The sequence below is a fragment of the Callospermophilus lateralis genome, unplaced genomic scaffold (genome assembly GCF_048772815.1).
Source record: "Callospermophilus lateralis isolate mCalLat2 unplaced genomic scaffold, mCalLat2.hap1 Scaffold_82, whole genome shotgun sequence".
Lineage (NCBI taxonomy): Eukaryota > Metazoa > Chordata > Mammalia > Rodentia > Sciuridae > Callospermophilus > Callospermophilus lateralis.
Window position 1 is genome coordinate 811,401 of NW_027516260.1, and position 72,089 is coordinate 883,489.

The 72,089-nt window shown below is 40.7% G+C and overlaps 1 pseudogene; it reads right to left on the reverse strand.

The window, feature by feature from the left end:
- Nucleotides 1-15,593: 15,593 nt before the first annotated feature.
- LOC143640986 (inactive serine protease PAMR1-like) lies at nucleotides 15,594-52,041 on the reverse strand (annotated as a pseudogene).
- Between the last annotated feature and the right edge of the window lie 20,048 nt (nucleotides 52,042-72,089).

The window sequence follows — 72,089 nt, forward strand, 5'->3', positions numbered from 1 at the left end:
TGTGCCGGTGTGTGCGTGCAGGGGGAGGTGGTGGAGGCCTCTGCGCCCTGGCTCGGTGCCTGCTGGGGAGGGATTGCAAGGTTTAGCCCCGCCAGAGCTGAGGATTTACAGGCGATCCCTCTCTATTTTCATCTAGAGCTGACATCAGGGCGCCGCAGCCTCAAGCGACTCCTTTAACCGCCACCCCCAGCCCCCATCTCGATACGCGGTCCCCTCCTCTGCCATTCCGCCCCTTAGCCTCTGGTCATAAATTAGCCAAATAAGAAAAGAAGCCCGCAGGTCATCCAGAAGGCTTGGGCAGCCCATGGCAGGAGCCCAGAATCTAAGGAGTAGCTATTGTTTCCCCTCAAGTCCTCGTGGCCCCAAGTCACCCCAAGCTGGGCGAAGCGCAGGTGGCAGCACAGAGACCCGCGATGCCCCTCCGTCCCCAATCCCTGGAGCAGCCTCGATGCTCACCCTCACTCCCTGATACATCTCTGTTCCAGCTCATGCTCAACCCCAAATCACCCGCCACCGGTGAGCACACCCACCCTCATGCTCCCACGTCTGCGGTATGGAGCCTCACAGAACTCCAACTGCCCAAACTCGCATGCTGCACGACCGAAACACTGCCCCGCTTCGCGCCCTCCTGGGCTGGGGCCCGCATAAATCTCTGGGCTTTAATTATTCATCAAGATTAATATTAATGCAGCTCCCTGGGGGCGAAGGGCGGGGTGAAGGGAAAGCTGTAGGGTTTCTGTTGTTGTTTGTTTGTTTTAACCGAAAGAGGTCGGCCTCGGGGGCGCAGGCTAGAAAGGCGCGGAGAGATTGTCATGGCTAGCTGCTGGGGACGTGCCTCCACCCCCTGAACTCTGCACTCAGTAGGCTTCTGAGCCCAGGGGAGGCGCGCAGAGACAGATGGGCTCGCTCAAGGGAGGGTCCAAGACTCCTGGCCAGCTTTGCATAATAATGAGGAGACCAGTGCAGCTTTTATTATCTCTGGGACAGGGACACAGCACATGTCTACAACTCTGCCAAACCTGCGACCCCGTGACCTGCGGGAAGGCAAAGGCTCAATTTCCTCAGCTGGACAATGGGACTCAAAATAACCCCTTTTGCAGGGCCACGATGAGAATTAAACAGACTGTGAAAAAAGAGATTTGCAACGTGTAAACGCGTTTGGAAGATGTGAGCGGAGTAAGCCTGTCGCTTGGGACCTGCCAGGCTCCTCCAGAAGAGACCTCAAAACTCTACCGCCCTGGTGGCGGTCCTCTGCACCCGTCGCTTTTAATCTTCTTGCCGGTAGGAGGCACTCCTTGGTGCCCCATTGTTCTGAACCCATTATAAAATGGACTGCCGAGGACCACGTGGAAACTTGCAGAGCGGGCCCTGGAGATGGTGTTTGGGAAGACAGGGTCCCTGCACTACCGTTTGGTGGTTAACTGTCAGGCGCTGGTATCTGAGAGCTTGAGTTCTTCACCATCTCCCAGTAATCTTCATCTTCCCCGAGTAATCTGGGAAAAAATTCCTGATCTCACTTCTGCCTTTCTGCAAAATAGGGAGATCATCCCCAGCCTAGCAGTGAGCAGGAGAACTAACCAAATGAAATGTAGGCGACACGAAAATCTCTTTAAACTAGAACCTGGCGCCCAGTAAACGTCAAAAAAAAAATGTTCAGTGAATTCTAAGGGTCCTTGGAGAATCATTTTCTTGGGCAAAACATCCAAGGATGAATAGACAAGTGAGGGAAATAACAAGAAAAGGAGGGGGAGAAGCTTTACAGATGTTAAAAATAAATCTCTCTCTCCATGTACCTCTTTTCTTCACCTCCCTTCCCATAATCTGGGTCCAAAAATCTTCCTCCATCTTTCCTCCCCTCTTCTCTTTTATTTCTGCATCACATTCACTCTCAGACTTTTCAGAATTCTTCAAACTCTGCATTGTCTTTCAAGGGGGAAAAGAGTGCTTTAACCACGTCTTTATCCTTTATCCTGGAGCATTTAATTTTGGGTACTTTCCTCTCCCAAAGAATTTAGGTATTGTTTAGTCAATGTGTTTCTTAAAAATAATTTGTAAATGAAAAGGGCTTATTGCACCTTGGTTATTATGCTTGACAGTTGCCTTCCCATAAATCCTATAGATGTGTGACTTTGTATCTGAAGTTGTCACGTGTGCATTCTGTCATTCTCCCTTCACCAATTAGGGATTTTCCTTCCCTTTCTGCTGAGGTGGCAGCTGGAGAACAAAGCCCTGAGGATCTCTCCCAGGAGGCCTAGATATTAATGACCCCAGCAGCACTACTCTGTGGCCAGCACCCCTTTAAATTGAGCCTGAGTGAGCCACTCCGTGTAATCCTTCAGTATCTGCATCAGCAAAGGGCAGAGCGGTGCCATTCATTAGTACTCCCTGCCCACAGCAAGGCTCCTAAGGCCACGTAAACCCCGGGTAAGGAAAAGGACAGAAAAGGAAGAAGTTGAAGCTGTTTTCAATTTTTAAAACATCTGGTTGAAACCCACTCAATTACATTTTCCATGTTTGAGGAAATTCAGATATAGATGGGAGTAGAAATTTCAGCTTGCAACCTTCTCTATAGATGACAGTGTTTGGGAACCCTGACATCACCTCCTACATGGAAGAGACATTTGCATTCAGCTGCCCTGGGGGACCTGGTTTATTAAATCATATGGACTACACCACAAACAACTCTGGCTAAGAAGAAATTCTTTCTTGGTCCCAGAGGGCTCCTGCCATCGTTCACACCAGCTCATTTTTAACACAGACTGGAGCAGTGATTTCCAAAACTAGCTGCCCATTAAAATATTCTTAGAGAGTTTTTAGATATGTAACAATGCTAAGGCCTCCTGTTAGAGATTTCTACACCATCAGAGGGATTCTGGCTTGGTTGTTTTTCAAAATATCCCCAGGTGATCAATTCTATGATGCAGTTAAAGTCAGGAATGGTTAGACTAGAAGCCTTCAGTATATTAGAGAAGAGTCCAAAAATAGGACTCCAAAAAAATAGTTGGAGCAAGTTGGTATTTAGCCTTTGAAAAGAGAAAACTTAGAAAGATATGCTACCAAGCTGAACTTCTTGTCTTCATATACAAGCTGTTAAAATCTTTTCAGTCCAACACTTGTGTGTTATTCTAGACAACTAATATGCAACGCTATAAAAACAACACAGACCTTTCTTCTTACGTGCCCACGGAACATGAAGGGTAAGCCATGAAGGGTAAGCCGCTGGGTAAGACTCAGCTCTGGGTTAGACAGACCTGCCTTAAATCACCCCCTGCCATGGATTAGACTCTGTGTCACATTAGTCTGGGCATTTCAGATTCTCAGCTTCCTCATTCTGAAACTGGAGAAGATAACAATTGTTGTCATGAGGATTTAACAGAATAACATGGGAAATGTTTAGCTAATATGTTGCCTGGCATGACAAGAGTGCTCAATGAAGGCCACCCTGGACACATGGGCACTGCAGCATGCACCCAACTTATCTACCACTTATCTAGCCACTAGCCTTCCTACCTGAAGTATGACCCTGCTGTCTCCTTCCAATCCCCACAATAAACTTTGAGTCTCCCAGCCAGCAGTAAGTGGATGTGACAACAGTAAGAGGCCACCTTTGCGCTTTTGAGCTTTCTAGCCTCTCTTAGTCTCCTCTAGGAACACTTATGGCAAAAGCGGAAGAGGTAAGGTGTTCTGACATTTGCACACAGATTTACCTAAATCTAGCTCACTGGTTCTCAAACATCAGCTTGAATAAGAACTACTCCACAGGACTGAATACCAAAAAGTCAATATACTCTAATCTGATAGGATTTTAAAAATGAATTTTGACCTTAGGGAACTTTTTCTTTTTTGTCTTATTGATTGTTGACTTAACACCCAACCCAAGTTAAAAGTTCTAAGGGATGGTGCATGCCTATAATCCCAGCATCTTGGGAGGCTGAGGCAGGAGGATCATAAGATCAAAGCCACCCTCAGCAAGTTAGTGAAGCCCTAAGCAACTTAGTGATGAGACCCTGTCTCAAAATAAATCATAAAAAGGGCTGAGGATGTGGCCCAGTGGTTAAGCAACTTTGAATTCAATTTCTGAGGAAGGAGAGGAGAAGAAGAAAGGGGTGGGGGTGGGGGGTAGGAAGAGAGGAGGAGGAGGAAGTTCTATAGAGCTAAAGTAGTGTGTAAGCCACTTTGTGGATTTGTAGTATTACTATAACATTCACTGAATGCTCCCTATGTGTACAATGAACCTTATATACTTCACCCTGTTTGACTCTTAGAGTGACCTACAGAGAACAAACTTATTATCCCAGTTTACAGAGGAGAAAACTGAGGCCAAGGGAGATTAAGAAATTTGATCAAAGCCACACAAATAGTGGTTTATCAATCAGGATCCCAGATAAGAAAAGATAATCTATTCAATTGTGGTAAATGTAATAAAATGACCATTTAGAAGAGTATGAAAAAGATGTGGGGAAACCCTACGGGATAGGGCAGACTTCCTGATTTGTTAACAGTGAGCCCCAGTACCCAGCCTGGACCTGAAGGGAAGTTATAGGAACTCAGAGGGGTCCTGCATGCAGAAATCTTATAACATGAGCTGAGACTTTTATGGCCAAAGCAACCCAGTGGAAGGGAACCTGCAAGTACCATAATCCCAGTTACCTCCTGTTCTTTGCCCTCCGGGGTTCCCTACTGGTCAAACCCAGCTGGAGGCTGAAGGACAGAAAACCCATTGAAACAATCCACAGGCAGCCCTTGCAAACTCCCCTTGCTGGAAATACACCAGGATGGGAAACAGTGGGAAGGGGACTCCAGGGCCAATAGCAGAGACCAGGGTTCAAGTGCAGGCCACCTTCCTTCAGGACCTTGCTTTTAACCTCTCCACTGTGTAACCTACAATGATAATAATGTTGGAAGAGGTTGGCCCCATAACATGCAGGAACCTCTCCACCATGGGGTTCTCTGGCAGAGAAACAGACTTGGTCAGAACACCTACCAGAGATCAGAAAAGGGTTTATTTAGACCACGGAAGAAGTGACTAGGTGGTGTCTAAAGTTGCAGTTCTAAATTCTGTAATTCTCAGTATTCTTCTCCAATTATTATGGGAACCTAGTTAAACCAAAAAGGAGACAAAATCTTTCTCTTCTTCCATTGTTTCAAATCCATGCCCTGCCTTGGTTCTCCCTCAGATGGCTTGAGATTGGTTATTGAAACTCTAAAGGGGAAGGATTTGGGGGACTCCTAATATAGCAAGGGGGAAAAGCCCTACACTGCTTTCCCATAAAAGGCTGATAAATAAGACCGTTTCCCCCCTTGTGATGACAACAGAGGAGAAATGTTTCAATGTTCAAAATTTATCAGAAGAAAATGACCTAGAGAGAGAAGTTAACGGCCAAGTGACCCCAGGGTTACCCGCTCAGAAGGGATTGTCATTTGTAATGTCTGAGAAATACAAATTTGACTTTTCCCTCTAGCTGCAATTACTGTTTCATCTGCCTTGCTCTTCAAGATGACAGTCATTCTCCAGAACTCAGTAATGAGAAAATCACCCACCATCAGCTCATTAGTTAAGACATCCATGTTTGTGGTTCTTTGCAAAGTCAGAACCACCCAGGGAGCAAATTAAGTCTTTTCCCAGTTTCCATCCCAGCAGGTGTCCTGGTAAAGCAAGCCTGGGCTTTGGAGTCTAAGCAGTTCAATATTGAATCCCAACTCCTGCACAAGTGACATTGAATGGATCACCAAATCCCATTGATCCTAAACTCCCTCCTCTGTAAAATGGAAATAATTCTTATAGCTTTGAAACTTACATCTGTAAAACAGACATCATGGGACCTAACATATAGTTTGGGCATACTAAAGATCTGTGCTCTGGCCTTCCCAAATAATTGAGAATCTATAAGTCACCTGGTCACCTGGACTACAAGACTAGACACATTTCCCCACCCCACCCCTAACAGAGGGAACTGTAGGAGCCCTTTCATCTAAGACAATTGATGCAAGTATGTTAATTTTAAAATATCTGAAACCATTTTGGGATGCATGAAATACATGAATGAAAATTATAGTACAGTGTTGCTGTTTTAGAGGAAAGATACTGAACTATTCTCAGATAGCATTAGCTCTGAAGCCAAGAGCATGCAAGAGAGAATCTGGATATGTCTGAAATTAAGCTGAAAGTGAAAAGGATTTAGAAAGAGAAAAGAGTTCAGAATGATAATGAGTAGGAGAATTTTAAGTGGTGACACCATCATCATCATATTCAGGATGCTCAGGTGGACACAGAAGTTATAATATGATTTTCAGAATTAGACCACCCTGAGAACAACCAGCATAACCATGTGTGGAACAATGAGATTCAAGCTGACTTCATCATTCTCTCTTTCCATTTTGAAGTACCTTGAATACGTCATTTGATCCTCTGGGCATCCGTGAGTACAGTAATGACCCTATCCACTGCGATCCTAAAAGAACTAAATAAGGCAATGTCACCCAAGGCATTTAGTACAGTTCCTGGTACATGTGATACTCACCACCACCTTCACTATGTCAGCTTTCTGGCTACCACCACCTTCTCTCAGATGACTGGTGGCGCTGCTTTGCTCACAATCACATAGTACAGCTAGGCATTAGCCAGCCTGTACCCATTTGTCTGCTTGTGGTCACTGAATAGGAATAAAGGAAATCATCCATGTCATGTGTGTTTGGAGCTTTAAGATATAAGGTGAGTTCATTCACTCTTTTCTTGTTAAGATGCATTAGCAAAAGAAAAGTAAGGATGTTCTATTTTTACCCCACTTTCTAAGTGATGAAAAAAAAGAGAGATGTTACTTCATAGAAATCTCAATTCAGACTGAGAACTTGGTCTAAATATAATCTCTTCAGGCAGAAACCATTTCATTAAGCAGAGAGCTCCAGAACGTTAAAACATTCGATTGTTACGCTTAGTGGCTGATTAATTCTAATAGAGTGTGGATTTGTTTCATTTACTCGGTTTAGATGAGGGAGGAGAGGAGACAATGGGAAAAGATGAATTGTGAGTTCTCAGCCGATCATTCCATACGTCAACATTTCTAGTACAAGATGGCTTGAGGTTTGATGTCAGGGTTAACGCAAATTCTTTAAGCCCGCCATAAAAAAACCACAACATTTTGAATTAGAGTGTCTTTTTTACAGTAGCTTAATTCTTATATAATGTGGGATGAGTGTTGTTGCTGGCATTTTAATAAGTACCACTATTTCCTCCTCATCATAGCAACCATTATTGGTTTAGCATCCTTCCTTCCTCTTCCCTTTGTCCCATCGGAACATCACAGTATTAGTTAGTGACATCCTCATGATGAACAAAAGGGTGGATGGTTTATCTTGGGGGGGGGATTCCTTTGCTTGACAATAGCTCACTGTTAAATGCTAGGATATTTGGATAGAAGACTGAATCAAGGACCCAAACCAGGCTCTGTTGACCTCAGAAAAACCAATGACATGATTCTTGTTCTTTCTCTGTTCACTTCTTTATAAGATGACTTGGTGATATCCAGAGAGATTATGTATCCAATCCCCAAAGGATCATCCTTATAAAGTTATTTTCTTTAATAAAAAACAGAGGGAGAAGCCAGTCAATTTAGTTCTAAATTGAGATTATAGAATCAGAGATTCTTTTTAAATCAAAGGCTGAAGAATTGAAGCTTGTATTTACATAACTACAGTAAAGAGTTATGTAAATAGGAATTTATCCCAGTAAGTAGGAACTTATCCCAATTCACTTCAAAGTATCATTTATTAGCACCTGAACAGTATTTTATTTGTAATGCTCTGACTCCCTTTCCACTGAAATTAAACACCTTTTCCTGAACTGGGCATATTTAAAGATCAATAGCATTCTTTCTCTTTTGTGTGAAATCACCTGGTTCTAGAAGCCCTAAGTGCAGGAATATAACAGCAGTTTTTGTGTCCCCCAATAATTCAGTCTTTTATTTTATTCTTCACCTGAGAAGCTGTTCCCTAATTTTATCTACTGATTCCTTTTTTTTTTTTTATTGACAAAGGTCTCCATCAAACCTAGCCCAAGCCACTGGATAAACACTGAGTGAATTGGGATACAAACGTGAAGTGAGCCCTAAAAACTTAGCCATTGAGACAGTCTTCTTAAAATGCTGGGCCTCCGCTGCACATCCAGGCAGAGCTCTGCCAGGGAAAGCAAGCCCTTCTGCCAAGAAAAGCAAAGAGAGACCACAAATTGCTACCAAACCACTCCAAAATGTTCTCATCTTTCCAACAGCCCTGAAAAGATAAACTTCCCCAAGCCCTAGGGATTCAAAGTATTTCACTCAAAATTTTCACAGGATCCTAAAGAATGAGAAAAAAATGCAGGCAGGAGTGAAGATAAGTGTCTTACTTTGCATCTGACATTGACCCTTGGCTTTCTTCCTGTCTCTCCTCTCTGCTTCATTTAAGATAATTCCCTGTTAGAACAACATGCATTTGGGTCGATGCAAGGAGTCTTGGTGGTCTTCATTCATGTTCCAGTTTAGAAAATAGCAAAACCCAAGGTCAAAGCCAAGGGCTATCCTTGATGACTTGATGGCCTCACTAATAATTCCTAGTGACATTCTAGGAATTCACAGGGTTTGATATGCACAGTATGGTCCTAGCAGTGCCTTCTCATCTGGTTTTCCCAGCTTCAAACCTGGCTCTTCACCAGTGGCTCCATCTCCAACCTCAGTCCACTGAGGAGGTCACATTTTACCCCACAGCCTTATTAGTTTTCTTTCTTTCTTTTTTTGAATATTTAGTTTTTAGTTGTAGTTGGACACAATACCTTTGTTTTATTTATTTATTTATTTATTTATTTATTTATTTATTTATTTATTTTTATGTGGTGCTGAGGATTGAACCCAGGGCTTCACACACACTAGGCAAGTGCTCTACTGCTGAGCCACAACCCCAGCCCCTGCCATACTGGTTTTCTAGATAATCCTCAGACATGCAAGGAGCCCTCCTTCTCAAGATCTTTGCACATGCTTTTCCCTCTGTCTGGAATGTTCTTCCTCACTTCACATCCTTGCTAGTAGTTAACTCCCCAACCCAGCCATCACCTCTTCAGGGAACAAACCATGTGCATTCCCTTCAGATTAAGTCAGTTCCCCTGGGATACATTCTTTAGGCATACTCTACTTTTCTCCCCAGTACTTACCATGCTTTCTAACTCAGCACTAAATCTGGAATTATGTGACTGATTGCAAGCACCTGCTTATGTTGTTGGCCACCTTCAATGTCCCCAGTCCTTGGTGCACAGAAGCACTCAATTTTTTTGATGAGTGAATGACAAACAGGTGGAATGTCAATGAAATCACAATTCTTGGTTAAATTCAGGATGGGAGAAGTTTTTATCAACTAACATTCTGATACATAAAGTCAATGTTGAAGGTCATTAAGTTTTGAGCAGATGATGAATTTGACAACATGAAAATCCTTAAATCCCAAAGGACTGGGAAGATTCATATTCAAACCCTAAACTCACAACTCCATGGTATAATGGATACTGTACTATGAGGGAGGATTAAAGGCTGCAAATATCCTACTTGTTCAGCTGAGCCTGGTCCTTTTTGATAAGTTCAACCTGTACCACCTTTGCCCAATCCCACTCAAGTGCAGATAGGAAAATGTATTTTAAAAGTCACATAGGCCCTTTCTCTTTGTCTCAGAAGTGTATCCAGAGGACTCTCACACAATCCACCCTTGCTCTTAATGTTCTTGGTTCTTTTATCCCTTGGTCCCCATTTTTCTGTGCCCATCCTTTCCTATGGCTAACTGCACTCCAAGCTTATTTCTACAGGCTTAGACCTGAACAACATTCTAGAACTCTCTTTTCTCTCTCTACTCCTCATAATATTTCTTATAGCTGGCTCTTGAACTCTTGTCTTCCCCTCCTGAAGAGTACCACACACAGCAGCCAGCAGAGTATGTGGGCCAGGTACTGCTCACAGGCTTGGCTACCAGGTGCATGGTCCTGCTGGAGCATCACATCATTGCACTCCATTTGCAGATGAGGACCAACTGGGGGATTGACACTGTGGGGTAGTGACAGAGCTTAGACTTGAGCTCAGGCTGGGTTTTCTGATTGCTGCCATATGTCCAATACAGTCCTCCTGAACTCCTTTTAGAATTCCATTTCCATTTTTTCATTGTCCTGACAACATCAGCTGAATGTTCACAAATGAACAATAAGAAGCCACATTATTAATCTTAGCATGTGAAATCCACCACCAATGGCCTCCCACTTTGATGGGCCTTGCCTTGACTGACAGGCCTGACCTGTCACTGTAATGAAGGTTTCATGGTGAAGAATGATTAGTCCCTATCCAACACAGTCCCCTTTATGCTTAATTTCCCGAGTTTTATCCTTACTTACACTACCTTTCTGTCTGCCACTTGTCTGGAAATTTGAAGTTTTAACTGTACTGTGACAGGTTGAGTCTTTGGGAGACACTGCAAATAAAAAGTGGACTAAAGATTCTGTCTTTTTAGTCCCTTCCTCTTGATTCTGTTGTCATTTATGAATACAATGCGAGTTGGTTCCTCTACTACCCATTAAAGATAAAGACTACCTCAGGTATAAAACCTATCCATTCCCAAGGAAGGTGAAGGTCTTGCTTAAATTGTAGTGTATCTAAATTTTAGGTGTCATTTAAATTGTATCATATGGGACACAAAATATAAGTAAAATCTACATGATTTAGGGAGGACATTTATGCACATATATATATACACAGCCTCCATCCAAAGACCACTAGAAACTCCTGAGGTTGAATGAGCTTCTCAGTCCGTACAGTGAGGGACAGTGTGTGTCACAGAGAACTGAGAGGGATATCATCAAAAGTGTCTTGGAAACAACTTACAGGATTTTGACTTCTAAATGATTTGGGGGAGGTTTGAAGGAGGAGCGGGGCTCAGTTCTGGATTGGAAGCTGTCAGAAAGTAGGGGTACTTCTAGAATTGGCCATCTTAATAGAAGACTGAGACCAAAGCTGTAATTGACAGAGAAGGAGCAGTGACTCATGTTAAATCCCTGGAAAGGGAGAGAACTGGTATTCGTAAAGTTTGCATCGTGGTTACACAATATATGAAAGTGGTATTCTTTATGTCTTGATCAATCCCGGTCACAGAATGACCCAGAGGGATATTGGCATGAATGAAGGTTTGCAAATGGATACTAATATGTGCTAAAGTATTTACCTTCAAGAGGAGAACACCACAGCCTAACGAGGCCTGCCATGGACACCTAAACACCAGAGCCTAGCTGATAGAATGTCACTGGTCAGGGGCCACAAGTGTACATATGCAAACAAAACAGCCACAAGAGGAATTATAAACAAACTCTTCTACATGAAGCACAAGCAGCTAGTCCCTGGTATTTTCCTGTTGTGTCTCCTGATGGCACCTATTCAGATTCTCTGAATCTCCCCAAAGGCCTCCTCAGTGGACAAGCACTTCCCCAGCACTTGCAAGATTTCTTCCATGTCAACTTAGGGACACTGGACCTATGCTGAAAAATTTCCTCCCCAATATGGTTCTGGATTAGGGGTGGGGAGAAAACAAGAAAAACTCTCATGAGATTTGGAATGGAAAGTGAAATAACCGCTGTTTTCACACCCTGGAAGTTGGTAGAGCTCATCCAACACCAAGGCAGTTCATACACATTGTCACTCCATGTCACTCCCTCTGCTGGGATGGGACAGCAACAAAACCCACAGCTTTTCCAGCATCCTGTTCTGGCTTTTAGGAATTTGAATCAGGTGAGCATTCGGCCACATGCTAAGGATACCAACTTCTCCTGCAAGTCACTCACACCAATGAGGTTGGGGGCAGCAAGAGACACACATGGGTTTCTGTTTGTCCTCACAGGTTCTAGTTTGTCCTTGCTGTGTCAAGTTCACATCCAGTTTTCATTCCCAACTGCTGGCCTGGTGGATTCAGGACCAACCTGGAGCAAAGTCTTCTCCACAAGTGCCTGGTGTTATGTGGTGAGTATAATCCCTTACTCTCTGTGACTCTTAAGAGTTCTGGTTGACTGACAAACCTCTGGCTGATGTCCACACCAGATTTCCAGGTGTGAGTCCTATCCTAGAATGCAAGGTGGGTGTTATAAAGAGAGATGGAGAACATTCCAACAGCATTCAGACACAGCCAAGGGACTGGCCCATTATCTGATTGTTTTGTTCTGACTTGAGTCTTATGAGATACAATACTCATGGCTGGGGTAGGAAGATCTAGGGGTCATTGCAAATGGCTATGGGGCTATTAATCACATTCCCAGGATTTGGGGCCAGAAGAAGCATCTAAGAACATCCAAGTCATGGCAGAGATGACAGTTCTGTGAACCAGAACTGAGTGGTAAGGCAAGAATGGAAAAATGATGCTATGCAAGTGAAGGAGGTGTCAAAAAAAGTGGGGAGCATGATGGTTAGGTGGGGAGTCAGAACAGTCAGGCAGGAGAATGTGAGAATGGACCCCCATGTGTGCAGTGTCCATGGAGGCAGATGTGGAGGCTTTGGGGTGCTGTGCTCAGCTGGATAACTCAGGCCCTGCCAGTGTTGTGGGAACCCAACCACATGCCATGTGTGTTAGTCAGTTTTCCATCATTCTGACAAAATACCTGAGACAGATGGCCCCTAAGGAGGAAAGATTTATTTTGGCTCCCGTATCAGAGGTTTTAGTCACGATCAGTTTGCCCTGTTGCTTTGGTCATGACAGTATGGCACATCACGGCATGAACACATGGCAGAGAAAGCTGCTCACTTCACAGTGGTATGAAAGCTGGGAAACAGAGAGAGGAGAGGAGGGGCCAGGATTCCAATATTGCCTTCAATGACCTGAGGTCCTCCCACACCACCTCCCAACAGTGCTGTAGGCTGGTGGCCAAGCATTTAACATGTGGGCCTTTGGGAGATATTTAGGATCCCAACCACAACTCCATGTATGAGTCCATTGGTTTCTACAGTATCTCCCTATCATGCAGCTACCAAGATAAAATACCAGGACCTTATCATGCCGATTTAACACCTGCTGAAGGGCAGGGAGGGAGGCTTAAGCAATTTGCCCAAGATCACTGAGGAAAAAAAATGTTAAAAGACAGGAATTTGAATTCAGATCTCTTTAATTCAACTTCCATTACACCTTTCAAGGCCCATGTCTTCTGGGCTTAGAACAAAGTCTTTGGGTGACCTGATAAATATCCGTAGAATCAAATCTTCCTGCCTCAATCAAAGATTCACTTGACTGCAACCTCAGATCAAGCCTCTGTCTAATTCCACAAAAACTGTGAGAAGATAAATATTTTTTGTTTTAAGCCATTAAGTATTGGATAATTTGTACTCAACAATGGATAATGTATTGCTCTTGTATGAAGCCGTCAAGATGGAGGTGGGGGTGGTGAAAGGAAGAGAGTGTGATTCAGAGAAAGCCCTAGGAACACCAACCAAAAGACAAAGTAGAAGTAATTCCCTTCTGACTGAGGGGTTATGTATAAACAAAGAAAGGGAGGCAGTTTGGGAGGCAAATATGTTCGCTATTCCAACCTTGGGGCCAAAGTCCTTGAGGCTGAAGTTCTCTGAGACAAGTAAAAAGAACAGTAAAATTCCTGTTTGGATCTACAGGCAGAGAACATCTCCTCAGATGCCGTGTAACAAGTCTGGGTTCCCCATTCTCATGTGGTACAGAAAAGACTGAAAAGTTCCCACAAACCCCCAAGGGAGGAAGAAAGGGTCACTAAGAGTCTAGCTGCGCAATCACCATAGAAATCATCTCTGTGGCCATGAGGCCAAGTAATCCAAGCCAGGATCAAATAGGAATCACCACCAGATCTCAGGAGTGCCAGTCCCTACAGAGCTAAGGAGATGCCAATCAGCACCTCCTCTGAGCCCCCATGGAAGTCAATCAGCACCTCCTCTGAGCTCCCATGGAAGCAGGAGAACACAGTACAAGTTAAGCTAGTTATAGATCCTAGCACTAAATATCAACAAAATGCCCAGGATGGGAAAGATATGCCACATGCACCCAGGAACCATCATGAAGTCAGGAGTCCCCTCAATGGTCCCAATGTTCAAAGGCACTTGAGCTTCCAAGTCACCATCTTGTAGAAGAGAAAAATGGAAAGGAGGAGTGTGCTACTTAGCTTTCTGTTACTGTGACAAAAAGCCTGAGGAAATTAGCTTAAAGAGGAAAAATTTATTTTGGTTCAGGTTTTCAGTCCATAGTCAACTGATCCAATGGCTATGGGCCTGTGGTGAAGCAGAATATCATGGCGGAATGACATTGTGGAGTAAAATTTTGTACTTTATGGTAGCCAGGAGGAGAGAAGGGAAGGAAAGGGCCAGAGACAAAATACATTCTTCAAAGTCATGACCCTGGTGACCTGTTTTCTCTAATTAGACCCCAAATCCAAATGTTCCTGCCTCTTCCCAATACACCAGATGTAGGGGACCAAGCCTCTAACACATGAGCCTTTGAGGGGACATTTAAGATCCAAATCATAACAAGGAGAAAAGATAAAAGAGTAAGTCACACCCCAAAGAAGGTGTTAATGGGAGGATCACATAAAGAATTTACAGGATTGAATTCAACTTTTTCCTCCCTTATCCAGTGGGAAGCAGGTCTGGGGCTGAGGAGGAAACACCCATGTATTATGGAAAACAGGGAGGCTACAGGTCCTTGGCAAACCTAAATCTGATGTAAGCGAACATGTGGCTTCAATCCAACTACTCTAAAACAAAAAACAAAGATTTATTTTATTTACAAAGAAGGGTTTTAGACTGGATCTAGAACATGAGAACCAAGGGCACATGGAAGTCAGCTAGTCCCTGGTGTTTTCCTGTTTGTGTCACCCGATGGCACCTCTGTCTTTTTTCTCCTAATCTATGACTCACCAAGCTCCAAGAGTTGGTCTTGAAAAGACAGCGTGGTCTTTGGCACACACACTATTTGGTACCCTTAGTTCTAAATTAAAGGACTACAGGGAGACATGGCTCTGACACACGTAGCCCAGAGACACAGTACGCAGGAATGAGAGCACAGCACACCTGTTTTGTAGGTCAGAAGCCAACCCTTGTTTTATTGAAATGTGTACAGGAGATTGGAAAAGAAAAGGACCAGACTGCACTGTGGCAAGGGACAAAGCATGTGCCACATCCTAACTCAGCCGTGCCAGACGTCCTGTAGGCAGCTCTTTGGAAATTGGTTTGGCTGCAGCCTTCACAGAGGCTTTGTGAAGCCCAGAACTCCTCAGGTCAACCCTCAACCAGAGGTGACCATGACATTCACCTCACTGAAAGGTGGGGAAGGCCAGTCAAACCAGAAGGTGTTCTTTGAAGAAACTCAGGTCTTGAAAGCTCTAGGATCTTCCCAGTGGTTTCCAAGCAGGCAGGAAGAAGGCAGTGGCTACCAGAAACTGAGCTCTACTCACCCCCCACTGAGTTATGTCCATGAAATCAGAAGCCCTGGCAGAGCCAAGTTCATGGGCAAAATCCACACTTCAGATCCACACTGAGTCCTGTAGCCCAGGTACAGACAGGTGCGTGGAAAAGCTCCCCAACAGGCCTGCAGCTGGCTCACTTCATGTTCCTCTCAATCCAGTCTTTGAAAGGCAGCACCTTGGTAAACGCTGTGGAGAGGCTCTGACTACAAGATTTATCATAGCTCCAGCTGACCAGCCCCACCAGATGCCAGCGTGGCTCAGGTGATGCCCGGCCGGGGAAGGACATAGCTGCAATGCCCCCGGTCTCCGCCGTGCAGATGTCCGAAGGGGCACTGGAGTCCTGGCTGGCACAGAACATGTTGTGGGTGACACTCATGGGGATGCCGTGGTCTTCATGCTGCTCCTCACACAGCAGTGAGTCCACCACCCTGACCACCCCAGAGCGCAGCGTGTCGTTCTTGAAACCAGGGCTCCTCACATCTGCCAAGATGTTCCAGCCAGCCACAGTGAGGTGGGACTCCTGGAAGGAGATGCTGAGGTCCCTAGTGGCAGTGATGCAGATGGGCTGGACATGGGTGCTGATGCGGGCCTTGTCCAGGAGCTTCAAGATGGCGATGTCAGCATCCAGCAGTATGGGGTCGTAGTTGGGATGCAGTCTCTGGCTGGGCACAAATCACGAGTCTCCACACAGCTTGTAGATTCAAACAGCAATTCTTTATTCCCGAACTCACACCGGCCGTCTACAAACACATTCTGGGGGAATCCACGTTCTCTGCCCAAATCCACTCTCTCCCAAATCCACTCCGCATGGGCTTCTGTCTCCCAAAATATACTGTCTGACCCTAAGCACTCAAGAGGAACTCAGCAGCAGGATACGCCCTATTCCAAAAGAGGAACACCCTAATCTCCTATTATTAAACCGCCCTATTCTAAAGGGGAAACACCCTACTCTCCTATTATGCTAAACTGCCCTATTCTAAAGGGGGAACACCCTAAACATGGATCCTGCCCTGGTCCTTGAGCAAGGTCACCTTTCAGAAGTCCTTCCACTAGACAGCATGGGAGTAAGCTGGCAAGGAATTTGTCATACCTACTTGGCTGATGGCTCCCAGCATCTCCCCCCTTCTGATTAATTAAACAACAAGTAATGTGGCTTAAGGACCGTGCCTGGTAGGTTGTCCAGTTCAACATATGGCTCTTACCCGTCATTGGAAAACTGACCTTTAGGCGTCAGCCTCCTGTCTTAGGTTGATACCACTGCAACTGGATCATACCCGTCACTGACTACCGGTCCAGCATACAGCCATACTTGTGGATAGGTCTATGCACCAGTGGGGGGGTGAGGTTCTTTGCCTCACCTCTGTTGGCCCCCAAATTTGGCCTTGGTGCCAGTGGGGGAGTGAGGTTAATGTGGCTTAAGGACCGCGCCTGGTAGGTTGTCCAATTCAACATATGGTTCTTACCCGTCATCGGAAAACTGACCTTTAGGTAACTGACCTTTAGGCGTCAGCCTCCTGTCTTAGGTTGATACCATTGCAATTGGATCATACCCGTCACTGACTGCCGGTCCAGCATATAGCCATTGGCCCCCAAATTTAGACCATCACTAGCAGAAGGGAGGAGGATACAGAAATGCCACGACACCAAGCCAATTGACAGTTCCTTTGGAAAAATTGCATCATTGGTGACACCATCAGCAAAGATCACTGGTGACACCATCAGCAAATATATGCCAGCATTACCACAATAGCTGCACTAAATGTAGTTACATAGTCCAGGCAAGTTCTGCAAGCGGTTCAAAGTGGAGGAATCTATCAATCTGTCCGTCTCCTCCCAAAGTCCGTTGCCTCCCAAAGTAAGTTGGCTCCTTGATTGAGCATACTTGTTGAGTTATATTCATTGGGATGAAGACAGGAATTCTGGCAATGATGCTAAAAAGACATTATCCTGAAAAGAATTATTAAATATAATGAAAAGGAAAGGTGAAAGTAAACAAACAGATCTGTTAACCTACTTAAAAAACAATCCTTAACAGCTGTTTACCTGATTTAAATTAGTAAACAAGCAGATCTGTTAACCACCTTTAAAAAGAATCCTTAACAGCTGTTTACTTAATTTAAATTAAGCCATTTAAATCACGTGAATAAAAAATAAATAATTCGGATCCATTTTCTCATGAGCGCTCCTCATATATGAAATACGCACACACAGACATACAACACAAAACACAAATATGCAAACAAACGTACAACACATAAGATAATAATAAAGGCCTTGTAGCTTTACCTAGGTGAAATCTCCATTGCAATGTTTAAAAACTCTATAGTCAAAAAATAAAACTGATCAGAAAAACATTAACCTAGGTTTGTATGAGCTCAAAAAATAAAAATAGAACCTTATGATGTGGAAAAATGCAATAATAAAATAGATATTGAAAAAAGCATCCTGGTTAATCACAGTCGCAGATGTAAGAATGGCCAAGCTGGAGTTCTGGATATCAGCTGCTATGGATTTGAGTCAAATCATCTTCTTTATATCTGTAGAAATCGTTTTAGTTAGTCTTTCTGGAATCCAAATCGGCTGCTGTTCTCCTGTGGAAAAACAAACAGAACCCCGACTCCAGAAAATCACTGGGTCAGGATCTTTCCATTGTCCTGTTAGAATATCTTTCCAAAGAACTTTAGGCTTATGCACATTTTTTGGATACATATGCCTTTCCGCAGCACTAAGTCCTGATGAATCCAAATTTAAAAAGTTTAGAGTAAAAAGGGTTATTTTAAGTTTATCTTTGGGGGATATATACCCCTTTTCAATTCCCTCTTTTTGCTTTAATAAGCACGTTTTAATTCTATCTTGAATTTCTGTATCTAATAGTTGTCTTAGCTTTTTGTATTTTTAATTTGAAATACCTTTACTTGACATTTTTAACCATTTTCTAATTCTTGTCTTCCTACATCTTTTCTAACTTTTTTCTTTTTAACTTTCTATACTTCTGTCTTAAAGTTTTCCACTTAAAATTTTTAATCTTCTTTATCTAAATATCTTTTATCCTATTATCTTCCCATTATCCTGGGTTTTTTTTTTTCTCTGTCATGAAGGCATCTTAACCACCTTCAATTTAACCTTTTAAAGCCTTTTAATTATCATCTATACTGTACTTTTAAATGTACTTTTTCACCACCTATAGCTTCACTCTTTTAAACAAGGCTTAGATTCTGTTTAAATCGCTTTCATGTTAGTTTACATGGCTGCCCTTCAACCAAAGGCCTTTTTTACTCCATTAAGAAGCTTTGTCTCAATCTGCCATGTACAAATATCTTTTTCTTCTTTCTTCCTTTCTCAAGCTTTTAAAGTAAGTCTAGTTTCCTCAAAATTTTTTTAAATGGCATTTTACAACTTTTTACTTTACCACACAGAGATTATCTCATCTAGAAACATTTCTTTTTCTTTTAACCTTCCATATTAAAATATATTTTCACATCTTGAATCTTTTTATATCTCTTTTTAAGCCGTTAACCCTTTTTATAAATTTACATTCTGAAATAACCCTTATAAAATTTCTGATCTAGACAAATTACTCCACTTAAATAAGATGAAATACTTTCATGTTTTTTTTATGGTACTATAATACTGTAATTGAAACCCAACTGAAACTTCTTATACTCTTTGTATGTAAATTACACCTGATAGAATCTTAACACTTAGTAACCTTGTTTCAGCAAAGACATAGACCAAAGCAATATTAAACATTTTTCCATTCACCAATTTATGAAAACACACATAATGATTAAATATATTACCTTATGGACTTAATAAGTAAAGAGTACTTGATTTTATATTTAGTGGTTGATATTTTAACACTTTAGCTTTGTAAATTAATTAGATGTCTGTAAAAACCAAGATCTTAGACAAGCGTAGTAAACAGAATTAGCCATCTCTTTCTTATTGAAGAAAAATCCTTCTACAGGATACCATGATGGTCCCATTGATATATTTAACAACTTCTCGTTTAAAAGCCATGGGCTGCATTTTTGTATTGTATCAACATATGCCCTAGCTGTTCTTGGTCTTACTGGGGTGCCTCCTTTCTCTAACAATTTCTCTTCCTCGGAGGCGAATAACTTAAAACCTTGAGTCAACCATTTTCCCCAGTTTGCCTGAGAAAGTTCTAGGAACAGGCAACTTGAAATAAAAACAAAATAAATCAAAACAAGAACACATTGTTTTTTGAAATGCTCACCCATTCTTTCGCTCTCCTTCAGGGGCGAGTAATTTCACTTACTTCCAATTTTTAGACGTTCCGCGTACGAGCCACCAGATGCCGCAGTCTCTCGGCTGGGCACAAATCACGAGTCTCCACACAGCTTGTAGATTCAAACAGCAATTCTTTATTCCCGAACTCACACCGGCCGTCTACAAACACGTTCTGGGGGAATCCACGTTCTCTTCCCAAATCTCCACTCTGCCCTGATCCACTCCCTCCCAAATCCACTCCACATGGGCTTCTGTCTCCCAAAATATACTGTCTGACCCTAAGCACTCAAGAGGAACTCAGCAGCAGGATACGCCCTATTCCAAAAGAGGAACACCCTAATCTCCTATTACTAAACCGCCCTATTCTAAAGGGGAAACACCCTACTCTCCTATTATGCTAAACTGCCCTATTCTAAAGGGGGAACACCCTAAACACGGATCCTGCCCTGGTCCTTGAGCAAGGTCACCTTTCAGAAGTCCTTCCACTAGACAGCATGGGAGTAAGCTGGCAAGGAATTTGTCATACCTACTTGGCTGATGGCTCCCAGCACAGAATGATGGCAGAAATCTATCAATACAAGGAATGGATAGCAATGGTGAGCATCCAGCTCCATGGTGAACAAGGACAGTCAAGTTTGGGGGCTAAATTATTGGGAGAATTGTTCAAAAACCAGGTACCATTATTTGACATACTTTGCTCAAGAAATCTTAAAAAGTAATTGCTCTGTTTCCAGGACTGCAAACTGAAATGACTACTGGAGTCTGTTAGATGACATTAAATAAGTGGAGTATTCAGGTGAAGCTACAGAGAACAGGAGCACACACACACCCTATCTAAAGTGGACAGAAAGCTGGGTGCAGCGACCTGTGATCCCAGTGACTCAGGAGGCTGAGTCAGGAGGATTGCAAATTCAAGGTCAGCCTCAGCCATTTAGCAAGACCTGTCCCAAAATAAAAAATGAAAAGGACTGAGAATGTATTTTTGTGGTAAAATATCACTGGATTCAATCTCCAGTATGTATAAATGAATAATAAATTAAAAATAAATAAAATAAATGGGCAGAGGCCACTTCATTCCAGCTGATCGCTGCCGTACAGAAATGGGCCAGCATTCTACATTTGCCAGAGCATGGACTTCAGATCTTTAATTGAAACATCTTAATTTTTTAATGGTGGTAAGTAACTAATGAAGAAAATATACATCAGCATCATCATGTTCTGTTACTGGAACTGTGTTTGAGCACATTTCCGTGAGAAACTCATGTCACACTCATCATGATATATGGGTCTCTCTCCCACTAGTTTCAGTAAAGGGCAAACTGTTGTATCCCCCAAATAGATGGATAGATAGATAGAAGGATAGGACGAGAGATGGATGGATGGTTGGACAGATGGGTAGGTGGATAGATAGATGGATGAATGGACAGATAGATGGGTGAATAGAAGGCAGGGAGGGACGCAGGAAAGAGAAAAGCATTCTGTAAATTGATGAGAAATGTCTTGGATAGGATTTGTCTATGTCCTCAAAGCCTACCAGGTAGTGCCCAAATGCATTGGGTGATTAACTCTCTTTTATCCTCGAACTATTTGTTAATCTACTTTGAACTTGACTCTGTGCTAGTCTGTGAGGGTCTCGTGACATAGAATGTTTATGGAAAAGATGGTTTTAGGGCAAGCAGGTATTAAACAAATAATTTCACTAACTTTTAATTTATTATGAGCTACTAGACAAATTATATGTGTATTTTACTTGGAAGTAATTGAATTCTTTTTTTAAATATTTATTTTCTAGTTGTAATTGGACACAATACCTTTATTTTATTTATTTATTTTTATGTGGCGCTGAGGATTGAACTCAGAGCCTCACACGTGGTAGGTGAGCCCTCTACTGCTGAGCCGCATCCCCAGCCCAGTAATTGACTTTTGATAACCATGATGATATATGGAGGTTGTCTTTTACTTTTAAAAGAAGCAAAGTGGGGAAGGACAGGATGGCCTTTCTAAATGCCCCTGGTATGTGCCAGGCCCGGGACTGGTACTGACATGCTAAGTTGACAGGGCTGACATGGTCCTGCTCTCCTGTGCTTAGAACTGGTTGAGCCAAAGCCCTAGTTTCCAAGTTGAGCCCTCCTCTCTCACCTGTAAGCTTTGGATGGTCTTCTCATCCCAGTCATCATCCCGGTAAAACTTCCCCAAGACGCATTTGAGATCTGCTGTCTTGATGACGGTGACCTTCCCCGGGTCAGTAACACAGTGGACGGCCACCACCACGGTGCGCTCGTTCACCAGGGCGCTGCTGCAGACCAGAAACCATGCGCCCTTGTGCAGGCCCCCATCGTGCACCCCACTGGTCCTCCTGTAGATGGCTGCTTGCCATGGCCAGCGTGTCCCTTGGGTCTTCAGAGAAGTGACGTTCTCGATTTTCCCACAGACTATGGAGAAAGCACCAGTTCAGTAATACCAACTTAGATATTTCCATCCAAAGGGGAATGCATCTCTCTGCCAGGAGAGCACCAACTGGAAAGGTGGTCCCATGGGTCCAATGACCACTAAGCCATCTCACCTGGATTTCTTCTCCCTTTAAATATTGATCTAAACACAGTTGGTTATAAAGTCGAAGGTTAAAATTGGAGGTTTTATAGTAAAATGAAACCAAGATTATGATCCCAGGCACTTACTATCAATAGGACTTGGGTCAAGTGACTTAATCTTTTAGAGTCTCAGTTTCCTCACCTGTAAAATGAATAGAGCAATATTAATGGTCTCATAGGGTTCCAGAAGACTGAATGAGATGATGTATACAGACCCTCAAAAATATCATGACTGTCATGATACACGTGACCGCCATGATCTAAACTACGCTGTTCTCCTTTCACAAAGAGAGAATGGAGAAAGGAGCCGGGTCCTGTTCTAGACACTTCCATTTATTATCTCAGTAATCACCATCTTAACAGAGGAGGTAATTGATATTTTATTAATTAATAACAATTACCTAATTAAAATCACCGCAGGGTGGCTGTGAAATGGAGCTTAGGGTAGCCAAGATGACGTAACTAGAGGCTGCCTAGCACCTCTAACCCCCTCTCCACTTGCTGTTTAGATCCTGCTCTCTTCCTCTTCTCCCAGTAAACATGATAGAGTTATCCACAGAAAGTATGCCCCTAGAAGTTCATGAATCCGCTTCTCCTGGGAAGTAAGTTCAAGCCAAATGAAGACACTTCTAACAAAGGGGTTCCAGGTATCAACAAACTAGGGAAAACCATGCAAGTCCACTCCTTTGGACAATGGGACTCTCTGCAGACAACAACGTGAATGGCTTTACACAGGCCGCTTTGGAAACTGAAAGATACGGTCACTCAAAGATGAGCCTTGATACACTAGGGATGCAAGATGGGGCCCGCCCACTCCACTTCCCGGTCCTCAGACACGTCCTCCGGCTGCTGCCCAGGCGGCGGTAGAAGGGTGAGAGGCACTCATACTGGAGCTGGGTGTGCAGGTGCTGGTACCCAGCGGGCAGGTCTCCAAAGGGAAGGGCTGGCTTCTTGGTAGGGGCACCCTGCAGCTTCTCCTTGCTGAAGGCTGATGAATAGAGCTGGTGTAATGGCGTCTCCCTTGGTCAGAGCACATGGGGCCAGAGAAAGAGACTGTCACCCTGGTCCCTTTAGCACCCATGCCAGGTCCCATGTAGATATGTGTTTACAGAAGAAGAGGAAAATATCCTGTCTCTGTCTCTATATCTCTGTTCTTTTGCTTCCTTCCTCTTCTCTCTCTCTCTCTCATACACACACACACACACACACACACACACACACACACAGAGTACCCTTCACCTCTACCACTGAGCAAATTCTCTCGTACGTATGCCGCAATCTTTTGATTCCTCCATTTCCATTTCTGGCATGCTTCCAACTGCCTCGGATTTTAACCAAAGAGAACTACATCTGACATAATAGCTGCTATGCAAAGACACTACACAGGCACACAAACAAATTTAATTGTGAAACTAAATAGAAAAGGGAGTTAATTTGAATGAGAGAATGCAGGCGTACTTTTTTTTTTCCCTGCAAACATTATCATAATGGGGCAATATTAGGAATTGACTTGAACTAAACTGTGTTGATACAGTAGCTTGCTTTAGCAATTAGCAGATGTAATTAGTTCACCTCACAGAATAGAAATTTCTCTCAGGGTACATTGATTGGGAGAAATATTAAGTGTTGTGTGTAAATGTGGAAAGGGATATTAAATGATCCCTGAAGGTGAAGGCCCCAGAGACCACTCTGGGGTTCTTGGGGGAGATATACACACATTGTTCTGCTTTGTGTTCATTTTATATTGGTGCCCACTGAGTGACAAACTGAAATTCCTTTAGGAATCAATGTCTTCATTCCCATTTGATGAATGGAGAAGGGAAGCCCAGATAGGTAAGTGAGAGTGCTCACAGGCACACAGGAAAGGAAGATGGTTCCTGAGACCACCGTGCTTAGCTGTCATGACTTCCATGTGGTGTCGCAACCACATCAATTTGATATCACTGTAAGAAATTATTTCATGCATCTCTATAGAACTTGGATCTGAGCAAATATTCCACCTATATTGATTTCACTCAACAAATATTCCTATCATGGTTCTAACCAGGTCTGCAATTCTGGGAGCTTCTGCGCTTGCAAACAAGTTTATGTCTAGGCCACTGAAGGTTCACACTGCCTTTGGGGGCTCCCCAGGTGAGCCTGGCTGTTGGAGATAAGTAGAACCCCCACCCCCCACTTCAGCAGGCTGCCTTCCAGAAAGGTACTGAAAAACCGAATTTCAGGTTTGCTTCTCATTTACATGAGACAGCAGGCACGTTGCCACCTAACCTCCCATTAAAATTGTCTTAAAAACTGCGTTTTTTTTGAGAGGGGTTCCTCCTCGAGATGTCTCTTTGGAAAGAACAGGGGGATTCCACTTATTGGAGAGTCCAGCCCAGGGAATCACAGAGACCTGAAGACAGGGCTGAGTTTGAATTCCATTTGCCACCATTCCAAAGGAAATGTCTTGCCTAAAAGGAAAAGACTTGAGAGAGAAAGAGGAAGGGTCAGATGCTGACGGGCATCCTCACCAAGGAACACTCCAGGGCGAGCCTGGTCACTCGAACTCATTATTACTAACCCTGACAATAGCTGCCTTTAACAGGTGCTTGTATGTGCAAGGTGCTTTGCTAAGGGTTAGTCTAGTGCATAAGGGAGCAGACCCTGGAGCCAGATGCTGAGTTAATGTCCTGGTTTTGCCACTTCTAGCAGTGTGACCTGGGGCAAGTTACTTTACTTCTCTGAGCCTTAGTTTACCCATCTATAATAAAAATGGTAATAAAAATCTGTAATAAAAAGAATAATGCCTTCCTCAGAGGCTATAGTGAGAATTAAATGAGCCTAGACATGTGAAGTACTCAGAAGAGCAGCTGTACACAGAAAACATGCAATAAGTGTTAGCTATTCATGTTGGATTTAATCCTTACAACAATTCCCAGAGACTGCTATGATTATTCCTGCATTTCAAGAGAAGGAAAAAAAATAAAAGGCTCAGCAAGCTTAGGAACTTTCCTAGGCATACGTAGAACTAAAGAGGGGCAGAACCAGCTCAGGAACCCTTGACTGTCAGTCACTCCAATGTTTTCATTCAGTAAATATTTATTGAGTGTCTTCTACATGGCAGGCACTGTCTCAGGCACTAGAACAAAGCAGACAATGCTCCTGTACTTGTAACTTCTGTATTTGGAATGGGGAAACAGAAATTGAACACGTAAACCAAGACAACCGGTAGAGTGGGAGCTAAGATGAAAATGGCCAGAGAACACCAGGTAAAGGAGTCGGAGGGCAGCCTGGGGTGGTAAACTTGATAGTTTTAAAAGGGCAGCCAAGGGAGGTCTCTCTGTGAGGTAAAAACTGAGCAGAGAACTGAAAGAAGGGAGGCAGCGAGCCTCGATGGGATCCTGTGGAAGAAGTTTCCAGACCAAAGGAGGCACAAGAATAAAGTTGTACAGCAGAACTGTGCTTGGAGAGAGAGAGAGGAAGCCTTCCTTATTGGAGCAGACACAGTGAAAAAGAGGTGAATAGAACTGGGCCTACTGCCCCTGCACCCCAAGGTGGTCTTCAGAGCTCACATTCCTGATGGCGACTGGCCATGCATCTCTAGTTTCTGGACTCCACCATCTCCTCTCTCCATTACAAGAACCTCTGACTGCCAGCTGGGGTGTAGGAAGGTGTTCTTCCTGATGCCAGCGCCTAGAAGCTGCCACAATTCATACATAGTAATTTAGGGAAGACTCAAGTATGACAACCCAGTTCCTCAAAGACCATCTGAGTGTCTTGCTTCTCACCAATCATCTACTTTCCCATGATCCAATAAAATTTGTCCATCTTCCAACCTTTGCTACCTCTTGGCCAAAGGCAGCTGGCTAATGAGCTTCCATGGAACAAGCCCTATTCTTTCATAACCATTTAGCACTAAATGTCCCTAAGAAACCCCAACACAAAGTAGAGAAAGGGAATAGGAGAGGAAATCTCCATTACCCTTCCTGACAGAGTCTCACCTTGACTGGACCTGCATTGGAAGAACTCTCCTTCTCACCAGGTCTGAGACCTTTGGCTCTCGGCAGGCTGGAAAAAAAAAAAAAAAAAAAAAAAAAAAACAGACAGGGTCGCATCATCTGTTTTCAGACTCACTGTTCACATGGCTCAGTTCAGATTCATCCCTAACCCCCTTTCTGGATACCACGTGCTCATTCCCCAGACTCAGAAGCAAGACATGTCAGCAAAGCTCGAACAGTTCGTTTAGCAAAAAAAGCATGCTGCCTCTCTCCTAAATGGACAGCTTTCTCTGAAGAACTCTGATGCCTCTGAAAAACTCCTCCACCTAGGTGATTTGGGGCCTTGACGATTAAAAGATAGGACTATCTGCTTATGCATCTAGCATTAGCACACTTGATCAGAATGGAATAAAATTCAAATGGAGTCCTAATATATTGCCCATACTGGGAATGAGAAGGTTCTCATTTAAAACCAGGCAGCAATGTCAATCATAGATAAGTCTTGTGTAATTGATTTTTTCCAAGTCCTTTCTCTGCTATTAAGGACCCCAAAAAATCTCTAGAAGACAACTCAAAGCTCAGTTTAATTTTTCTGAAGTCTCCTTTTTTTTATTTTTCCACAAGTGAAAAGGAGTCCTTCCCGTCTCACTTTCCCAATCAAGAGCAGCCAACATTTGTCTAATTAGTGACTTAGAGTACTTTAGTTGTATTAATTTGTAAGAGTTGACAAAAATCTCCAAGGACATATGTAACACCGTTCCCATACTTAATGAAATAAAACATCAGAAATCTATGCTGGTGGGGATGAAAGTCATTTCTGGCTAAAGTCTAAAGTGATTTATTCCTTTCACAAATCATTCCCTTTCATTCCTTTTCCCATGATTCAGGTTGTTGACAAACACCCAGAAGGGAAAGTAGAGGACAGAGGCAATTATCTGGATAATCTAGGACAAGAACCCGCTTTTCTTCCCAGTAAACAGCCAGATCATTGTGACTGTCCCCCAAAACAGAGGTGCCGCTAACCAGAAGCAGCTAGAAACTATGCACCCCCACTGCAATAGAAATGGTTGCAACCGCTCTCTATAACATTTCATTTCTCTGCCTCCAACTTACATTTTGCAGTTTACTGCCTGGGTTGCCTTCCTTTGCATTTACCAATGCCTGGTAAGTTACACCTCTGTAATTTCCTTCTGTCTTCCATCTGAAATGTCATCCCGACTCCCATTTACATCCTCAAATCCTCCCCAGCCTTCCAGACAGGCCCCGATTCTACCTGCTTCATGCAATTATCTCTCTTTCAAGAAACTCCCTCTCTCCTTTCCTGAACTATCCATTTAGTTCCTACAGCTGTCTGTTGAGTGTTCAAAGATCTACTATGTTAGTCTTGAAACATCTTAACGGGTCTCACTTCTCCCAACATAGGCAGCCAGGGAAGATGAGTCCATTCAGTTTTCACCTTGGATCTGCATATATAAACCTCAGCCCTATTGCTTTTCCTGAACTGTTCTGTTAACTATATCACTCTCCTCCATCACCTCAAGATGCTGTGATTACAGTAAGCATGTCCTCCCTAAGTCCAGAAAAAAAGAAGCAAATATTTTTAGGGATGGTTTCCAATCTAAGAGATAATGTAGTTCAGGAGAAAACTTAAGAGAGGAAGGGACCCCCCACCCTCCAACACACACATAGGGGCTTAAAAGAATGTATTAAAGCTATCAAAAAGCACAGTAGCTCCATCTACCCCTATAGAATCGTGACATACCCATAAGTTACCTTTTATGCAGATGAGCTGTTTCCCTGACCACTCTCCATTCTGTTGGCAAGTTCTCTTCTCATTGCCACTAAGAACATAGGAGTTATTACAAAAGAATGACACCACAGTGCCGATTTTTACAGATCGCCCATTGAGCAGTCCAGGACCTCCTGTTATTTTCTTCTACCCATTGACTGGTCCCCCAAGATCTGAGCAGTTTCTTTCTTCAAGGACTAAAAGTGAAAAACAAGAGAAAAGAAGAACTGTTAAAAGTCTGAGTCATTTAAATTTAGAATAGAATCTTTTCATTATTTCATTGAATTAAAAATACAGTGATATCAAGCCTGCTAACAGTGTGCGCAAAAGAATTACCAAGAGAAATCTCATAATAGCAAATGCATGTATTAGACACGTCTTTCCTTGTTTTAATGATTTATTCTCAGATGGAGAAATATTTCATTCTAAATGTAAACAACTTTGACACAAATCTGACTCTTACATGATATCGTTCTTTTTTTTTTTTTCAAATTATAGGAGCTGGGCAAGACAGGACAAGAAAAATATTTCACCTAGATTTTATGATCAGGATACAGGCATTATTAGTTTTCAGTGTTGTATTATCTCCCTCATTTCCTATTGCTTGAGCAATTAAATTAGACTGTTCAGTTTCCTATTTATGTTGTATACAAAAAGTAGAACTGCTTAACAAGAATACATATATGAAATAAATTTAAATCTTATATTTCATATCAAGAAAAAAAGTGTTTCAAGTTTTAGTTAAAACTACTAGAGGACAATATCATTGCAAAAAATATTAAAAATTCCCCCTGATGCCCAAATGTAACTTTTTATCTGTATACTTAATATTCTTAATGACTTAAAGTAAAAATGGCATCCCCAGCCATTCTGAGCACTGAACAGGATTTTAGATTTAATCTGGAAAAATTCTGTTAAATAGGTAACATATTTTTCTCATACAGATTATGGCACAATACTGAATATGACCTGTCTAAGGAAAGAGAATGAGTCCTCCAAAGAATTCAACTGAATTTGGGCACTAATCTATCAGTTTCCCTGGTTTCTTTTTAATCATTTCTTCTAAGACACAGGCTCATTCCTATAAAACAGTTCTTGGGTAATGCAGTTATGCATTTGACGTACTTTCCTTCCCATAACTGTCCCAATTATCTTCCAAGCAACTTAACTTGCTTGCCTCCAGGCAAGAAAAGAATCTTCTTTCAAATAGCGCTTTTAAAACATTCAAGAATTAAAAATAAACAACTTTACCGGGTGCAACTTGGCAAGATTGCTGCAATTAGCCAACTGACTGGTTTGTCTCCTCTAGGATTATCCATAGCCCATGTGGCAGATGATCAATAACACTCTGTGTGCTTTGGGGGATTATGTAATATGAGTGATTTCCCTGGTGGGTGAATCCAAAACTCCTATTTTTAAGTGTTAAAAAAGGGACCTCACTGAGCAAGACTGTTTAAAATACTAAAATGGTATAAAGAGGGCAATGTGGCTTTTTTATGCTTCAAGTGGTCTCAGAAAACCCTAGTACTTATATTTTCAGGAATCCCTCTCTGATGGGAGGGAGAGGGAGAGGAAGCAGTACATGTCACCTCCGTGATGGTGCCAGCTTCTTTTAGGAGATGCGTTCAGTCTGAACATATATCCCAGAGGGTGACCACTGGAGCTCAGAGACCACAATAAAAAATGTAGTGTATCCTGCCTGTACATTTAAAATAATGGAACTTGTTGCCAACATAAAACTTGGGAGAATTCATACAAAAATAGGTCTCACTGGGTTCTCACACAATTCAGATCTTCAGTCTCCCAGCCTGCCTCCCCCAGAGTGACAATCACCTGGAGCTGAGAAATGGCTCTCTGCTCACCTGGGAGCTGCATTCTTCACCAGGCTACCTGGCTCTGGCAAGTGTTTGAATCTATGGCTAGTTGCCTATTGAGTGGCTATGATTTATGCAGTTCAAGCATAGGTCCTCGTTTGTTTTGAGCTTTACTACAGCTCGTGGTCAAAAAAGATTGGGTGATATTTAAGGCCATTCCTGGAATACTGGGAGAAAATGAACGAGACTAAAGCTACATCAGCCTCAGCAAAAGATAAATCTTTTCTACTGATGGTTTTGATAGGTGAGCCTGATAGTGGGGTTGTCTTCCCCTTGAAAGAAAGCTCTTTCATGGTTTGCTAGTCTCTCATGCCCTGGGCTGCCACAGCAGGGTTCTCATGAAACACACACACACACACACACACACACACACACACACACACACAGTATTTAATGTGGGCTTAAATACTAGGAATTTGGGAAAGTTCTTGAGCCCTTGGAGATAAAGATTTAGGACAATCCAGGTCCTTTGTTTCTCTTACTCAGGAGGCTATAAAAGAAGACTTAAAGAGAAATTAACTTGGAATACACAAATACCTCTGTTCAAGGGAAAAGGATGCCACTAAACATCTGCAATTCTTAAATGCAAACAATTTTATAACTTGACATTTTTGAAATCAGATCATAAGTGTAGTTTTCACATGGAAATTTCTGTACAACTTAAATTCAATATCATAGAATGGAGAACTATGACAACTATTATTTGGTTTTAAGTTATTGCTTGTGGAATGTCATCATTAGGATAGAGCAAGTAATGCTTCTATGTTAGGATCCAATGGAGTGTTCAGGGGACTGAATACTTGTTTCCCCCTCAAATTCATATGTCGAAATCCTAAGCCCTGATATCATGGTATTAGGGAGAGGGAGTCTTTGGGAAGTGATCAGGTCGTGAGGATTGAGCCCTGGTGTGTGAGATTTTTGCCCTTATTGAAGGCAAGTCAGAGAGTTCTCTCTCCCTCCTCCTCCATGTGAGGATACAGCAAGAAGACAGCCCTCTATGAACCAGAAAGCAGCCCTCACCAGACAGTGAATCTTCCAGCGCCTTGATCTTGGACTACCCAGCCTCCAGAACTGTGAGAAATAAATGTTTGTTGTTTAAATCACTCAGTCTATAGTATTGTCTTGTAGCAGCCCCAACTGACAAAGACAGAAGGCAAGACTACGGCTGAAATCAAGGGAAATATAGACAACAGAATCAGATTTATAAAGGGTCCAGCAAAGTGATCATCTGACACTACTTAAGAATATACTTTGTATACAACCAGGGATATGAAAAATGGTGCTCTATATGTGTAATAAGAATGGTAATGCATTCCGCTGTCATATATAAATTAAAAAATGAATTAAAAATGTAAAAAATAAATAACTCCGCTGATACATTCCAGAAATAAAAGACAAGATTGAGAACTTCAGCAGAAAACCAGGAATGCTGAAAAAAAATAACCTAAGAAAAAAATAAAAAACTGAAAAATTTAGTAACAGAACTCAGTGGATGGATTTAATAGCAAACTAAATAGAACTGAAAGATAGCTTATAAGAAAACTTTCAGAATGAAGTTGAAAGAGACAGGAAGGTGAAAATGTACTCGAAAATCTAAGAGGTTCATAGGACACAGTGAGAAGGTAAAGAAATACATAATTAACATTCCAGGAAAGGAGTCAGATAGGAGAGGGAGGTGGGGGGAGAGGGAGGTGGGGGGGAGAAGGAGGTGGGGGGAGAGGGAGGGAGGGAGAGCAGGAGGGAGGAAGAAGAAAAAGAAAAAGAGAAGGAGGAAGAGAAGGAGAAGAAGGGGAAGAGGAAGAAGATGATGGAGGAGGAGGAAGAGAGATGACAATGGTCAGAAACAATGTGCTAGGAGATAATAGATGAAAACTTTCCTGTACTCATGGAAGAATTTGTCCTACAGATTCATAAAGCCCCAAAACAGACAAAAGTGAAAAAATAGATATATGGGAATGTTTTAAAGCAACCAAAGTGGAGACAGACCAAGGGATTTGAAAACCATACTTTCCGATATTTGAAGTCATTGCTGGGCATGATGGCACACACGTGTAATCCCAGAGACTCAGAAGGCTGAGGCAGGAGGATCATTGGCTCAGCAACTTAGTGAGGCCCAAACTAACTTAGCAAGACCCTGTCTCAAAATTTTTAAAAAGGGAAGAGGAGTGGTGGCTAGCAATGTAGCTCAGTGGTAAAGCACCTCTAGGTTAAATCTCTAGTCCCCCCAAAAGTGAAAATTAAAATAAAATAACAATTGTAGTAATTATCTTTACTGATTTTGCTTCTTTATACTTTTATCAAGTTTTACAATCATAAAGTAAAATCATAAAAGTTTGTTTTTTTATTATTTTTGTTGTTGTTTCTGTTTTTATTATTTTTTAAATATTTTATTTTTTAGTTACAGTTGGACAAAATACCTTTATTTTATTTATTTATTTATTTATTTATTTTTAGGTGATGTGGAGGATTGAACCCAGGGCCTCACACATACTAGGCAAGCACTCTACCGCTGAGCCACAATCCAAGCCCCGGTTATTATTGTTTTAAAAAATCAAACAAAATATTTTTGAGTGCTGTCCATTAAACATCTAAATCTAGCATAAGTGTTTTGTGCCTTGTTTTTTGGTCCAACTGTCTCTCAGTCCATGCAAATCTCTTTAATATTTTGTATAATCACATTATACAATTTCGCATGAAATCTCTTAAATAAGTCTTGTAACTAGATTCTGGTAGAAAAAATACTGGCCTCTAGGATCAGATAGATATGAGTTCAAATATTCATCTGGTTCCCCAGAGTCTACAACAGCAGGCACTTAATAAATATTTGTTAGGGGTAGAAGGAACAAACAGTGAAAGTTTTTCAATCTTGTACTTAAGAAACTAAGAGCTGGGAACCATTTAACCTCCCCAACCATTGCTTTTCTTAACTATAAAATAAAATAATAACACTTACCTGGCTGGGCTGGTTTTGAGGAGTCACAGAAATAACATAAAGTTTCCTTTTCCCTCATTTGCCTTTGTTTACAAAGCACTCAATGTCTTTAAAAGCCAGTTCCCCAAATTTAATACACCTTAAAGAGCACTCCAGAGAGAAATCTTAATAGCTCATTATTAGACCTATTCAAGCACAACACAGCCTTCCGCTCTATTTCCTGGGCTTTTGGTAATGTTTACCCGTGATGAACTTCCAAAACTGTGTTGATTCAGACTTCTGGGTACCAACCAGGGTGTCTGTTCATTTATTTTGTTTAATCTTACACAATAAAGCCTTAAAATTATGTTCCTATATCAAACAACCCAAGAGGGTTATTCTTTCTCTTTCATTTTCTGTACTTTCCAAAGCTTGCATACTCCCTTGTGATGTTTTTTTGAAGAGAATTCTAAAACTTTCTCCATTCTTCCTTCTCTCTCTCCCAGTTGACATCTACCTGGTGGGTACATAGACTATCTTTATCTCATCAGAGCTCCTCCCTGCGGTTAGGTTTCAAAATGATTTTTTCGCCCCTATGTGTTCTCTTTTTAGAAACTTTTGTATCTCCCCATTGAACAGATTCATGATTCTTTCTGTTTGATTTTTCAAGGACTTTAGGTTTCATTTCTCCTCAGCTGGATGGATATTTTCAGGCAAAGCCAATTGAGAATTTAAAATATCTGCATCCTTGGCCCTGAAGGAGCACCAAACTCCTGCTTTGTGAAATAAAAGATTGCATGATTAGTAATAAATAGCACATTGCCCTGTTACTTTTGGAACTCAGCCTGGGGACATTAACACACTAAGTTTAGCATGCCCCCACATGCCACTGCATGAACAACAGCAGTCATCAGAGGTACATTTCTCTGGGGTCTTGTTTCAAATAAGCATTTCAAGAAAGCCTTCTCTCTCCCTCTTTTCTTTCCCAGGGCCACAGAATGAGGAAGTTCTCTGAGTTCACTTCCCACGTGATTTCACACATGACTACTACGTGAAGGTTTTGTGATGGCTCTTGTCATGACCATTACTGGTGTCCCAGCCACATCCCCTCATACTCACAAGTCACACATCCCTCACCTTTGACATGTGATAGCTGGGGCCTACAGCCTTCAGAGGGTGTCCTTGGGCATGGCCATCTGCTTATCCAGATGGGGGGGGGACTAAAAAAATACCTAGAGTTCTGTCCTCCTCCCAGGCCCACCCCAGGCTCACCTGTAGCCAATATGTGGAAATAGAAGAACCCAATCCCTGTTCTTTGAGGTTTGATTTACATTCCCAGAACCCCCATGGGGGATGGGCTGTGTAGAAGATTACTTGAAAATATTCTTGCTTGATGTCTTCCTCTTACTTATCTTGACTCTTCCACTCCTTGCTGGTTAATCACAGGAGTAATCCCTTTAGTGAATCACCTGGGCCCATAGGCTTGACTCAGGTTCTGTTTGAGGGAGAAACTAACCCAATACCTCTCTGTTAATTTTTTAGCTGGGCATCAGGGCCTCTCAGGTTTCTTCTCCATGGCACAGGTGTCTGTGATGAGGCCCCAGAGAGGCAGTGGGCTCAGCGCCAATATGGAGCCTACATGCCTTTCAGCATTCCTGGGTGGTGACGAAGCCTTAAGAAGGCTGTTGGGCCAGGCAGCTACAGGCTGGTCCTTAAGACAGCCCCCAGCTTCCATGCTTGCTCCTGGGCTCCAGCCCAGCCCCACAGCAGCCAATCTGCTGTACCTGAAGGGAATAGGTGATCTGAGGCAATGAGATTCCTCAGACCAAACAGTGCAGACCAGAATCTACCATCAGAGGAGTCTCCTTGAGGATTTGGCATGGTCCATGTTCAAGACTCTTTTCACAATCCTGGGGTACCACAGATGATTCAACAATAATTGAAATTGAATCTCTCATGATTCCCTGAATTATGGGGCTTAGAGTTGGATTTAAGATGATTTAAAGCAAATAAAATGTTATCTTTTACTCCCCTGAATGGAACAGTGAGAGGCAATACCTGTTACAAAGGCACCAAGTGAGAAGGCTAGGTCCAGAGGTCGGTGAGCAGGGGACATGGCGATGGAGACCTCAGAAGGCCTGTCAGATCAACATGCAGATGTCTTCAGGAAAAGTGGTTCTTCAGGGCACACTAATAATTTAGCTTTTCTGTACCCTCTAGTCAGAAAAGTAATATTGAATGTGACAAAAGGAAGTCCACATTTTTCATCCCTAACCCAGGGAGTGGACCCACCTTCTGGCTGTGGAAAGACAATAGACCTCTTTTTCCATGATGTCTCTGTTCATCAGTATATTCCCGTCCATGAAAGTGATACATTTTCCTAAATGAATCTAAAATGTTAATATGATACACTAGCCCCCCACCCGCAAGGCATATTTGTTTTCTCCTTTTACTTAGGTCTGCAAGCTGTAAGATCATATTTGGAGACAGGAGCTGTTTATAACCTCTTAGGAACTAAAGAATCCAGTTGCTGCTTTGCCTTTTGGAAGCCAACAGGTTCACCTTTCAGAGAAGGACTGGGGAGGTGCTGCTGCCTATTGATTTGACTGATCCCTTTGCCTTCACATGAAATGTTTAATGAGTACCTCCTCTATTCCCGGCAGAACAGGACATGGGAAGAGGTTTTTCTTTATCTTGAACATAGGACTTTTTCATTTAAACCCAGAAATACAAGTGACATCAGTCCAGGATGATTACACTAAAGTACTTTAGATATCTCAAGGCTTTCCTTGGCCTCCTGTAAGCAGTTATAGACAAAAATGGTTGGATACTTTACTTCCAGCAACTTATTCCTCAGATCAGAATCTTACCAGACAATATTTCTCAATCAGCCAGGTACGGTGGTGCACACCTGTAATCCCAGCAGCTCAGGAGGCTGAGGCAGGAGGATCACAAATTCAAAGTCAGCTTCAGCAACTTAGTGAGGCCCTAAGCAACTTAGTGAGACCTTGTCTTAAAATAAAAAGATAAAACAGGCTGGGGATGTGGCTCAGTGGTTGAGCACCCTGGGTTCAATCCCTGGTCCAAAAAAACAAATCTTAATCAAATAAATTCCTCATGGTTTAATTAGAATTTTAAGGAATGTTATTATAAGAAATCCAGTTTTATTTCCTCAGGCTGACTCAACTCACTCTGACACACACACACAAAAAAGAGAGAACCCACAGGGTGGGGGTGGGGAATGTACATAATGTTTTTCATTAGCATTAATTTATCCTTACTAGTGCCTTTCTTACCTGTGCTTCTAAAAGTACATCAGAAGATAGGACCCTAACCCAGGAATAAAATAAAGGTGATCACAGGGTCCTTAAATAAATTAAAATAGGGTGAGGGGGGGTCTCAGCAAATACTAGTCAAGCGTGAAATTTGACTGTGGCCTTGGTTGCAATGAAGATGTCCCTTGGTGTGATTGATTGAACTGTCTGATCCTGCTGTGTGGTGTGACAGAAAACCACTTATCTATAGATAGGAAGCCAGGTGAAGTGGAACCAGGTTCTAATCTAGACGCTTCTGCTGAGATTAACCACGGGGGCCTTGTTGGAATTGGAGTTCCCAGTTTTTATCACATTTGTGTTCTCCCTGAGTAACTAGACAGAGATCACCCCTCAACCAGGGCACATGGTGAAGCTATGGCAGTGTGGCCAGTACATCAGGGCATACAGCCAAAGATGAGACAATTAGAAGAGAGATGCTTCTTCGTGATGGAAGCAGCCATGCTCCAATTGCTGTCTAAAAGGGCTAAATGAGCATTCAAACAAATCTTTATTATTGGCTTCTCTCCAAACATCCCTGGTATCTCCACTCACTCCCTGACCCTAGAGAAGAGGTGTGTGTGTGTGTGTGTGTGTTTGTGTGTGTGTGTGTGTGTGTGTGGTGGGGGTGTATACAGATTATAAATAAATTCCTGAGTCTAACACTGTTTTTTAATCAGAAATGCAAATGATTCATATTTTGAGAAACCTTCAGATAAGGCTAACCCTTAAAATTTATGTTATTCATCATTGATCAAAGATTTATCTAAAACTTTAGAGAAGCCACCAAATAGTGATTTAGCTGAATGTGATCACTGATCTTCTGGGAGAACATGACTAGATCCTGGGCTCCCCAACACCTGCCTAAGCATTATATCTGGACGTGTCTCCCAAGATGTTTCCAGAAGAGACCAGTGTTTGAATTGGTATAATGAGTACAGGGCTTACCCTCTCCAATGTGGGTAGGCAGCATGCAATCCACTGAGGGCCTGAATAGAACAAAGGAATGAGATGGAGGAAGGGAACATTGTGTTCTCTCTCTGCTTGGCTGGCTGAGCAGGATATCCACACTTGGTCCTCAGGACTCCTGATTCCCAGGCCTTCATGCCTGAACTGGAAACTACACCACTGACTCTCTACATTAGAGCCTTCAAATTACTAGCTCTCCTGTGTCTCGGTTATGGGGGTTCTCAGCCTCCATAATCAGGTGAGCCTATACATAGATGAATCTCCTATTGGTTGTACTTCTCTGGAGAACCAGGGCTAACAGAGCTCTCGAGGCTCTACAAAGTTAACTCTTCAAGAAATACACTTTCAGAGAGGTGTCTGAGGTTAAGTTCCCCCAGAAGTAGCATGTGAGACTAGGTTTTGAGTACAAGCAGTTTATCTTGGTGGCAATCCCAGGAAGGGCCAACATTGGACTAGGGAAAATAAAGACCGTGAATTTCTTAAGTTATCAAGCAAGTTATCACTGGGGAGCAACTGCGAATCAGTGCCATTTAGCAACTCTGGGAAACAATGGGACATGCCTCATTGTTATCCCACTCAAGGAGCAAGATACCAGTTCTCACCTATGGAGCACCATCAACCCTTTGTTGAAGGATGATGGGATAAGTACTAACTCTACACGCCTCCAGGATGCCCATAGGCCAGAGGATCTTCCCAGCTGGAGAAGGTCTCAGGCAGGGTTGAAGAAACATGAGGGCAGGAGCCAGTTGAGCTGGCACCCACTGGAATAGTGTGAGCATAAACAAGACCAGTCACTTTTTTTTTGTATGAGAAGGGGAATGATCTAGTTTTTAGAAATATCTAGTAACAAAGCATATTAATATTTCTGTAACTTACAAACAAGAAATGTTCAGCATTTCCCCAGTACTCACCCTTAGACACAGGAGAGCAAGGGAGAGGTCAGAATAAAATTAACAATCTTTGCAACTCTAAAGGGGCCTGTGTTGGGCTTTCTTTCAATCTCTATTCCATCTGCTGGTCTTCTCTTTGGGATTGTTCTATTTCTACTTCTAAATAATTTTAACCTAGTTTTGATTGCTGATGTCCTCTTGGACTTTGGAAATGGTTTAGCAGCGATTTACGAAACTGTGAGTAAAAAGCATACATTTCTGTGGGCAAATTGTATATTGATGAAATATTTATGTCAGCCTGATAACCAGCTGAGCAGAAAAAGTAAGTCAGGATTCTATTCTGCTTTTTTAGAAAGAGCTGAGTTTCGGAGCTGTAAGATTATCTGAGAATTAGCTAGGGAAACAGGGCCAAAGTCAACAGAGCCCATCACCCCATGATGGAGCTGGTGGCAGGGGCTGGGGACGGAGGGACATTCGTCTCTATTCTTAGCATACTCTTGGGATCTACTCATTCTCACTCATCACCCAAATCAAGGGAACCACTTGTGACAGAATTTTGGTTCTGTTTGGAAAAGGCATTAACTTTCTCATTGGGGCTTTGTCCTTTCTGGAAACCTGATTGAACGTGAGGCCAGTGCTCAGAGACAACCTTCAGATGGCCTTTTAACTCTTCCTCACTTTCTCCTGTTCAAATTATATTTGAGTTCAAATTGTATCTAGACAAAACCAAATACTTTTTACTCACAAGAAGGTCTTCACCAACAAGGATTAATGACACCCACTGATGATGCGTCTGCACTGAAATCTCTTTTCATCCCTTTCCAGCCAATGGCATCCTGCCTCTGTGATGCTTTCCAGCCCTTTGCGGGTGTGAATGAGACACTACCCATGTGAAATTATGCTTGGATTGCACACACTGCTATTTATTCATCCGGCAGCAATTTGGAGGCTGAGGCTTACAATTAGCTATTTGATCTTAATCAGGATTGTCTTGGGCCTCTGGTACACTGTGTCTTTTGATCACTACTTTTCCGGTGTTTGGATGGCCTATTTAATTGGATAGCTAACACTGTCTGTGCCTAAGAGATAGGTCAACTTTGACAACTTTTCAGAAAGCTCTAGTCATTTTATTCCTTGGTCCCAGTCAACCTGGCACATCCCTGTTTGACAGAGTGAATGGGTAGGATAGGTAACATACCTGAGTGTTAGAAACCTAGTGGTTCTCCACCTACTACATCTGCTTGGTAATAATAGTGATCCTGGGGTTTCTTCAAATCTCAGAAGGTTTCTGAGTCAGCTCCAGGGTAGAGGGCAATTCTAAACTACCGGAAGAAATGTCACTCTGTGGCAATCATAGTTAACATTTTGAAATATAAGAAATGTTTGCTATGGAAATGGTTGTGGCTCAGTGGTAGGGCGCTTGCCTGGCACGCGTGAGGCACTGGGTTCAATCTTCATCACCACATAAAAATAAATAAACAAATAAAAGCATTGGGTTCATCTACAACTAAAAAAAATGGCCTGAGCTACACAACTCTGTTTCAATTTGAGGTTCCTTGGCTGCTGGGCACATCCAAGTCCTTTGAGGAGATTCTTCTGAATGTCTGGCTTACAAGATGCACTCAGTAATCCTCACCACCCTTGTTGCCACCACCAAAGGCCTTCACTTCAGGAAGTTGTAGCCAGAAACTATGCAACATGTGACCCTTTCCTCTACTAAAACTAGGCTCAGATTAGGCTAGTTTTATGGCTTTGCCCAAAGGCAGAGAAAATATAGGCCATGCAGCTCTGCCATGTTTCCCCAGGGCCTGGTACACTTCATGGACACTCAGAAGTGTTTGGCTGGATGCATCTGTACAGTGGAGATGACAGAAGTACCTACCATGCAGGAAGTTGACAAACTGAGCAGGCAATGTCCCATGAAGCACGGAGCCTGGTCTATATTAGGAATGGAGAGAATAATGACTATTGCTGTTCTTTGTACATGGATACCAGCAAGAACATCCTGTTCTTAAAGAAGAGGAAGCTTTTGCCTTCTGGAGCAAGAGAGAGAGAAGTAGTGAAGGATCCAGGAGGCAGGAGCCTTTAAGGAAAACTGGGGGATCCCTAGCCTCTGTCAAAGGGCTGGGGTTCATCTCAGGGTCAGTGATGACTGGAATGTGTTATGGTTTGGATGTGAGGTGTCCCCCAAAAGCTCAAGTGTGAGAGAAATTAAAGAAGGTTCAATGGAGAGATGATTGGGTTGTGAGAGTCATAACCCAATCCATGAATTAATTACCTGATGGGATTAACTGGGCGGTGACTGAAGGCAGGTGGGGTGTGGCTGGAGGAGGTGGGGTATTTGGGACTTGGCTTTGGGGCATATATTTGTATTGGCAAATGGTGATATCTCTCCCCCCCCACTGCCTTTCTGGTCATCATGTGACCTGCTTCCTTCCACCACACTCTTCCGCCATGTTATTCTGCCTCACCTCAAGCCTGTAGAAATGGAGCTGGCTGTCTATGGACCGAGACTTCTGAAATTGTGAGCCCCAAATAAACTTCTTCTCTCCTACAATTGAGCTGGATTGGTCTTACAGTCACAGTGGCAAAAAACAACTAAAGCAGGATGTTTGTTTCCATCAGAAGTTAATTCTGCAATGCTCTCATCCTTCATCTACAACTTGTGCCCTCTTCCGAGCCCGAGGTGGGCACACAGCCCCTCCCAGCTCTAATGGATTACCTCTTAAACTGGGACCCAAATAAAATCGGCTTCCTCCATTAAGCCGTGCCTCAGTGACCTCATCTGCTAAAGCAAAGCCAAGAAGGCCTTGACCAGGAGCAGCAGATGAACACAAAACTGAGTAGAATTATGGAGGCTCTGGCCCTTCCATGCTCCAGGGGGCTCCCTCTCATGCTCTGAGAGGCATGCAGGCTAGAGAACAGTTTACATGGCCTTTTCTGCCTTCTTGGGAGAAATGCTGCTATGCTAAAATACTCACTGACTAGCCAAATGCACCCTTGACAAGACAACCTCAAGCACCTTACCCTGCATCCAACAGCAATGCTTTGGTTAAGAGGCCACAGAGTCTCTGCAGCCCAGCAGAGTTCATAACTTAGATGTCACTTGGTCTGTGTAGACTTAGGAACAAGCATTGATCCAAAAAAAAGAAAACTTTCCCTCTGAGCTACACACATACACACACACACACACATACACACACACACACCTTGACAATTGTTAAAGGGCAGCTTCTACTGTGTTCAGTAACAGTTCTTATGTTTTGGATCTAAATCCAAATGGATGGTGTCCCTCTGAATATACCAAAAGGAGTTCAGAGGTTCATTGCCTTGTTAGGAAGAATGAGTGGGTGGGAGCCCCAGATACTGTGTACGAAGTCAGCAGTCTATCAGCTAATTGTCTTCCTGGGGCTCCTCCAGTCTCAAGGCTCTGGATCATTAAGTGCTTGTGAATAATAACTATGGATCCCTGAGACCATTCTCCATAGAATTACACTCATAACTCTTATACCCTCTTATGCCAGGTTATTCATTTCCTTTTTCTTCCCCATCCCTCTAACAAAACTGATACTCTAAAACCCAGGTCTCCAAAATAACCACAGGGACAGGCACACATCCCACCGTGTGTTAAATGATGACTACCAAAACCCCATGAGAGAACAGAGGCTGGTCATATAACACAATGCTTTGGGTGACCTTCCTCGGAGTACCCAAATCCAGTTCCTTCATGACATTCTTGCATTTATCATGTCTGAAAATCCCCTCTCCAGGCTATCCTGGTGGCAAAGGCTCCCCAGTCATCACACTCAATGGGCATATCTACCCCTGGGACCCAGGATTTCTTATGACAATAACACCAGCAACATCTACTTGTCCTTTTAAAACCAGGTCTTTCTTGCCTGTGGGCTGATGCAGTGGTAGCAATATTAAGGGTCCAGCAACGACTCGTGAAGGTCAACTCAAGAGGAAACTCAGAAAGTCTTTAGGGAATTTTCTTAAACCACTGGAGCAGGTGATGAATCCCTTGCTCTCCACTTTTTCATAATCATCACCTTGTAGAAACTAGTGTTGTTGCCATAATGCCTTATCTGGAGAATCCTCTGCTATCTGCCAGAATTTCAAACAACTTTAAGACAGGGCCAGAAGCAGTCATAAGATTCACAGCTCTTATTCCTCAACTCTGCCTTTTGTGGGTCCCACAAACACCCTAAGAGGTATTTGGTATTATTTTGCTAAACTTTGTAAATGGGAAAATTGAGGCTCATGGAAGTTAAATGACTTGTTTAAGACCATCTGGCTGGTCAATTTCAGATTCAGTGTCAATCCAAGATCTTTCTGACTACACATTCCAAGCACCATCTAGCAGAAGTCAGAGATGGACCTGTCTTCCAGATACTGAGGCTAAGAGAGGTCTTTGGACCTGAGACAAAGGCAGTTTTTCAATACCTTATTGGAAAAATGTCAGAACCCTCTGCATTAATCCAGTGAGCACACAGCACCTTATTTACCTGTCAGTCGGGGAAGAGATGATTGCTACCCACCTAGGGGTCTCCAAACAATCTCACTTGCATCAGCATTAATGTTTCCATGAAAATCTCAAAGTTCCCAAACACTTATTCCAATGAGAAATGCGGGGCACCTCTTTGAAGCAGAAGGAGACAGTGTGCCTCTCATTCTGGCCTCCTTTCTTCTCAGTCCTTGGGACAGGCCAGTGGGAAACCTTCTGGGTCTCCAAACCCAAATGAATCCAGATTCACCATTTTCCCTTAATTGGTGGAGCCCGGTTTGTTTTGTTCAAAGGCGCGTCAGAGCCTGCAGTGTGAGCATTGTGCCCCCAAGATTTAGCCCGTTTCATCGTCCTTCATTAGGATGCACAGGGGAAAGCCCGGCCTCGTCAACTGGGCCAGAGGAACAAAGACAACATGGAAACTGGAGCAGGCGATGAATCCCTTGCTCTCCACTTTTTCAAAACAAGACTCTGACCATTTTCTTGAGGACTTATTTTGTCGTTGTGTTCCATACAAAGAAACAGGAAACTTCAGAGGAAAGAAGGGGTCTCAGTTTCTTACATGGTGGCCCAGGGAGGCTAGAGGTCACTGAGGGTGTTGGCAGGGGGTAAGTCTGGCCTCAAGGCTAAGGAAGGACCACTCCCCTTGTCAGGGTTCTGAGGAGGTCACTCAAGAGCAGAGGAAAGTTTTACCTCCTTGGAAAACATTTTAGGGAATCTGAGGTTGGGGGGTGGGGGTGTAATAGCCCTTGATGAGTGTCCCAGGCCTTTCACACCCTCTTGACCACTGGGATGAGGCCAAACCTTGCTGATTGTTTCTCCTTTAATCCACCACTTCCCAAAGTCTGAACAAGAACTCTCTCTCCTCAGACCAGTGGAGCCCCCTGAAAACACACCCATTTCCATTTTGACAAGAGTAGACCTTTGTTTCTGAAATGCAGATCCAAATTCTTATTTCTAGGTCTGGTGCTTATAATGAATGGCTCATCTCGTAGATTGGTAAAACCTTTTCATGACCTTCTTGGCAATCATTCTCAAATCTTTAAATACAAGTACCCCCACTCGTACACTGCTAATGGAACTGCAAATTGGTAAAACCACTCTGGAAAGCAGTATGGAGATTCTCAGAAAGCCTGGAATGGAACCACCATTTGACCCAGTTATACCACTCCTCAGCATATACCTAAAGGACCTAAAGGAAGCATACTATAATGGTGCAGCCACATCAATGTTTATAGCAGCTCAATTCACAATAGCCAAGCTATGGAACCAACCTAGGTGCCCTTCACCAGATGAATGGATAAAGAAAGTGTGGTTTATGTACACAATGAAATATTATTCAATCATAAAGAATTAAATTATGGCATTTGTGGTAAATGAATTGAAAACTATCATGCTAAGTGAAATAAGCCAATCCCCAAAACCAAAGGCCAAAATGTTCACTCTGATATGCAGATGCTAACACACAATAAAACAGGGTGGGAAGAGAGAATAGAAGTTTATAGGATTAGACAAAGGGGAATGGAGGAAGGAAGAGGAAATGAGAATTGGAATGAAAGTAGAATGAATCAGACATAATATTCCTATGTTCATATTCGAACACATGACCAGTGTAACTCCATATTATGTACAACCACAAGAATGGAAAATTGTACTTCATGTATGTATAATGTCAAATACACTCTATTATCAAGTATATCTAAAAAGAACAAATAAATAAATACATGTACCCTTTGAACCAACAGTTCAACATCTAGAAATTTATCTTACAAAAATTTTTTGTTCACATGTAGAGATATCCATTGCAGTTCTCATCATAATAGCAAAAAAAAATTTAAACAATATCAAATCCATCAATCCATCATAAGAATGTGATGAATATTTGATAGCTCATTCATGCATACAATGAATACTCAGGAATCGTTTCATGGACCCATCTGGAAAAAATATCCATGACATGGGTATTGAAAATGAGTTGAATGATTGTATGTATTCTTGAATGCACTTTGGTAAAATGGTCTCTTGACCTTGGCACCACTGGCTCTGGGCTAGATAACTGTGGTGGGGCTGTCTTGGTTCATGTAGGATGTTTAGCAGCATACTGGCCTCCACCTTTTAGAAGCCAGCATTGTCTCCTTTACCCCCACAATTATAACCACCAGCATTGATTAAGGCATTGCCAAGTGCCACCCAGGGGTGGAGATGAAGGGCAAAATCACCCCTGGCTTAGAACCACTGGCTTAAAATAAGGATATATGAAATCATAGGTTGGAGCAACATAGAAAGAAGTTCACAGTTTCTACCAGTGGTTTCCCTAGAAACCAGGATTGGTCAGGGAAAATAGTATTCTCTTTTTATTTCACACACCTCTGTATTATTTGACCTTTGGTTTCTTCTGCAAGGAGGTAGAAAACCTATTTCTATTGGACCCTACTTAAGAACATGCACATGCATAAAGTTAGTTTATATCAAGGACTTTCCTGAGAATAGAGAGACTGATGAGCCATATCAGGAAGGAAAGACCTTTGAAATGACTTGATCATGGGACACAGTGGTCACCAGAGCTCACCACTCAATCACCTGGAGTCCTACCAAGCCACACTGCAAGAGCCACCATGAGACATGATGAATTACATGGGAAATGTGCAATTCTCACTTCTGGTTTTGGATCTGATGAGGAATGGCATCTTGCATCCTCTGCTTTGAATCTTTCATATGCAAAAAGGAGCATCTAATTTTCCACAAAGACTTGAGTGCAGCATCTAGAAGTGGTTTCCTCTTATCAAGTTTGATATCACATAAATCAAAGACAGAAATCTTGTGCATCCTGAGCTCGGTGCTCTTAAAACTAATTTTTAAAAATAATTGCCTAGTCCAATTTGAGCATTTGAGAGTTTGGGGGAATCTGAGAGTGCTTGGGTTTCTTCTTCACTTTGAAAAAATTCCTTCTAGAGAGATTGTTCCAGTACATTGATATCCTCATGAGGAAAACAGAATTAATATTTTTTCTCTTTTCTGCTTTTCTAACTGACAGATTGCTCTGAAAAAAAATGACGAAGATCTGTTCAAAAATTATAAGGTAAACTGCCACAGCTAATTTTTGTGATGTTTCCCCCACGGAGTGCATTAGAACTCATGCCAAACTTCCTAACAGAAAAAAAATAAACCTGCATCTTATAGAAAATAATAAACATTCAGACCCCCATAAGGATGCTAGCAAATGACATATCAGATTTCCACTGTGAATATCTTCACCCAGCTGTAACTGCGCCGTGCTGAGGAATTATGGTTTTTGAACTATATATATATATAAACTGGCAGGGGAGAATTCTCTTGCCCATCTATGCTGGTGTTTTAAAGTGATTTCAGATACTGTATGAATCAAGTTACAAATCAGTACCAAATGCCTTATTTTACATTCATTTTTCATGATGTTTATTTTTTCTTGGTGGAATAATCATGCTGAGAAATCCATATTTGATTCACACGCTATCCAGGCACATTTTAATCATAACTTTGGGAAGAATTAAAACAGCTTCTTAAAGGCATCTGGTCTTATTTGGTGATGTTTCACTTCTTTGCAATTTTACCTGTTTATCAAAGCCCTCATATTGTGCAGTCAGTTCCTTGAATTCATTAAACATTCCCTTTAAGCTACTCTAGCTGCCACCATGTCCCTTTGAATCTAAAGGGTCAAGGTCCAGCACTGCCATGAGAAGAATAACACCACATACAATTTCTTGATGTAAAGAGAAAGCCTTGGTTCCTTGATTTGCCTGCACACAACACAGCAGCCTCAAATGAGGCGGGGACCATGGAGCATCATTTTCTAAGCCTCTCCCAGAGTCCCACTCAAACCTGCCATGCCACTCCAGAGCAAGGGATGCTTTCAGCAGAACTCAGTGGCATAGTCAGGGACCCCTCCCCATTCTGCAATATTGTCTGTACCTGCTACTTTCAGAGAACTGCCCACAGGGATGAGAACCACATTATCCACCTGCACAGAAAGCCAGCGGGCCCAGTTCATGTCCCCTAGTTCCCCATGGAATTTAGCCAATGACTCACTGTTGTGTGGACAGGACAGCCCAGTCCCCTAGCCTACACTTCCTTTATATTCCAGATCTCACTACCACTCAACACTGGGGCTGGTATTTCACCTGAAACCTGACACTTACTTAGCTTCATTCCCTTCCTGATTCCTTGTCCCCTCCCTTATGAGCTTCTCTAGGGAGCTTGACCTTGAAACCTCACTTGTACACTCATTCTCGTCTCAGGATCTGCTTGGAGGAACCCTGCCCAGGGTAGAAACTGTACTCCTTCAGCTCTTCCCCAAATTTTGACTTTTCTTGTTCTGCACCTCTCACCCCAGGGTGATGGTTTCAGTGCATGACAATTTTGGGTCTCAAACTTCTATTAGCACACAGGACATACACACGGTTTTAGTTATCAGATACCCCAACCAATTATTTCTGGTTACTGGGTTAAAATGTCACAGTCCTTGGCACCACACATTCATGGTGCTACCACATGCAGCCATCAGCATGACACATCCTAAGGATAAGGATTAGATCTGTCAGAGGCTTGTTCACACTCAGCACATTCAAGTCTCTCTTCTCTCTTCTTGGGTCTAATAGTGGAGGAAAATCACATGCTGATTTCATGTTTTGGAAGTGCATTATTTTCTTGAGTTGGTTTTTGCTGTTTGGATGACTGGGGGTTATTATTGCACAGCTATAAGACTAGAGAACTTGAGTGGTTCAATGTTACAGTCATGACATGACTCAGGAGCTGGGAGTATAGGTCAGTGGTAAATTGCATCCTTAATATGCTGGAGACCCTAGGTTTTATCCTAGAACAAAGAGGAAGGGAGGGGAAGGGGAAAGGGAAGGGGTGAATTTGGCTCAGGCAGAAGGTTGGGCCAGGGCTTGAATGGTTGAGAACAAGGAGAGCTGTCCTGGATATAACCAGCTGGATCCTCCTCTCTTATGTCCCACCCCCTGCACCCCCTTTCTTTCCAGGCCTGCCCAAGAACTACTAAAGGAGGTTGAAACAGGTCTCACCAACTCGGGAGAATCTGCTTCAGAGAAAGACAAGGCGTCCTCTTTCCCTGCCTCTCCACACTCCCAATGCACAGCAGTCCTTCAGAAAACATTAGTTTGTGCCTCAACAAAACTCATCTCATCCTTATAGGATACCCATGTTATTTGCCGCCCAATTCAGGAAGCTTTAAGTGTGAGTGAGGATCTTATTATATTTAGACAAAATGCACACACTGAGACAGACTGTCCACAGAAAACTGGAGCTTGTGGTCACCTTACATATTGACCATGATTCATGTAGGGTTTCAGACTATCCCACACCACATCGGACCCATGAATGGTGCCCTGGAGGACAATTCGAAACTCCAGACCTTAGGATGGACAGGGAGCTCAAACCCTGAACCACAGGAGAGCTGACAAAGGTGGCTTTCTACAGCTGACTGTTTCCTCGGTGTTCCTGAGCTCTGAATAGTATGTGAGACTGCTGTGTCTTTTTTGAGAGGTATTTGCAATAGGTTTGGGCTAGAAATGTCAAGGGGCAAACGTTGGTACTCCAGCAGCCCTGCCCTTCTGAGGCCACTCAGTTGTATCCACACCCTGCGCCATCTTGGACAGAGAGTCCTAGACACCAAGAAACAGCAACCCCGAGAGCCCCAAAGCCCTCCCAGGCCCACCCACGAGGCTCCTCAGCTCCACCCAGGAGGCATACTCACGGTTTTCACAGCGCTGCCCGGTGTAGCCTGCCAGGCAGGCACACTTATAAGATCCAGCTTTGTCCGGGAGGCAGGTGCCGTCATGGAAACAAGGGGACGAGGAGCACGCTGTAAGACATAAGGCGTCCTAAGTGCCACTGTACATCCCTAAGTGCCTCCTCTCCAGGCCTGGAGGCTTCTTGACGTCTTGGTGGTTTTCTATTCCTTATACGGAATTCATGTTACCCTGACCTGCTAATGCCTAAAACACGTAGGTACTCGTTACATGTCAGAGGTTGCTGATATTATTCGATCTTTCTGAGGCCCCCAGAAGGCGACGCTAGTCTGAGGGGCATAAGACAAAAAATAAACAGGAGCACTGGGTTCTGTGGCTCAAGCCTGCAAACCCCAGTGACTAAGGAGGCTGAGGCAGGATGATCCCCAAGTTCAAAACCAGCCTCAGCAACTTAGCAAGACCCTGTCTCAAGATAAAATCCAAAAGGGGCTGGGAATGGGGCTCAGTGGTTAAGCACTCTTGGGTTCAATACCTGGTACCAAAAAAATAAACTGGAGCATTAAATAAATGAAAGCAGAATCATGCTTTGCATCTCTTGGATGGGTAAGCATCCTTGGGTAGCTTTAGATCACCCTTAAAAAAAAAGAGACAGTCACTGGAAGATAATCTTTATGACACCATTAAAGGTGTACTTGAGAATCTCCAAACATATGTTCTGTAGCCATTAGTCCTTGTGATGTTGATATAAGTTCAACTCAATAAAGGTTCTGGCCTCACATGTACTGGGGAACTGCTCCTGGCATTAATGGTAATTAACCAAACTGCTTTGCTGTAGAACCTCTCAGTTTAATGCCCTATGCATTATGAAGTTCTAAGAATGCACATACATTCAGTCTTCCCCAAGCTTATCTGACCTCATAACCTGCTCTTTACAGAGCACCTTAAGGACTATATTTTCTACAAAAAGACATTGAAAAACCCTATGCGTGTGTTATCACCATTCCTACGTTGACGGAAGAAATGCATCCCTCGATTCAGTGGAACAAATCTGTACTGAGAGCTTGCTCTGTGAAAGGTACCAGAGAGACACAAAGACAAATAGGAGATTCTATTTACCAGGTCAAGGTGATGTAAAGAAAAATATACAATTGTAACCCAAAGCATGGTGCAGTTAGTGTATTATCAAAAAAGAACAGAAAGTGCTACAGAGTGGTCATAAAAGGGCAAAGTCACAGCTCACTGAAGCAAGAGAAAGGGTTTAGCCAAGGATGGACAAGGTGATAGGGATTCTGAAGCATGGGTTGTGATATGCAGGTTTGAGACAGGTGACCCTAGCCAGAGGCAATAATGGATATAAACTGACAAATGGAGTATGTGAGGAGCAGAAATGGTGCTGGCTCTTTGCCAGGGCAGGCCAGTGTTCCCTAGATTCTTAGGGGAGCAGGGAGTCGAGGAGACCATTTCATAAGAGGGAGACCCTCCCTCCATCACAGGCACACAGGTTGGTGAGCCACCACTGCCCCCAACCAACCTCCCTTAAAGCTGGCTCTGCCTGACAGACCACCTCACAGGGGACCAGCAGGGTGTCATCAGGGACAAGGACCGACCACCCACAGCAGCAAATCATCTGGAACTCCCAGGCCCTGCACAGCCCCATGGGGCCCGGCATGGACTGGAGACAAGAACAACTGCTGAGAGCTGCTGTGGGCATCCTGCTAAGGGACAGGCAGATGAATGGAGGGGACTGCAGAAACCCTGACTCTACCACCACTACCACTACCCCCCACCCCACCCCCTTCCACCACCACCCCACTCCCCCACCCCACCCACCCCCGCTTACCTAAGACTCACATCAGAACTTTCATCCTAAGGGAGCCATGATGAGGAGAAGGCCATCGCTAGTTTGTTTTTATTATTATTCAGTATTTTTAAAAACTTAACCTTTGAGCCTGAGCTTATTTTGTAAAACCGGCTGCAATCTGATCTCAGAACAATGAGAACCAGGCTGATTCCTTAGGACTGAGTACTTCATCTTGGCCAAATCCTACTTCCAAATACGCCAAAAAGAGCAGGATTTAAAGTCAGGCTTGAGCTCCGCATCAAGTTTGTCAGATTAGTTTAAGACTTTCGAGACCTATTTTACAGATGACTAATAGAGGCCAAGGGTACACTTGGGTTGGCAGCTACTGGTGCTTACTGTGCATTACACTGTGCTAACCACTTCCTCTATTCTAGAGTCTTCTTAAGGACCAGCATCTATTACCATCTCCTTAACAATAATTAGGAAACAGAAGCCCAGAGAGAGAGAGAAGAATTTTCCCAAAGTCACACGGCTTGATCTGCCAAGGATCCAAGGACAATATTCTTTACCATAGTGACCCCCCACCCCCGTAAGCTCTAGCGTCAAACTGCTTGTGTACAAATTGCTGATTGCACCATTATAGCTGTGTGACCTGGACACATTATACAGTCTCTCTGTGCTCTACCCACATTATTTATATGAAGAAGATAAAAATTTCTAGTTCTGGTTCCGAAATACGCCTTGCCATTTCTCTCTCTCCCTTTTTTTTTCTCAGTGTGTAGGTTGCTTCCAAGAATGCAACATGCTAGGTTTTAATAAGTCTGTGCAGGGAGAAAGGACTTACCTGGAGCAGATTTTACTGGAGCAAACCATAAAATGCTACACAGTTGTCTCTGTGGTCTTTACCTGTGATCTCCTCGTAGATGGCATGGAAGCCATCAAAATTCTTGGAGCCATCCGAATGGAAGAGGATATGGAGCGAGGAGCCCATGCTGCTGATGGGAGCCGGCCACTCGTTGCCACAGAAAAGCTTGATGATGGGGCTGTCGCAGCTGTCTCCATCACGGACCTCCACATAGTCGTACTGGCACATGTAGTCAAACTCCAGGCTCAATATGACAAACCTGTGGGTGGAGAAGATGACAGAAGAAACAGGTGGGCCCTGGGCAGTGCTAAGATCCTGGGGCCTCTTCAAGACCTGCCCTTATGGAGATGGATCTCTGCTTTGGAAGACAGACAATAAGCAATGAGAGAGCAGAAAAAACAAACAAACAAACAAACAAAAAAGGCAAATTCAGTGAATGCTAAGCGCCATGAATACAATGAACCAGATAAGAGCATGAAGTGAGAGTCTCATCTCTGACACTGTGGTCAAGGAAAACCTTTCCAAGGGACTTAGTAGACCCTAGTAGAGAGGAAGCAATGCGATGAAGCTAGACCTGTAAATGTCCTGCCTAAGAGTGGTCCAGCGGGGGAATCTGTGAGTGCACTTGGCATGAAGAACTGAAGGAGAATTCAGGATACCGCCAGGGGACATCCTTGAGTGAAGGGGACAGTAGCATGCTGCCTGGTGAGGGGTTCAGATTTGATTCCAAGCTCAACAGGAAGCTGCTAGAAGGTTTCAACACGAAGGTGCTGTTGGAATTTAGGACCTTAAAAGACCACTCTAGCCACTCTGAGAGGAGGAGACGGTAGCAGGCAGAAGCAGAAGCAGGAACCCCAGTCAGGAGCCTGGACAGAATCCCAGTGAGACACGTGGTCTGATGAGGGAACTTATGTATAGTGACATGTTCCAGCTTTTGCAACACTTATTCAGTACTCATGGTTTTTGTTTCTCTCATAGAAACACCCGTCCCCAGATGACAACCTGTTTTTCCCCAACCAGATCTCAAATGGAACTGACTTCTAAATGGGAACTCACGTCCCCCAAGTCGCCCCCCACGTCTTCAAGCCCCCTCATGTTCGACACCCCTTTTCAGCTCTGAAGCAGCCAGAACGAGTCATCACCCCTTCTCCACACAGCAATAAAGTTTCTAAAATTAGGGGGAAACAAAGCCAAAAATGGAAAGGCAATGTAGATAGGTAAATCGAGTCAGGTTGGGTCTAGGAGGCCAATTTTAAGTAAGTCTGGAAAGTTAAAGACTGTCCCCTGAGGATTACTGTTTTCCAAGATGTAGAGTCTGCCTAAATAGGCCCCCAACTGAGGGAACCATGATTGGTTCCCAAGTTTCCAGACAAAGGGGGGAATGAAAGACCCCAGCCCAGAAACCCCAGGCCCCATTGTGAAACCATCAGGGCGTGTTGCTAACCCACGTAAAGAGAGGTCTCTCTGTTAATCAGTTAAGGGTAGTCTATTGTGAGGGGACAGGATGGTTGAGGAAGAACAGAAAAGCAGATCCCAAGGCATGCCTGAACAAACAGGAACTGATAATGATAAGCAGGAACAGAAAAACCAGAGTGTTAATATGTAACTGTCATGAGGTTTATCCAGGAACATAAAGTGAAAAACAACTTTGCCCTTTAGGTAATCTATATGTTGGGTTCAAAATAACCAATAAGAAACCTGTCACTTCCCGTGCACGCGAAACCTGCCCCATTATCCTATAAAAGACCTGTACCCCAAAGCCCGGTGTGCCAGTTCACCAAAGCTCCGGCTGAGGTTTTGCTGAGCACCCACAGGCGTCTGTGTCTGAATAAACCTCTTGCGTTTGCAGCCAGTGCCTCGTGCGTCTTTCTTGGACAGGGAATCGGTGGGTCTTTCAGTATAACTTGTGTACTGTAAATTGCACTGCTAAAAACAGTGATGTTGATGTGTCTAAATTACTTATTAACTGATTTTTAGTTCCTCATGATAAATATCAAGGTTTAGAATGACTTGAGGTTGAGGTGGTTATATTCCTAGATATCTTGAGGAAACTCCACACTGCTTTCCAGAGTGGAAGTTCTTATTTTCAGACTCACCAACAATGTAGGTGAGTAAGTGTTTACTGTATCCTCTAATAATTAATGGGGTTGGTAGAATTCTTCTTCTCAGGTTAGTAGAGAAGAGATTCCCTTTGTTTACACCATGGAATTTTCCTCTAACACTGCATCAGAATATTTCTCCTATTGTCCTGACATGTGACAGAATTTGCCGCAGTCTCTGGCTGGGCACAAATCACGAGTCTCCACACAGCTTGTAGATTCAAACAGCAATTCTTTATTCCCGATCTCACACCGGCGGTCTACAAACACGTTCTGGGGGAATCCATGTTCTCTGCCCAAATCCACTCTCTCCCAAATCCACTCTCTACCCAAATCCACACCACATGGGCTTCTGTCTCCCAAAATATACTGTCTGACCCTAAGCACTCAAGAGGAACTCAGCAGCAGGATACACCCTATTCTAAAGGGGGAACACCCTAATCTCCTATTATGCTAAACTGCCCTATTCTAAAGGGGGAACACCCTAATCTCCTATTATGCTAAACCGCCCTATTCTAAAGGGGGAACACCCTAAACACGGATCCTGCCCTGGTCCTTGAGCAAGGTCACCTTTCAGAAGTCCTTCCACTAGACAGCATGGGAGTAAGCTGGCAAGGAATTTGTCATACCTACTTGGCTGATGGCTCCCAGCAAGAATTATTATCACTTAAGGTGAATTGTCCTGGCACTAAATAACTACCCAGACACAGAAAATACTTTTCTATGAGTGTCAGGATGGCTCCTCATCAACCTCAGCTCATAAAATGGAGCTAGACAAAATTTAGAGAGGCATGCAAAAGAGAGCATGCCTGAAATCCACCTATTTATTGGGGAGAAGCCAGTTATAGAATATTTCACCCAAATAAGGCAAGGGGTCAGATTGCAGAGTGTGAAGTTTTGCTTGGTGATGTGTTGGTCAGCATTTGAAATCTTGGAAAATCACACCCATCTCAGGTGCTGTGTGGGGATCACAGGCAGGGAGAGTGAAAAGACACACACACATTGCAGAGCCCAATCAGGCAGCAATTTCAGACCAGTTTTCCTCATATATTCCAATGTGCATAGCTCACACACAAAGCCCATGGATGGCTGGTTACATCCCATAAATTCATTTACAATTTTAAACGCCAAAATTCTGGGTTTCATTTGGTCTGAGGCTCTCTACAGTGCTGCTCCAGGTCCACCCCCACAGATCCTGTTTTTCATCCAGAAAACACACATGAGCCAATATGACTCAAGCTCTGAAAAATAGTCAGGAAGTGCTGTGCATTTTTTTTTTGCTGTCATCTTTCTTCACTGGTGTACTTTTTAGTTCTCTCTTGGAGCAAAATGTTGTTTACTCTACCCAAATTCTGTGTGCTGCTTTCTAACTGTATGATAAAAACATTTCTTCACCCTACCTTGTCATTTTATTAAACTGAATTTCCTCTCAGTTAAACAATTACTAAAATATGTTTAGATCCTGTGAGACTGTGATGATCAAAATGAAGTAAGCCCACCAAGGGTTTGTTCCTGCTAAACATCATATAATTCCAACTCTCTTATCAAACCAAGTTTCATATTTTGACACTAAAGAATTCTGTAGGTCTATTGTTTAAAACATGTAATGCAACATAATATTAATTATATTTCTCAAGAATGTCCGGCTGCAGCAAAAGAACTGGGGGGTGATGAGCAACTTGTGTAGATTGATACAGCAGGAGTGGAAGCCGTTTATTGTAGGACAATAGAGGTATTTATACATTCCACATAGCTTGTCTAATTAACATAAACTCGATACAGCGGTCAAACAATAAGGAATCTCCACACTTAATGGCTTGCTGGCATTACTTCGCAAGCCACTCCCTCTGGCAAAATGCCAGGCACCATCCAGACTTGTTTACAGACTCTAACATTTGCCAGGCGCCATCCTGACTTGTTTACAGACTCTAACAGAAAGCAGCACACAGAATCCGGGTAGAGTAAACAACATGTTGCTCTGAGAGAGAACTAAAAAGAAATGAACCTAATAAACAGGGAATAATGAAAAATCAAGAAAGATAAGGAGTTGTCTATCTTAAGACCAAAGTCCTGCAGCAGGTTATAGAGGGAGTGTCCCCTTCATTTCTATACAATACATGCAGAGACCAAAGGGAAGTTGGAAAACTTGAATTTTTATGTTTGAAAGAGTACTCTTCTTTATATTCTACTTGTTTTCTATTCATTTCTCAGTGTATTCTCATTTTCTTCAGGGAATCTTTTCTGTAGCTCAGATTCCTCTATTAAATCAGAAACCTCTTTTCTAAAATCATCTGTCTGAAATTATAATGATCTTTTTTATGTGTCTGTCTTCTCCATTAGACTTTAAGCTAAATAATAAAAGGGGACTAATCTCATCTGCTATATGTGCAGAGTACACTGCTGGGAGCCATCAGCCAAGTAGGTATGACAATTTCCTTGCCAGCGTACCCCCATGTTTCTTTAGTGGAAGGACTCATGGAAATAGGACATTTTGCAGGACATTGCATGTAAGGTGACCTTGCTCAAGGACCAGGGCGGATCCGTGTTTAGGGTGTTCCCCCTTTAGAATAGGGCGGTTTAGCATAATAGGAGATTAGGGTGTTCCCCCTTTAGAATAGGGCGTATCCTGTTGCTGAGTTCCTCTTGAGTTCTTAGGGTCAGACAGTATTTTTGGGAGACAGAAGCCCAGGAGTAGTGGATTTGGGCAGAGTGTGGATTTGGGCAGAGAATGTGGATTTCCCCAGAACGTGTTTGTAGACGGCCGGTGTGAGTTCGGGAATAAAGAATTGCTGTTTGAATCTACAAGCTGTGAGTGGCTCATGATTTGTGCCCAGCCAGGGACTGCGGCAGTACACCATATTGTATCACATGTTTTATGCACTCATTGGTTTAGTGTATAAATAATGCATGTGAAATATATAGCATTCATATATGTAAATTAGTCAAGTATTTTACTTCTATTTTCTTTTATTTCTGACAGATTTTGTTAGCCGGTCAAAAACCCAGAAAGCAGTTTCTTTACTTCAAAAAATAATAAAACGCAAAAAAGTCACTGCACACAGTGTTCACTACATGTTAAAAAAATGCACAACTGGAGAATGAGATTTGTGAGCTTAAAAACAAGGGTATCAGAGTTTAAGCAAGAAAATATAGAAATAAAACAACTCCACAATTTGGGGTATTATATACTTCATTGAAAGAATGAGTGGAATCTTTCCTTTATTCCAGTAGAAAAAAAGAGATATTTTTTAACTGCTGACTTATCTGTTAGCACTTTGCAAGGGAGAAAATTTGAATAAATTATAAAATTCTTACAAATATAATAACATATTATTAAATGTGATTACTAAAAACTAAGTGCTTATTTTTCCCCATCACAATTTTAATGGCTCCATGGAACCCCATCTGTTAGAAACCTACTGATTTAACAAACAGAATATGGGATTGTTATTTGTTTATATTTTAACTTTTTATTACAATTAATGTTTCAAAAAATTTCTTGAAACAATTAATGTTTCAAGAAATTTAGAAAAAATTCATTTTCTACTCAGATACCATGGCATGTGCCTATAATTCCAGCAGCTTGGGAGACAGAGACAAAAAGATCAAAAGTTTAAAGCAAGTGTCATCAACTTAACAAGCTCCTTAGAAAATAAGTGAGACCCTGTCTTCAACTAAAAATAAAATGAAAAAGGCTTTGAGATATTGGTATGTGATTTAGCTTCTGCGGGTTCAATTCCTGGTACCAAAGATGGGAATGAGAACAAAAGAAAAAATAATTTTCTATATTTCTGTTTACTTTTGAAAAAAAATTTAATATAGAGTTATTTGGTTAAAGTTGGGAAACTTTAAAAAGATTTCAGGATTTATAAGTTGCTCTCAAGAAAGTTTGTATTCCACCAATGAGGCATTTTTCACTGCCCTAAAACATGTTTTTATACATTTATAGATTTTATTCTGATGCTTGGGAACAAACCAGGGTTTTGTGGTAATGTGATATGCTAGTGCTGAGCTAGACCCTCAGCTATACTTTCAACAATAACATTCATTAAACAATGAAATGGAAACTGATTATAAGTTATTTTATTCAAATTCACTCTTGTTCATAAATTAAATTTGTTCAGATTTCTATATTGAATGGACATATACTTTTTTATGTTTTTTAGGTGTACATGACAATAGACTATATATTGTTATGGCTAATACTCGTGTGTGTGTGTGTGTGTGTGTGTGTGTGTGTGTGTGTACACACACAGACATATTCTTCATTCATCTGTTGAAGGATATTTGTCTTCATTATTAGATGAAATACTAGGTCCTTTCTTGTTCAAAAGTGGATATTAAGCTGTTTGTAAAGTACATAGTGATCACCAAGGTAAGCTGAAAGTATTCCATAAAAGAAACATAAAAACCGTATAACAGGTTTTAGATTTCTTATCCCAGTTTGAGGTTATGGTAATACAAAAGATAAATTTCTTACATCTTTATTTTATTTATATATGGTGCTAAGGATTGAACCCAGCACCTCACTCATGCTAGGCAAGCACTGTACTGCTGAGCTTCAGCCCCAGCCCCAAAAGATACATACTGAAAGAAGAATTTCTGAATATGCTTTTACTCTGTAAGCCAGTTTTAGGTATACCCGACACATTTTATGAAGATAAATCTATTACTACTTAATTCATAAATTTGTATATAAACAATAAGTCTTTAAAACTTATTTGACTTGAAATTATCTTTTAACTGGGGAGGATCTAAGAGAGGGCAAAAAAATCACCTTAAACTTGTAAATTTACCAAATTATTTCAAAATTCCTTTTCTGTACGATCTACTTTCAATTATGTTTGTTTTAGACAAGATTAAAGGAGAAATTAAAAGTGTTAAACTAGAAAAGCTTCAGAGAATATAGAATTTTCATTAGGATACTAAAACAGTATACAAAGAGCCAGAACATAAAAATACATTTTTGTTTTCTAGGAAAAATAAATTTAAAGGTAACCATATTTAACTTCAGATATACCTCAAAAGAACATGCAGTAACTCAAAAAAACATGCAGTTATCATGGGTGTGAACACCCACACACTTCAGATCTCTCGCAATGCCAAGAAATACAGACTTACAGGACCTCTGTTTATATGAAGCCTGCTGTTTTCCAAAGCTTTGGTATGTGGGGTGTGAACTCCTATTTTGATTTAAAACACAATGTTATCTGACTCTAAAATTAAATGATGGCATTTATGACAAAACTAGTTACAGCAAATCCTAGCATCTGATAGATATTCAGCATTTGTTTTCTGAATGAAGAAATTTAGTTTAATCACTGAAAAAAATACCAATTTAGGAGTTTTTTTTTAAAGAAAGAGAGAGAGAGACAGAGAGAGAGAGACACACAGAGAGAGAGAGATATTTTATATATATATATATATATATATATATATATATATATATATATATATATATATATATTTTAGTTTTTGGGTGGACACAACATCTTTGTTTTGTTTGTGATGCTGAGGATAGAACCTGGGCCACACGCATGCAAGGCAAGCATACTACTGCTTAAGCCATATCCCCAGCCCCCAATTTAGGAGTTTTTATGTTAAGATACAGACTAAATAGCTCTCCAACTGCTTTAAAAGTTTTTAAAAGGTTTCATAATTACATATCTGCCTGTATTTAAGAAATGTTTTCACTCACCCAAATTTGTCTGTCATTTGTGCAGTTGAAATTTAAGATAATGACTCATAAAGAATAAGTCTTTTTTTGTTATTTTTTAACCTTGAAGGTACCACTCTTAAATTAAGCTTTTAGACTTCTATCACCTTCTGATATACAGCCAAAACCTTGCTGAAATAAATTTGTAGAGTTTAGAAGAACAAAATGAAACCTACAATTTTCATGAGACCAGAATGCCAGAATTTATACAAAGAAATTTCAGTAATACACTTTGGCAAACAAAAAGAGATAGATATGTGCAGAAAGAAAATGTTTCCTCAATTATTTTCTTCTGTTTTCAAATGTGTGTTTGTGTGTGTGTGTGTGTGTGTGTGTGTGTGTGTGTGTGTGTGTGTAACATGGTTAAAGAGTAACTCTATTAATCATGGGAAAGTATAGGGTGTTTTAAATCTATATGTTTATAACCATAATGTACGTATTTTGGAGGTGAGGGTGGCATTGTTTGTCCCATTGAATTAAGTAAAGTTCTTAATTCAACTCTATTTCTCTGAAGCAGTCCCATGATGACTTTCAGAGTAGCCTTATAAAGAGAAAAGACTTTTAATATTTTCCACAGGAAGAGATGATTTTTCTATGATCTCAAAACCCTTGCTTCTAATAGTAGATCTTATAGTTTGGGAAAGTGACTTCACTCTCTTGTTGTGTTAATGTGTATTACTACTCACACTGTTAAATAAAGAGGAAAAGTGGGTACAGCAAATACTCTGGTTTTGTGTATCATTTTCTCACTTTTGAGAAGAGAAACAAACACTTTGCTCCAAGTAATCTCCTACTTCAGTACAAAACAACTTTGGAAACAGTGGCATACCATAATGTGTTCTTAGAAATAAGTTACTGATAAGTATTTGTCCCTAATACATATGATCTATTTATTTCCCTTATTTTATATTTACTCATGTTTTAAACTTCACTGAGATAAAACAAATGCTAATGAGTAGCAATCTCAGGATTTTCTGAGTAAAGTCTTATACATTTTGCACATTCTTTATTTCTCCCCTTGACTGCATATGTCACAAATTTGCCCCCTGAAGACAGTTGTTATTATTTATACTTATCAAATTAAGAAATTCTTATCACTAAAGATTATTTTTATCTTCAATTCTAAATGTTGATTTTATTTTTGGCATTATATCTGTACTTTGACTGTTATTGTTACCGCTGTTTACTGGTAATGAGGCCTTGCTTCCACAATGCTGAAGTATAACACCAGAGAAGTAGGCCAAGGCAATTTTAGAGTGGAAAGTTGAAGCTTTATTAAAGGACAGCAGAAAAGACATCTCCCTGGAGAAAGAAGGGTACCCAAAGGAGTGGCACCCCCTTTCTCCACAGATTCCCTCTTCTCTATGGCTGATTTGGGGACCCTCAGCCAAAGAGTCTCTGCAAAAGAGATCAATGTAGATAAACTTCCCATTTTCATCTTGCCCTGTTTACTTGGCCACTGGCTGGGAAGATACCAGCACTCGAGGTGCTGGACACCCCTTTACTAGTTTTTCACAAACGTATCCAGTATAGTACTTTGAAGAAATGTGCAAACAAGGACTCTGGCCTTGATCTGGGCTTCACAGAGATGTCTACATTTTTGAGATAAGTTACAAATGGGCTCCATGGTAACAGCTGGCAGGGGGAGAAAAGCAGGGGAGAAGAAGCTCTCCTATTCTCAGGTGTTGTCCGAGAAGAGTTAACTTGCCCAGAACAGTGAAAGAAAAAGCTGCTTTTATGTGAACTTCTGCGGACTGTGAACTTCTAAGCCTCTCCCCTTACATGCTGGGTATAAAACTCTGAAACTCCCTAAACCCAGGGTTCAGAAAATTGATTGATTACAAACAAACGCTGTGATCTCTGAACCTGGCTGCTGTCAAATAAAACTGTTTCCTGCTATGTTCAATGCCTTGATTCATTTGTCCCTACAACAAACTGGGACACATTGCGGGAAGGAGTTCTCTCACATGTGGTGAGTCAGGGTCTACAAGAGAAAAGACCAACTGGGCTGCTATCCCATACATCTTTCCCACTTGAGCATAGCAACTGATTCTGAGCATCACCCCAAAACCTCTCCTCACAAAAAGATGCCTTTATATATAAGGGTCTGATGGCTGCCCCATGTCAGTCACATGTCATTTGGAGGCCAAAGGCAGATCCACATGGCCCCACCACAGATGTTTTATCACATACCTGCACTCCACTACTCCAGACCCAGTTCCCAGCAGAATCCAACTCAATGGAATCTCTGTTCTAAACCTTTTTCATGAATTCGAGTCAATAAAGGCACTATCTGGTTCAGTCATGATGAGCAACAAGAGATCCAAAGGTTCTCCAGTGCTTCCTGGTCATGGGAATTTCAAATATTTCATGCTATTGGTCTAACCATCATTCAAGAATGAAGGAGGGGGCACTGTAGGTTTTGATTCTTTTAGTAACCATTAAGTGGTGAGGAATATTATTTCAAAGAAAGCTCTGTACAACTCACACAGGGAAGTCTTTCGAAAGAGTGGCCAAAAGGTCACAGGAAGCCAGGCCCATTGGGGTGCAAAATGTGAGGTCCATGTGTGTTTTGGCTCTCAACTATGGCTCTCAACTATGGCTCTCAACTATGGTCCATTTCACTCACCATCTTTACACCCCAATACCCACTTCCCTACCCTCACACCATTCTGCTCAATCCAAAGTTCTTCCAATCTTCCCTTGCCACCCCATCCCATTAGGGATCAGCATCAACATATCAGAGAGATAATTTGGCCTTTGGTTTTTTGGAACTGGCTTATTTCACTTAGCATGATATTTTCCAACTCCATTCATTTAACTGAAAATGCCATAATTCACTCTTCTTTAAGGCTGAATATTCCATCGTGTGTGTGTATGTGTGTGTGTGTGTGTGTGTGTGTGTGTGTGTATCCATATATTCATATATTCATTCTACAGTTTATTTATCCATTCATTTATTGAAGGGCATCTCTGTTGGTTCCATATTTTAGCTATTGTGATTGAGCTGATACAAATGTTGATGTGGTTGTGTCACTACCGTATGTTGATTTTAAGTCCTTTGGGTACAGACTGAGGAGTGGGATAGCTGGATAAATGGTGCTTCTATTCCAAGTTTTCTAGGGAATCTCCATACTGCTTTCCAGAGTGGTTGCACTAATTTGCAATCCCAAAAGCAATCCCCACTTCCTTGCCAACACTTATTGTTGCTAGTATACTTGATAATTGTCATTCTTACTAGAGTGAGATGAAATCTTACAGAAATACAAATCAAAGTTGCTCTAATTGCTAGAGATGTTGAACATTTTTTCATATATTTGTTATAGATTATATATATTCTTCTGTGAATTATCTGTTCAGTTCCTTAGACCATTTATTGATTAGGTTTTTTGGTTTTATATATGAGTCTGTTTTGAATCTTATGGTTTGGGTGTATATTCACAGATGGTCTAATTAATAACTGAGCATTTTCCTGTTTCATTGGCTCTTTTTCAACAAATTCTTCCTCTTTTTTTCTTGCAAGAAAACCTCTGGTTCGTACCTCCTATTTATATGCTGCTACTTGATCTCATAGAGGTACTATTCTCCTCAAAAATGACACATTCTCTTGTCCAAAGCACATTCTAAGTTCCTACCTTTTATTTAATTGCACTCTTAATCAGATTTTTTCATAATCAGCCTCACACAGCACTGACTGACATGATTCAAACTGCATTCACAGTGGTATTCCCCTCTCATTCTCCTTTCCTCTGTTCAATCTTTGATAATTCTCTGCTTTCTTGAAAGGTTCAGAATGTTGTTCTTATTTTGAGTGTTGATTTACTCAATATGTGTGAGTTGAAAATTGCAGTCATCTCCCTCTAGTTATATCTAAACATAAGCTATGGATAATGCTATTTCCTTTTCTCTTTCTTCATGGTTTCTTGGAGACTTTGTGAAAAGACATGACTTTGGGATTCAGCCATTATCTTAGAAGAATTATGAAATGCCAAGTAATAGAGCATTAGTACTCAACTAAAATAAAGGCAATTAAAAATCTTTTATTAGAAGAATTATTAGAGAGTCAGAATGTTAATTGATTTACATTTCAAACTATAAGAAGAAGTGAAAGATCTAACATTTTTTGGTACTACGAAAGAAGTTTGAATACAAAATTAGCTTAAAATAATCACTTTTTCCACAACTCAACAGATGAATGCATAAATAAAATATGTGAATTTGGAAAATTGTGCCAACATTTTAATATCATAAAAGTTAATAGATCAAAATGGTACACAATGTTGTCCCTATTCAGTAGATTATCAAATAGTATCTATTAAAACATTTGCTCTCAGTGTATGATACTAGACATATTTCACAAAAGTTCCCATCACCACATAGAAAATGTGGTAATTTATAAATGTACTTACAATATAATAAATATAGATGATATTTAAAAATTTTTTAAAATATTAAATATAAACTATCTAAGTACAACATTATATTTAAGCCAAGGAACATTATTCCTTTTCATCTTTTCTAAAATATTAGATTAATAGTGATGAATTGTTGATATTTCCTAGTTACTGTTGCTAAAGTCTTGATGCATAATTTCCACCTCATGATCTGTCTCTTTCCCCCATTCCAACTTTGAAAAAGAACATACTCTGACCATACTTTGTATTCTCATTTCCAAGACTCTACTTATGGAATTCCTTCTTTCCTGAAAATTAGTTTGGGACTGGCTTATTTCACTTAGCATGATATTTTCCAACTCCATTCATTTATTGTTCCTCATTTCCTGGTAAAGTCTCATTTATCCACATAATTTTTGTTTATTTTTTTCCATAGAGATATCTTTCATGTCTAATCTCTAGAGCTCTAAAGTTTTATTTCTCTACAAGAATCTTAAGGCTAACTGTAGAATATATTAGTCAGCTTTGCATTACTATAATGAAATGCCTGAGACAATCCTATACCTAGAAGATTATAAAAAATTCCACCAGAAGACTTCTAGAGCTGATAAACTAATTTGGCAAAGTAGCAGATTACAAAATCACAGACAAAGATCAACAACTTTCCTATATATCAACAATGAATCTGCTGAGAAATAAATCAGGAAAACAATTCTATTGACAATAACCTTTAAAAAATCATAGGAATAAATCTAACCAAGGAGGTGAAAGAACTTGACAATGAAAACTATAGAATATTGTACAAAGAATTTTAAGAAGAACTCAGACAATGGAAAGACTTCTCAAGTTCATGGAGAGGCAGAAATAATAGCATCAACATGGTCATACTATCAAAACTATATATATATATATATATGTGTGTGTGTGTGTGTGTGTAACAAAACTATATATTTATATATATGTAACAACAAATATGTAAAATGTATATGTAACAACAGATACCACCATTATGTACCATTATAATGTGTGTGTATATATATATATATATATATATATATATATATATATATATATATATTCCAAAGCAATCCTTTATCAAAATAACAATGATATTCTTCATAGAACTACAAAAAAGGCCTAAAATTCATTTTGAAGGAAAAAAGACACCCAGGATAGTCAAAGCAATTTTAAGCCAAAAAAAAAAAGCAGTAATAGAGGCATCACAAAACCTTCAAATTATACTATAGAGGTATAGTAACAAAAATATCATGGAACTTGCATAAATACAGACATATATACTAATGGTACAGAATAGAATACAAAGAGACAAACCCATGCATCTTGCTATATAACCCTTGACAGAGATGCCAAAAAACATACACTGGAGAAAATACAGCCTATTAAACAAATAGTGCTAGAAAACCTGGTTATCCATATGTAGAAGAATGAGAACTAGGAATTAGATCAGAAACGATACAACCCATAGAGGAAAACATTGGTTCAAAACTCTAGGGTGTAGAAACAGGCAATGATTTTCTCAATAGGACCCTTAAAGCTCAGGAAATACTTTTAAGAGTTAATAAATGAGATGGCATCAAATTGAAAAGCTCTGAAGAGTAAAGAACTAAGTTCAGAATGTGAAGAAGTAACATATAGAAAGGGAGAAAAATCTTTGCTAGCTACTCTTCTGACAGAGGGTTAATATCTAGAATATATGAAGAACTCAAAAAAATTTACACCAAAAACTGAAGTAATCTGATTAATAAATGGGAATGAATTAAACAGATACTTCTCAAAAGAAGAAATACAAATGATCAATGAATATAGAAAAAAGTGTTCAGCATCATTAGCAATTAGAGAAAATAAAAATCATAACTACACTGAGATTTCATCTCATGGCAGTCACAATGGCAGTCATCAAAAATACAGATAACAAAAAATGATGAAGAGAATATGGAGAAAGGGAACACGTTTACACTGTTGGTTGGATTATAAATTAGTACAACTACTATGGAATCAATATAGAGGTTCCTCAAAAGACTAGGCATAGAACTACCATATGACCCAGCTATACCTCTTCTTCATATTTATCCTGAAGAATTAAAGTGATTATTCTATAGTGATAAATGCATACCCAGCTTATAGCAGCACAATACACAATAGCCAAACTATGGAACTAGCCTAGATTTTCATCAATGGATAAATGGATCAAGAAAATGTGGTATATATACACCATGGAGTTTTATTCAGTCATAAAGAAAAATGAAATTACATCATTTGCAGAAAAATGGGTGAACGTAAAGGCCATTATGTTAAGTGAAATAAGTCAAAATCAGAAGGTTATGGGTGGTATGTTCTCTCTCATTTCTCTAGTGGGAGCAAGAGAGGAAAAAGGAAAAGAAAGATGGGGGTGGATCTCATGAAAATTGAAGGGAGATCAGTAGAGGAAATGGACCAACAGGTGGGATGTGAAAGGTTTGTGGGATGGAGGGGGAAAGTACTGGGGTGTGTTATTGGCCAAATCATATTATTATATTGTGTGCATTTATGAATATGTAACAACAAATACCACCATTATGTACCACTATAATGCACCAATATAAATGTGGGGAAAAATCTATTTTTTCATATCTAATTTCTAGAACTCTAAATTTTTATTTCTCTACAAGACACTTGAGACTAACTGAAGACTACAACTTCAGACTACAGCTTTTCATTGCTGTAATGAAATGCTTAAGGCAACTTATAAAAAACAAAAGGTTTATTTAACTCAACAGTCCTTGAGTTTCCAGTCCAAGAAAGTTTGGCTCTGTCACTTTGGGCCAGATGGGGATGCCAGATGGTAATGGTGCAAGTCACATTACAGAGTAAACTTCTCACATCAGGAGCCAGAAAACAGAGAAAAATTAAATTGGGGTCCCACAGTCCCCTTTGAAGGCATACTCCCAGTGATCTAAAGACCTCCTATAAGGATACACACCTCCCAAAAGTCTACAAAACCATCTAAACGCACATCCCTGAGATCAAGCCTTTAACACGTGGATCTTTGGGAGATAGGCTTAGACTGTAATAAGTTATTATAAAATCTTCTTAAAGATAATCTCAGTATAAGGTTTTATGTAATAATCCTGATGTTATTTTATTAAGCAATATTGCAGAAAAAAAATCTAATAAAGAAAAATTGATCATTTAATGGGTACCCATGAATCATGAAACTCCCTTAAAAACTTCACAAACTTAAAGTAAGACTTGCGGGAAGTAACAGAGATGTCAATAGTGGCTCACTACAAACCTTGAAGTTATAGCACCATATTTCATAGTAGTGGTCAGCATCAATCATTAATTTATTAGCTATTTTAAAATATTATCTGTACTGTGAAACTGAAGATATTCTTTAATGTTCTGACAAAAGCCACATCCATCCCTTGAGCTATGTTACTACCTCCTTTTTTAAAAAAAAAATATTTTTTAAGTTGTAGATGAACACAATATCCTTATTTATTTATTTTTATGTGGTGCTGAGGATCAAACCCAATGCCTCACTCGTGCAAGGCAAGTGCTCTACCACTGAGCCACAACCCCAGCACGTGTTACTATCTCTTTCCATCTCCTCCTTTCCCAACTCTTTCCCTATCCTCACCAAATAACTCAAAGGCCAGTATAGATATTGAGATAGTTGTTTCCATTCTTCTTCTGACAGTGTCATAGAACTAGCAGACTTTCATTCTCTTCTCTTCTATGTATGACATACACTTCTTTTTATATTGCTTTCAACACCTGTTCACACTCAGTTTCCTTACTGGAATCATATCAAGTCACATCCCAATAATTTTACACCTGATATTGTGTAAGCATGTAATATACATAATGTGAGATGGGAAAGAGTAAGGACATTGTCTAAGCTTTTATAAATGGAAGTTAAAAACTAAGGGTTATAGGAAAAATTCTGTTTATATCAACAAACATCAAAAATTCAAATGCTCCACACCAACAAGGAAATCAAAGATCAGGGAATCTGGGATCATAGAATGAGAATAAAATGCAAGAGACATTCCCGCTTTCCAGTAGTTTAATTCTGATTTACCTATTTTACAAATGTAACCACCACACTTCCCAAATACAAAATAAAAAAAAATATCTGAGAGGTGGTATCAGGTGAGGAAAAACCATCCTTCCTCTCCTGTGTGGTTTTGCAATGCTGTGTCCACTCTATCATAATGACCATGTTAGTTTAAGAATTAATTAGGTCCAAATAATATTTTAATAAATTTTAATCTACTACTATTAGCTGAATTGTGAGTTAATGATAGGAAAAACTAAAATGGAAAAATAAGAACTGTTTCATCAAATATACTAAAAATATAAAGATCATATTAATAAAAATCAACTTAAAAACTATTTAAAAAAGGCTAGAAGCATGAATCATTGATAGAGCACTTGCCTAGCATATTCGAGGTCTTGGGTTTGATTCCCAGAACTGCAAAAAGAAAAAAAAATAAAATATAATATGATCATGGGGCTATGGTGTTCATTAAGAAAAAGGTAAAATGGATAATACAACTACATAGGCAAAAAGCAAATATCTGAACAAAAATGTTTCTGTGGTGTATAATAATTAGTAACATTATCTAAACTAAATATAATCAAAACTCAACGTTTGAGATATAAAGTAGTTTAACCCTTGATATAAATACATAAAAATTAGGACTTCCTCATTTTGAAACATTCTAAGAAATTATGGGGCTGTTGTGTGACTTAATGATAAGACATTTGTCTAGTATGCTCTGGAGTCAATCACCAGTACCATACACATACACAAAATCTTCAAAGAAAGATGTAACAGGGTTAATATGAACTTTGGATATGAGTATGATGAAGACAAATATAATTAGAAAATAGTTGATTTTTATATTTAATATTAAAAATGAAAAACTTACAAAAAGCACAAAGACTTATGTAACTGGAAATAATTCATTCATAGTGCATATTTTCATTGAGAGGATTGTTAAAGCAAATAACATTAGTTTTATCATGTCAGAACTAAATGCTAAATAGCATTATATTTAGTGAATAAAATGTATCTAGTTCACAGTTTAATCATATCAACTCAAAGAACACTATTGTTTTGGATATTTTCCTAATGTCAAAGATTACTAGCTAGAATTTTAAAGTCTTATTTGTTAAAAACCTTTGAAGACTTTGAACATTCATTTTATCAACTTTGAATATCTTATATAGTAAAAAGTGGTTATATACAAATTTGTTGCCGATACAAAGAAATGTAAGGACAAGGAGATCAAAGAAAGAAAAGTCTCTTGCATCCCATGTAATGCAACTTCTTCAAAATGAAAACAATAGAACTGTTTTCTGTGAATGTAACAGTTACTTTTAAGTAAGTGATTCTTACAAATAAAACTACTGGTGAAATAAATTATCAAAACAAGTAACTTTCTACCAAATATTGCCATGACACCATGCACTGTGGAGTGTTTCTTTAATTATTATTCTTTGGACAGAAGAATGAAATGCCATACTTTAAAAGGGGAAAAGAGTGCTGTAGTTTTCTTCTTAATACTACAGTGTGAACTCATGATTCACACTATGCTTAAGTCTGTTGTTGACAATATGTGCAAAGCTGATACTTCTTCTCAGATTGAGGCCACTTAAGCAGGCACCATTGATACTTTTTATTAATCTACAAGAAAGTATTTGTAGTCTAACATTAGAAAAAGCCTAGAATAGAAGGAAAATATACACTAATATAACATTTCTAAGCAAAGTCTATGAAATACTGCAAAATATATGAGAAATTAAACAAATACAACATTAAATTACAAATGATATGAGTGTATCAAATCTTGGATGAATTGGGTTATGGTAGTTGTTTTTAAAACTTCACTTTGAAGAAGTTTTCTAGTTTTGTGTATGTGTACATGATAGCACTTCCTGAGCTTCCTTTCATAACACCTTGGTGACACTCCCCAATCTGAACGCAAACATGAACTAAGCACTCTAATAGATGATTATCCCCTGTTAAGAGAAGTTCCCTGGAACTTTTCAAACCTCCAAACTCACCTTTGTCTTCCATGTTCTTGTTAAATTTTGTAAGCACTCATTTTTATTATTGTACATTTAGCAAAGTTAATCAAATCTCACATATGTTACATAGATTCTAAACACAGAGATCACAATTGTTTTTTTTTTTTTGTAAGATAAAACTCTCTTCAAATAAAAACCCAAGGTCCAATACTGGAATGGTGTGAGGCCATAGATTAATCATTACTCTTTGGACAGCTAATTGGGTCAAAATTGTTTCTAGGCACAATCTGATCTTGTTCTCTCAGTTCCCTCACACCTGAGTTCCAGACAGTCACTGAGTACCTCCATTTCCAACAAAGAAGAAATTTACTGTCTTTGAAGAGCACTTTTATATTTGTGAGCAGTTGGCTTCAAGTTTTTGTTCAGTCATTCTTCCATATCTTTATTACCACAGGATTATCAAGAATACAGCTCCCCATATGCTGATCCTACTGTATCAGAATCAAACAGCAAGACGAACAAAGCAGGAGTGAGGAGAGAATTCACAAAATATAATGCCAGAGTGGAGCCTTATATTCTGGACCTGGAAAATCAGAATGAATATTGACTATTGTCTATGACAAACTATTTTGAATTAGAGTGTTTTAGAATGGTTTCAATTTGCAAGTGCTAAGCTAAAGATTTTCATTTGTAGTTAAGTAAAAGGATAGCTTTATTTAATGAGTGATGAGTTTGAAAATTGTCCTGAGATTTGTAATTAAAACTATATTAATAAGAAGAAACATGGGACATAAAGGACCCAGTATTACTTAATCTGACAATTGTTCAACTAAAAAGACATGAGTTGCTGTAAAAGATCAGGAAAGACTACCATGCCTAAGTGGATGGTGATCAAAGGAATTACCTTAAAATATATTATGACAATTTTTCAATTAAAGATCAGCAGTAGACATTTATTATTGTGAAAATGATTTGAACAGATTTAGAATTACTAAATAAATGATAAGAATAATCCCCCAAAGTTTTGGACGTGTATCATTACCTTACTCCTATTTTGTTTGATATTTTTGAATATTCATTGATATATTTGATTCTTTTGGTCAGCCTTTTTACCACTGTAACCAAAAAGACATGAGAAGAACAATTTTAGACAAGGAAAAGTTTATTTGGGGGTTCAGAGGTCTCAGTCCAGAGATGGCTGGCTCCATTTCATAGGACCTGATTTAAGTCAGGACATCATGGAGGAAAGATATAGCAGAGAAAAGCAGACTAGGGCAATCAGGGCATGGCATCAGAAAACATAGACAGTGAAAGACTCCCCTTACCAAAGACAAAATATATACCCCAAAGGCAAACCTCTAGTGACCCACCTCCAGGTACACTCTACCTGCCTAGAGTTACTACCTAATTGATTCCTATCAGGGGATTAATGCACTAATTTAATTAAGGCTTTCATAGCCCAGTCATCTCACCTCTAAACTTTCTCACATTGTCTCACACATAAGCTTTGGGGAAATATTTTACATTTAAATCATAACATTGGCCATCAAAAAGTCTTGAGAAATAGAAAGACAACCTGAAATTTGATTGAGATATCTCAAGTTTAGACTACTACAAATGAAACATGACCATTTTAATTTTAGTATTCCCCAACATGCTGCAATTTAGACTAAATTATATGAATACTATGGATATAAATTTCTACTTTATAAAAGAGGAAACCAAAGTTCTTATAAGAGTAATAGATAATAGAACTGGCATTGACCAGGAAGCTTCTGATCCTCCATTTTTAAAGGTATGTTCTTCCAAGAAACAGGGATAGATAATTTCTAACGTGTAGTTTTATTTTTAAATAGATTTTTTCCTAACAGAATGACTACTAATTGGTAACCAAGTTTCAAGACTTGTAAAAGTATAAGGTTACTATGACAAAAAGAAATTCATATTTCAAGATTCAATTTGTTAGAGTTGATTAAAAATAGAAAATAGAAGGTATGATAAATTAGAAATGACCAAAAAGAGTCTTTGAGACTCTTCCCCAAAAGAAGTGGCTCTATGTTCACTAAACTTGAATCTGCCTGGGTTTTGTGACTGTTCTGAGTAATAGAATATACTGGATGTATATTCAAGTCAGTTTCCAGCCAAAGGCCTTAGAAGACTATCTTGAATTCTTTGTCTCTTGAAATACTTTGGGAACTTTGAACTGCAATGTTAAATCCATCTACTAGAAGAACTCAGTGCTAAGATAAATGTGTTATGTTCAAAAGTCTCAGAGAACTCAGACCAGACCAGGAGTCAAATCAAAGACTTAGGGACCAGGCATGTTTGTAAAGTAATATTGACTTTGCATACTATCCCATCTACCAGATGAATCTTAGAAAATGGCAGTTCAACATCATAAAGAGAAGTATGGGCTATATAAGCCCTATCAAATTAGTGAGTCAGAAAATCATGAAATATAATAAATCATATCTTGTTATAAGCATCTAAGTCCTAGGGTAATTTGTTTTTCAGAAATAGATAGCTAGGACAAAATTTGATACCTGTAAACGTGTTGCTATTGTTAAAAAAAAGTTTTTAAAACAGAATATTTGAAACTCAAGTTGTATGGTAGACAGGAACTGGATGGAACTATTGATGACCCTTTGAATGGCGTTATGGAGACTACTGGAACATTATGGATGATGAGGAAAACTTTATTAAAGGCCAATTATAAAGTACAGTTGAGTTATATACAGAGAGAGCAGCTAGCAAAACTATTGTTTACAATAGTATGGAAAACATAAAAGAACTTTGTGATCTCAGAAATCTTGCTAAGATTTGCAGGCTCAAATTTTCCTAACTTCCTATGAAAATGAAAGATTAAAGAGCCAAAATGAAAGATTAAAGAGCCAA